The sequence below is a fragment of the Archocentrus centrarchus genome, chromosome 7, assembly GCF_007364275.1.
Source record: "Archocentrus centrarchus isolate MPI-CPG fArcCen1 chromosome 7, fArcCen1, whole genome shotgun sequence".
NCBI classification, from domain to species: Eukaryota; Metazoa; Chordata; class Actinopteri; order Cichliformes; family Cichlidae; genus Archocentrus; species Archocentrus centrarchus.
The window spans coordinates 32814632-32886720 of record NC_044352.1 but is presented as its reverse complement, the minus strand read 5'-3'; the positions used below and the strand labels follow the sequence as shown (position 1 = coordinate 32886720).

Genomic DNA, 72089 nt, shown 5'->3' with positions numbered 1-72089 from the left:
ACATAGTGAGAAATGCCACTCCAGCTGTGTCCATCTGCCACAGCAATCTCTGCTGCAAAATTCACAAATGTCATGTGTGTTCATAAACAATGTGGCAAACCCACATACACACGTATACAAAGGCAACCTTTTATTGCCTCCTATCTGAATGCTTGCCTGAGATAGCCATGAGCTACTTTGTCTGTGAAACAGCAATCTTGCTTTGCTTGTGTGGTGATGTTATCTATGCAGACAAACACTCACAAACTTCATTTCAGGTGGGTAGACAATTTGATTGTGACATGAAGACAGATGTACCTGATGATATGTTAGCAGTGATAGTATTAAACTCTCTGGGTATTTATCCCAAATCCTTTTTGCACTTCGTGCTTGCCTTCTTCCTCTGCTGTAATTACATCATGGTTCTGTTCTATGCTGTAAAGCAATATATCATTCAAATCAGGGACAGACTGGCTGCTTGGAGAGCTGGCAGTTTTCCAGGTGGGCTACAGACTAATTTAAAGGGAGAAAGACAAAACTGTGATCAGCCCAAACAAGAGGGATGCCATGTGGTTCTGGTTATTTCTCTCTCATTTATTCCCATTATCCTTCCCTAGCAATGTCCCTTCAGCTTCAGTCACCTGTCTGGGCCCCAGAGATTTGCCACTCACTCACTCCATCTTAGGTTTTGGTGTTTGTTCTTCTGTTCCTTAAAACTGCTCAAAACATCAAGGGAACACTTAAATCACACATTGGTCCCTGAAATATTCAAATTGAAAATCTACACTCTAAGTACTCACAGTTCATGCATTATGCCATTTAAATAACTTTTATGGCTGAATGAAATACCATAAGTTGGTGGAAACCGGAATCACAACCCTTTGAGGGCTGGATTCAAATTCACACCAAAAATCAAAGTTTAAAATTGTTCCAAGTGCTCCCATAATATATTGTACATTTAGGGCTACTTTCATGGAGCAATGTGAAGATATTACATTGTTCTATTAATCACATACACAAACACTGAAAGAAAGCATATTTGAGCTTAAATAAATGAAACAACTCGTGAATTTGTGGAGGTCCTTTTCATCAGGTGGCGAGCAGGTAGCAACCAAGGAATACACCAGACACAACATAGTCAAAAACATTCCATTAAAATAAAATAAAAACAATAAACAATAATAATAAATTAAAAAAAAACAGTGAAAATGAGCTCAGAGTAAAAGACAGCAAAAGCTAAAGGCAGAGCAAAACTTGCAATCCATGCATGTGTTCAGTCTCATACCATTGCTCCCAGGCAGTGTTTCTCAAACTGTGGGGCACACCCCACTGGTGGGCCACAGGGTTGAGAGAGGTGGGGTATGAACAGCCTGGGAGAAAATTCATGCAGAACAAATGTTAAACATCAGATTAATTCTCATGCAGAACAAGAAAACATTGGCGACTAGCAAAACTCTCCACCAATGCCCGTCATGCCCCACTTCACTGGTGGGGCATGACGGAAAAAGTTTGAGAACCACTGCTCTAGGGTCATTGCAGCAAACAGTTTTTCACCAGCTCCTCTCCATCTGACCACAGTTCCACAGCCATGACTCCATGGCTCGTGCCAGGCTCTCTTAACACCAATTTGCAATGTCCATTGTTGCTTTCTCCCTTGCCCTGCTGTGTGTCTGCTGTGGTGGGTTTCCCCTCTGCTGTATGGCTGGTGTTGTTCATTTCCTTGATTGAGATCTGGTAGGAAGTAAGGACTTTACAAAAAAAAGTATGCAAAAGATACAAGATTAAAAACATTCAATTCAATTCAATTTTATTTTTATAGCGCCAAATCACAACAGTTGCCTCAAGGCGCTTTGTATTCTGGGTAAAGACCCTACAATAATACAGTGAAAACCCAACAGTCAAAACGACACCCTATGAGCAAGCATTTGGCAACAGTGGGAAGGAAAAATTGCCTTTTAACAGGAAGAAACCTCCAGCAGAACCAGGCTCAGGGAGGGGGGGTCATCTGCTGTGACCGGTTGGGGCTGAGGGGAGAGAGACAGGACAAAAGACACACTGTGGAAGAGAGACAGAGATTAATAATAATTAATGATTAAATACAGAGTGTAGTATAAACAAAGTAAATAAGGTGAATGAAAAGAAACAGTGTATTATGGGAAGCCCCCCCAGCAGCCTACGCCTATAGCAGCATAACTAAGGGGTGGTTCAGGGTCACCTGATCCAGGCCCTCCCTGAGCCTGGTTCTGCTGGAGGTTTCTTCCTGTTAAAAGGGAGTTTTTCCTTCCCACTGTCGCCAAGTGCTGCTCATAGGGGGTCGTTTTGACTGTTTTGTTTTCTATGTGTTATTGTAGGATCTTTACCTTACAATATAAAGCATCTCGAGGCAAGTGTTTATTGTGATTTGGTGCTATATAAATATATTGAAATATATGAATATATGAAAGCACACGACTGTTTATTTTTCAAATACTGTAATTTTGGAGCCAAACACCTCTTGTTCTGATTCATATGGCCTGCTCTGAATGTTTATGTGTGTTGCTTCAGCTCTCAGCCTTGTTTTATGCCTAATATTCTGCCTTGATCTTTTTTACCTGTTTTTTTTGTTTTGTTTTGGACCACAAGATCTACTTAAACTTTAGTACCATTTTCGTATTTGGTTTCTACTACTGCCTGAACCTATAATTATGATAAATTTGAACAGGGTTCTAATTTATGTACTATATAATTTTTCACAGTCAGGTCTGGGACACCTTTGGACACCCTATGCATGACAGCTGGGGCTTGCACTTATGCCTGGAGTTAAAGAGTACTTCAATGTTTTCTAGAACAGGAAGCATCTTTTTGCAGCAAATGGGCTCCACTTAAATAAATCAGGAACCCGTATACTCTGAACTATGACATCTATCATGTGTACAATACTCCATCAGGTAACTGTCAACACCTGCCCAAAGGTTTTTAATGTATTTGTTTATATCTGTATTCTGTATTCTGTTTGAGATTATTTTGAGGCTGTGTCACTACACTGTGTCACTACACTTACACTCTTTTAATGAGAAAACAGGAGAAAAATTTGCATACATTTTTTTACCACTTCTGTTATTCATCCTACCTCACACATTGAAGAATGATTTAAACCTCTTTTGTAATCCACTTTAGATTTTATTGCACCTTTTAAGAAAATGACTAAACATGGTTCTCAGTTAGTAGCCTGGATTAGTAAAAACATTCACAATCTTAAAAGACAGTGCCAGAGGGTAGAAGGGAGATGGAAGAAGATGAAGCTTCACAAAATCAAAGGATTAATGCTTGCGCTCAGTGAACAGGCTAAGCAGGCAAGGGCCAGCTATTTCTCTACATTAATTAACACTGATAAGCACCACCTCAGAGCTCTTTTCAACACCATGCACTGTCGTTTAAATCCTGCAAGTGTTAATAAGATTTGAGCAAGGAATGTCTTCACTTTCTAATTTTTTTAAGGATAAATTTAGTGACATAAAATTGAAAATAGTAGTTTCTGATTCTTTAATTGATGTCTCCTACCCCAGCCATAATATTTTATCTTCTTTTATGACAGTCTCTATGGTTGAGCATTTTTACGGCGCAACTGAAGCACTCATCAAGCTGTGTAGACAGAACAGCTCCAAAATTTCTGTGTGAAGTTTTGGATCTCACTGCCCCTGGTGGCTATCAATAATTAACAGTTCTCTGTCCTCTGGCTGTGTTCCAGAATAGTTAAAGTCAGCCTGTGTGCAACCACTCATCAAAAAAATGGTAACTGGATTAGTTCTTTTATAGTGCATTTCTACTCTACTTGAGAACTCAAAGCACTTTATAAAACACATTTTCTTTCATCCATTCATTCACATAAGCACTTTTTTTTTCTACATCTAAGGGCTTTCTATCTAACATTTGCACACATATTCACACTCTAATAAATACATCAGGAGCAACCTGGGGTTCAATATCTTACCCAACAATACTTTAGCATGCAGACTGGAACTGTCAGGACTTGAACCACCAGCCTTCCAATTAACAGATGCGTGCTCTACCTCTGGAGCCACTGCCACCTCCTTCTCAATAATTACAGACCGATCTCAAAGTTACGTTTCATTGTTAAACTTTTGGAGAAGCCCTTCTACAGCTTCTCCAAAACATCTTTTCAGTCAGACAGCATCACAGTATTGAGACTCTGATTAATAGAGTACCAAATTATGTTTAAAAAACTGCTGATGCTGGTGAATGTCCTGTTCTTGCGCTGATTGATGTAAGCGCAGCATGTGATACGCAAACCATAATGTTTTTTGGCCACAGCAGCTTTTGTTAGCAGTGGAGAGAGACAGGAAATAGGAGGAAGATACAGGGGCGGACACCCGGGCAAATTGGCGACAGGCCAAGACTCGAACCCACACCACCCGCAACACGTGGCATACGTATGTGGTCTCCGACTTCACCACTAAGCCACCCGGGCGCCCAGAAACCAAACAAATTTTAATTGAAATGCTGCAACATTGTGTTGGTATCTGGGATAGCTCTGCAGTGTTTTATCTGACCAATGGAAATCTTTTGGTTCCTTTGGTGACCACAGGTCCCCTTACTCTGCACTAAATTGAGCTGTCCCTCAGGGGTCTATACTGGAGCCCAGCCTTTTTCAGATATATATGTTACCACTTGGACACATGTCCGGTCTTTTGACTGGTACTGTATGTTACCATCCATCCATCCATCCATCCATCCGCTTCCGCACATCCTGTTAAGGGTCGCGGGGGGGCTGGAGCCTATCCCAGCTGTCATAGGGCGAGAGGCAGGGTACACCCTGAACAGGTCGCCAGCCTGTTGCAGGGCCAACACGGAGTGACAGACAACCTTTCACACTCTCAATCACGCACTCAGTCACACCTATGGGCAATTTAGATTAGCCAATTAACCTAACCCCAGTAAGTGCATGTCTTTGGAATGTGGGAGGAAACCGGAGTACCCGGAGGAAACCCACGCAAGCACGGGGAGAACATGCAAACTCCACACAGAGAGAGGGAGAGGCCTGGGCCAAGGTGGAATCGAACCCAGGCCTTCCAGATGGTATTCTAACTGTGAGGCAGCAGTGCTAACCACTGCGCCACCGTGCTGCCCTGTATGTTACCATCATCATCATTATTATTATTATAGGAACACACGATGGTGTGGTGGTTAACACCACTGTCTCACAGCATCTGGCTTAGAATCCACCAGCCAGCTGTGGAAGGACGTGTCCACATGCCACACAGAAATGCCCCAGGATCAATGAAGGTTCTCTACAGGTACTCAGCCTTCCTTCCACAATCCAAAAACATACATGATAGGTTAACTAGTGATTTTAAATTGGGTATAGGTGTGATTGTGTGTGAATGGTTGATTGTCTCGAGGTGTTAGCCCTGTGAAAGACTGGCAACTGGAATAGGCTCCAGCCCAACAGTTACCATGACTTGGATGAATGGGTGTATTGTTACTGATCATGGTGTATGTATGTATGTATATTCCCTCTCCTCAAAGATGAGTGGACCAATCTTGATGAAATCAAAAATATAAATTTCCCACTTGCTCTACAGACCATCTTTGTCCTCCAAGCTCAGGTCCTCTACCAGAGGCCTGGGAACTTGAGGGTCCTGCGCAGTGTCTTAGACCCTGTTTATATGACAATGTTTCCAGTGGAAAAGGTGTCCCCCAGCAGTTCAGGAAGACCTCCAGCTAAAGAGGAGGAAGGTGGAGCTACTGGAGGAGTCAGAGAGAAGCAATTCAGAAAGACTGGATAAAATTTTTTAAGACATTAGCACAATTACAGCAACTATTAGAGACAGATTTTCACTTTGGGGGCAACTAATGACCCAGCAACAACAGCCATACCATTTTGCACATGGGAGGATATGCCCAAGGGCCATTTGTACACACCCCACAGCACTTTTACAGCAGCCCTGCCCATGCTCAAGCACATAGGGCACCAACACAGCACGAGTCACAGCATGGGGACATGTTAGATCTGTGACAGCCTTTGCAGTACATTATGTGTACTTTTACAGAACATGCAGATCTTGTATAGGAATCACGATGTGGCTTTTAAAAGGCACTTTTTTCTTGCTCTTATAACCTTTTTCATGTGTACGCGTGTGTACTGCAAGCTTTTTTGTATAGATTTTATTTTCAACAATAAAAATTAGAAAAAAAGATTGTATTCCAATTTGTGTTTGTACACAAACACAAACTTTAAACATCACAGAGATTATACAGTGACCTTGTTGCCAAACCAAAGCACTGTCAAAAGGACTATCCAAGGATTACTGTCTATTACTATCATTCCCTAGATAAGCTGCTTTCTATTTAGGATATTGTTTTCACAAATAATTACAGCAGCACAACATGAAGTGTAAACCCTTACAAGAGAGAAACAGAATTATGGATCAAGGTACTTTGTAACAACTCTTCTTGCACGTTTCCAGCATTTTCATTGCAGTCCCTAAGATCTTTTTTATTCTGTGAGGGAGGCTGCCAGTTGTGATTGCGCTCTATGGCATTACTCACACATTGTGCATCCAAAGTCTGTCTCATGTGTGGCCTCACAGTAATTGTGCAGGACCAAACATGCATAAATCACATGGGGCACATCATTAAGGTTTATGTCCATTGGTCGCCTAAGTGCTGCTAATCTGGCCTTGAGTCTGCCAAAAGCACTCTCTATAACCATGCGAGCTCTACACAGAAAGTCCAACATATTGTTCCTAAGCAGTTGAGCCACCATTTGAATATTCCTTCATGAGGTACAGCAATAATGGGTAGGCAGGGTCCCCCAGAAGAAAAATTGGTATAGGTCCCTCATCATCAACTATTTTACCAGTCTCAGAATAAGTGTTTATCTTTGAGTTTGCAAAGACGTGCGTATCATGCACACTTCCAGGCCACTTGATAAAATCCATGAATCTATATTTATAGTCATAGACTGCTTGGATATTCAGGGAACGATTACCTTTCCTGTTGATGTAGTCAGTGGACTTAGCTGATGGTTGTTTTATTGCACCAAAACACTGTGGAATCTGCTTACCAGCATTTTTGCCTCTGGTTCGGTGAACAGCAGTCATATGTATTTTGGCCCGAGGTGAATGGAGATGGCATGGCAGGTTCTCCTGATAATTAGAGAGTCAGTCTCCCTTCATCACTAAAGTAATATATTGTACAAGCCACCTTTATTCACCTTTGTTCAAATGGTTCAGCCTAAGCGGCACCTGTTGCAGTGCGTTGTGGGATTTGTAGTATAAGTGATGGGAGCACCATTTACCCGAGGGCTAGTAATAACAGATATAAAATCATCTGGCGGGCCGTATAAAATTAGATCGTGCGGGACAGATGTGGCCCGCGGGTCATGAGTCCAACATGTGCTGTAGATCGTAGTGGTGTTGATGTCTCATTCACTCCTGGCATACAGCTTGATGCAGTGTACTGCTCCTTTTATGTGTGCGTGTGTGCGTGCGTGCATGTATACAGTATACCTTGGTACCATGACAGTTGATTACACTGTTTCACTGGGTTTCTGCTGAAATCACATGTAAGTGGTTTCTTTTACTTTTAATAACATTAAGTTATTACAGTGTTTACATTAAGTCATGTCACATGCATCCTAAACATTGGCACTATAGTGAAAGCTGTTTTTTGATTACTCTCATTGCAGTATTAACAAGGACTAGAAAAAGAGATCACATTCCTCCCACATTAGCTACCCTTCGCCGGCTCCCTGTTTAATAACAGAATTTCATTTAAAATCCAAAAGGAGCACTTTGCTCTTTCAGTTCAGGCTTGTGGTTCCTAGCAATTCTGAAAGCAGAATTAGAGGCAGAAGGTTCAGCTATCAGACCACTTCTGTGGAACCAGCTTTGGATTCACTAGACAGACACCTGCTCTACTTTGAAACTTTTAAGTAAGGGTTGGATCAGGGAAGCATTCCTTAGGGATTTCTTATGATGCACTGAGCCCTTCTTCACTCCCTTTTTTCACTTTGTGCGTATATCCCACTATTGCATGTCATTAATTTGCCTGCTTTCTTCTGTAGTTTGTATTTTGTTGTGGTGGGTTCTGTGTTTCACTTCTGTCTCTTCACCTCTCAGCTGGTCACAGCACATGTCTGTCCTTCCCTGGGCCTGGTCCTGCTGGAGGTTTCTTCCTATTAAAATGGAATTCTTCCTCCAGAAAATAAGTCAAGGTTTAAGGTGTCACAAATTGACAGAAACAATGTTAAATTTGGGGAAACATTTCAGTTTCTGACATTTATTTGATAGAATACAGATACAGAAGCAAGGTGCAGACTGAGATGGAGCTTCAAATTTCTGCCTCACCTTCTGCCATCTGTCTGGATGAGGAGGGAAAGTGAGTCGCATTTAATGATTTAAAGTTTTAAGATTTAAAATGTCTCAAACAAGAGAGGTCAGAATCTGAAACTGGGTAGAAGGACAGTAGTTGCAACTGCTGGCATATTGATCATTGCTATTGCCCAGAGCTGTATTCCTGACAGATCCATAAAGGACTTAATGTCCCTTTGTCTGATCTTCTGTCCCCCAGCTGTTGAATATAAACTGGTGGATGAGAAAAACTCCCTCTTGTTTAATCCCTCCTGAGAGTAGGTGCTCTTTCTCTTGATATCAGTGTCTAGTCTTTGTGTCCAAATTTTCCTTTATGCATGTGTCAGTTGAAAGTAATTCACAACTTGACGTCATTGCCTCTTGTCATCACACAGACTTCACACATCTACAGGCATTACGGTGCTTTGTGTTTGATGGCACTTCAAAACAAAAGCTTAAACGTGTCACTGTGCAGCTAAAAAGAAAAAAGCTGCAAACAAGGATGGAAAAGGACACAATGGAAAGCCTCACTGGGTACTTAGCTGGGTACTTAGAGCATACTTGAATGGTGGTTTTTGGAGTGTACCATATATAAAGTTATTGTTGTATAAAATGATGGAGGAATGGAAATCACCTGTGTTACTTTTGGAAAAGCATTCTTTGGCTTAATGAGCATCTTAAAAATTTTAATCAATACTTTGACTTGTTTTCTTGTACAAATCTGTTTATTAATAAGTCCGTGGTTTGAAATTTATGCAGTTTACTACACTGATTGAAAGAGTAACCAATGTAAAGGTTTTATTAGAATTGTATAAATCATCAAGAAAGAATTCAATTCAATTCAGCATCCAATGAAATGTGAATTTTGGTCATAAGTTGGTCATAGAGTCGATGCCTGCTCCCAGACTACCAAGAAACAAACCTAAAATCAGCCAAAAACGATTTAAGCATAAAAATTCAAAAACAATAAATAATACAGCTTCCTCAACTGCACCAAAGAATAAAATGATTAAATGTGGATTATTAAACATTAGGTCCCTCTCTTCCAAGTTCCTGTTAGTAAATGATTTAATAATTGATCAACGTATTGATTTATTCTGCCTTACAGAAACCTGGTTACAGCATTATGAATATGTTAGTTTAAATGAATCAACACCCCCGAGTCACACTAACTGTCAGAATGCTCGAAGCACAGGTCGAGGAGGAGGATTAGCTGCAATCTTCAATTCCAGCTTATTAATTAATCAAAGACCCAGACAAAGTTTTCATTCTTTTGAAAGCCTGACTCTTAGTCTTGTCCATCCTAATTGGAAAATTCAAAAACCTGTTTTATTTGTTATTATCTATCGTCCACCTGGTCCCTACTCAGAGTTTCTGTCTGATTTCTCAGACTTTTTATCTGATTTAGTGCTCAGTTCAGATAAAATAATTATAGTGGGTGATTTTAACATCCATGTAGATGCTGAGAATGACAGCCTCAACACTGCATTTAATCTATTGTTAGATTCAATTGGCTTCTCTCAAACTGTAAAGGAGCCCACCCACCACTTTAATCATACTCTGGATCTTGTCAGTGCCATGTGCCAACACAGTGCAGAGCAGCTACCTAAACTCTGCTCCCAGTGAAGTCAATTATCTTGTCAATAGTTTTACATCCTCACTGCGTACGACTTTGGATACTGTGGCTCCTCTGAAAAGGAAAGCTTCAAATCAGAAGTGCCTGACTCTGTGGTATAATTCACAAACGCACAGCTTAAAGCAGATAACCCGAAAGCTGGAGAGGGAATGGCGTCTCACTAAATTAGAAGATGCTCATTTAGCCTGGAAAAAGAGTTTGTTGCTCTATAAAAAAGCCCTCCGTAAAGCTAGGACATCTTACTATTCATCATTAATTGAAGAAAATAAGAACAACCCCAGGTTTCTTTTCAGCACTGTAGCCAGGCTGACAAAGAGTCAGAGCTCTGTAGAGCCGAGTATTCCTTTCACTTCAACTAGTAGTGACTTCATGGATTTCTTTACAAATAAAATTTTAGACATTAGAGAAAAAATTATTCATAAGCATCTCCAAGATTATTCTTCATGTTCGGCTGCTTTCAGCACTGCTGGTATTTGTTTAGACTCTTTTGCTCCAGTTGATCTTTCTGAGTTAACTTCAATAGTTACTTCCTCCAAACCAGCAACATGTTTATTAGATTCCATTCCTACTAGACTGTTCAAAGAAGTCTTTCCAATTATTGATGCTTCAATCTTAAAAATGATCAATCAGTCTTTATTAGTTGGCTAAGTACCACAGGCCTTCACGATGGCTGTAATTAAACCTCTACCTAAAAAGCCATCACTTGACCCAGCTGTCTTAGCTAATTATAGGCCAATCTCCAACCTTCCTTTTCTCTCAAAGATTCTTGAAAGAGTAGTTGTAAAACAGCTAACTGATCATCTGCAGAGGAACGGTTTATTTGAAGAGTTTCAGTCAGGTTTCAGAATTCATCACAGTACAGAAACAGCATTAGTGAAGGTTACAAATGATCTTCTTAGAGCCTCTGACAGTGGACTCATCTCTGTTCTTGTCCTGTTGGACCTCAGTGCAGCTTTGATACTGTTGACCATAAGATTTTATTACAGAGATTAGAGCATGTCATAGGTATTAAAGGTACTGCACTGCAGTGTTTTGAATCATATTTATCTAATATACTCCAATTTGTTCATATAAATGGGGAGTCTTCTTCACACACTAAGGTTAATTATGGAGTTCCACAGGGTTCTGTGCTAGGACCAATTTTATTTACATTATACATGCTTCCCTTAGGCCAGTCATACTCATCTCACGGCCCGCGGGCCAAATCCGGCCCGTGATTGGCTGGTGACTGGCCCGCGGCCATTTCTTGTAATTGCTCAAAATTAAAATAATTTTCCCTTTTATTGTGTAACAAATGCTGAATAATTCCCCCTTGTGTTCACAAAGTGAACTGTCTGTAAGACAGAATCATTAGTTTGTACACGGCCCTTTAGGTCCTAATGATTTGGGCCTTTAAGGTAGTGAACAGTTTGCGCAGGTCAAGAATCACTGCTGATCTGCGAGGAAAAGACGTGTCCTTAAATGAATATCTTGGCAAAAAATGAGTGAGGTTAGTAAGCGGAGAAAAGTTGACGTCGAAAACAGACAGTTTAATAACAAATGGACAGATGATTTTGCCACCTCATGCCAACGCAAAACCGTTGTGTTTAATTTGCCAAAAGACAGTTGCTGTATGCAAAGTTGCTAACATTAAGCGGCATTACGAGTCAAAACATGCTAGCTTCAGTGCAGCTTTCCCGGTTGGTAGCATTGCACGAAAAGACAAGACTGAGGCCTTAAAGTTGTCTTACGCTACCACATCAACAATCTTGACGACTTCCACTACTGCTGCTGAAAAAGCCACCGCTGCTTCACTGCGTGTAACCTGGGAGCTGGCTAAAAAGGGCAAGCCATTTGTGGACGCTGAGCTTGTGAAAGTGTGCACTTTGGGAATCGTGGAGGAGTTGTTTGCCGGTGACAAACACAAAGATGACATCGTTAACCGCGTGAAGCAGGTTCAGCTTTCGGATTCAACGGCGGCACGGAGACTAGAAACTTTGTATGAGGACAGTTTTTCTACTTTACTTGCTGAACTGAAGTGTGTGGATTACATGTCAATAGCTATGGACGAGTCTACAGATGCAACAGACACTGCACAGCTGTCCGTGTTTGTGAGATATTTTAACGGGGAGCTTTTCAAAGAGGAGCTGCTGTGCCTTTTGCCCATCAAGAGCAATGCAACAGGTGAGGCCATGTACAATTCTATGAAAAGTTTCTTTGATAAGAATTCTCTGGAGCTGGATAAAATCAACCTCCTTGTAACTGACGGTGGGCCATCTATGATAGGACGAGAGAGGGGCTTAGCATCACGTCTCATAGCGGACCACCCCACAGTTAGTTCACTACACTGCATCATTCACCAGACGGTGTTGTGTGCCAAACTGTCTGGTGAAATGAAAGGAGTGATGGACACAGTGATCAAAATTGTAAATCACATTCGCTCAACTTCAAGTTTACAGCACCGGCTTTTCAAAATGCTACTACAGGAGCAAGAAGCTCAATATTCAGACCTACTACAGCACAATGATGTCAGATGGCTGAGCAGGGGGCGAGTCCTACAGCGCTTCTTTGCACTGCGCAAAGAAATCACAGAATTTCTTTCCGGTCAAAAAACAAAGAAAGCAGATGAGTTCTCTCAGTTTATGCAAGATCAGGAATCTGTGGCTCTGGTTGCATTTCTGTGTGATATCACTAATCACTTGAACCATCTTAACCTGCAGCTCCAAGGTGGGGATTCGGATGTGGGAGAGCTCTTTGAAAAAGTGAGCGCTTTTCAGACAACCTTGGGCGTATTCGTGACGGACATAGAGGGGAAAAAACTTCACTTCCCTACCCTGCGTGATGTTCCTACAAATGGGATTGTGCTGTCACGAATGGTAGCACTGTTAAAAAATCTGTCAGAGAACTTCAGATCGCGGTTTCACAACTTCAAAATCCCACAGCAACTGCTACTGTTTGTGCGCAACCCGTTCGCCGTTGCTGTCACCGGGAGCTGCCCAGCAGAGGCAAAAAACGCTGTACCTGCTATCAGTGAGGGCGCTTTCCAGCTGGAACTGGTCCAGATGCAGGCTAATGATGTCCTAAAAGCCAAGTTCAGAGAGGAGAGACTGTGTGAATTTTGGGCACACTCTGTTCATCAGTATCCGAACTCTAAAAGACTCGCTATATACATTTTGACAATCTTCGGATCCACTTACATATGCGAGTCGGGGTTTTCACTGATGAATCTAATTAAGGACAAAAAGCGCAATAGACTCACCGACTCACATCTCAACCAGTGCTTGCATATTGCCTTGACCTCTCAGAAACCAAACTTCAGTAAGCTCTCAAAGGAAATGAGATGTGTTACCTCACATTAAGCATGTAGTCAGTAACTAATAGTATGTGATGCATGAAGAGGTTAAAACATAAACATCTGATTACATACCTGTGCTGTCTGTTCCAAACTTTAAAATAACTGAAATATAGTAAAGCAGTTTTTTTTTTTTTTAAATTGTATTTCTGAACTATTCCAACATTTGGTGGCTTGCACTGTGCAGTTATGTGTTTAATATATTTTATAAACAGCTTTCACACCAAAAGAGCTGAAATATGTTCATTCTATGCCTAAGAACTGTTAATAATCATTTTCATTTTTGAATTTGTCCAATATTTGCCTGCATAATAGGAAACGTTCCAGCTATGCTGTTCAAGATGGTTCAAAATATATCTTGCTGAATTGCAGTGGAGCTAATAAAATGCATAAAAATATGAGCACAAGCTATCAGTCTTTTTTAAAGTTTGCTCATTTTATATGAATGTAGTTTAATGGCTGGCCCTCGGCCACTTCTCATTTTCCAAATGTGGCCCTCGGCTAGATCAAGTTGAGTATCCCTGCCTTAGGCAGTATTATTAGAAAGCACTGCATCAGTTTTCATTGTTATGCAGATGATACTCAGCTTTACCTATCAGTGAAGCCAGATGACACACATCAATTAGTTAAACTGCAGGAATGTCTTAAAGATATTAAGGCCTGGATGACCTCTAATTTCCTGCTTCTAAATTCAGATAAAACTGAAATTCTTGTACTCGGCCCCACAAATCTTAGAAACATGGTGTCTAACCAGATACTTACTCTGGATGGCATTACTTTGGCCTCCAGTAACACTGTGAGAAATCTTGGAGTCATTTTTGACCAGGATATGTCCTTCAATGCACATATTAAACAAATATGTAGGACCGCTTTTTTGCATTTGCGCAATATTTCTAAAATTAGAAACATCCTTTCTCAGAGTGATGCTGAAAAGCTCATTCATGCATTTATTACTTCTAGGGTGGACTATTGTAATTCATTATTATCAGGCTGTCCTAAAAGCTCCCTGAAAAGCCTTCAGCTGATCCAAAATGCTGCAGCTAGAGTATTGACAGGGACTAGAAAGAGAGAGCAGATTTCTCCCATATTGGCTTCTCTTCATTGGCTCCCTGTTAAATCTAGAAAAGAATTTAAAATCCTTCTCCTCACATACAAGGTCTTGAATAATCAGGCCCCATCTTATCTCAAAGACCTCATAGTACCATATCACCCCAACAGAGCACTTCACTCTCAGACTGCTGGTTTACTTGTGGTTCCTAGGATACTTAAGAGTAGAATGGGAGGCAGAGCCTTCAGCTTTCAGGCGCCTCTTCTGTGGAACCAGCTTCCAGCTTGGATTCGGGAGACAGACACCCTCTCTATTTTTAAGATTAGGCTTAAAACTTTCCTTTATGATAAAGCTTATAGTTAGGGCTGGATCAGGTGACCCTGAACCATCCCTTAGTTATGCTGCTATAGGCCTAGTGTGCTGGGGGGTTCCCATAACGTATTGTTATTTACCTTATTTACTTTGTTTATACTACACTCTGTATTTAATCATTAGTTATTATTAATCTCTGTCTCTCTTCCACAGCATGTCTTTTGTCCTGTCTCTCTCCCCTCAGCCCCAACCGATCAAGGCAGATGACTGTCCCTCCCTGAGCCTGGTTCTGCTTTCAAAAGTTTCTTCCTGTTAAAAGGGAGTTTTTCCTTTCCACTGTCGCCAAGTGCTGCTCATAGGGGGTCATTTTGACTGTTGGGTTTTCTCTGTATTATTGTAGGGTCTTTACCCATAATACAAAGTACCTTGAGGCGACTGTTTGCTGTGATTTGGTGATATATAAATAAAACTGAATTGAATTGAATTGAATTGAATTGAATTGAAAGTTTGATGGACTGTACTGCTCTGCAACAAAGCTTTTGCTCTCACTGGCCTCCCACTGCTCTCTCTGGCAGCAGCTGCACCCACATGGGGGCTGTGCACTGAGAACAAAGTAAGAAACATTATAACCCAGCACACATTTCCACATTGAGTATCTCCTCAAATGTCAGTCTTTTTTCAACATCTGTTTTCATTGAACAATAGATCCAAAATGAAAGTCAACATTGGAAACCTAACCTCATTGTCTGCTGAACATCCTTCTTAGAATTCCTAGCATAGGGAACCTTCTATACAACAAATGTTTTATATTATATGAGCAACAAATCCTTACAACAAAATGCAACAAAAAAAATTCTCAAATGTGAGAAGAGCACACTTTTTGTCTTCATATCATGTCAGTGTCAGTATTACAGTTATAATGGCTAGGAACTTTCTCCCTCTGTGATCATTTTACAGGTAATTAAAGCCAAAATCACACCACGTCATATGTGTACATTGATTTTGGCAGACAATGTCCATCCAGCCATTTTCTTAGCTGTCTCATTTGTCATAGGATGAAAGGCAGGATAAATGGACTGGTTCTTTTCTACATTAGCACTCAAAGCACTTTATACTCCATACCTTAGTCACCCATTCATACAAACACTATATATATATATATATATATATATATATATATATTTAAGTGCTTTCTATCTAACATATTCATGCGCGTCCACATTACAGGGAACTCCAGCTGCAGTGTGTCAGACAAAAAAGCCCTACAGAAGATAGTCAGGGGAGTTGAGAGGATCGTTGGAGTTTCCCTCTCCTCTGTCCAAGACCTCTTTCAGAACCATTGCCCTATTCCTACAACAGGGCAGTAAACATTGCAAGGGACCCCTCTTACCCCCTGCATAGGTTCTTTGATCTGCTGCCATCAGGGAAACAACTCCAGAGCATGAAAAACAGAACCACGAGGCTAATGAACAGTTTTATCCTACCAAGCTGTTAGAATGTTGAACAGATGATTTGGTTTATGCACAACATTGCATTTTACTTTAGACTATTTATTACTGCTTTTATCTATACATCACTTTGTTGGGACTGTGGTCTGCTGTTCCTGGCCATTTTAACCTCCATGTAGTTTTGGAGGAGCTGATCAAGGAGGCCAGCGGCCCCATCAACGTCATTGCTTTCCTCACCATGTTCCTCATTTTATTTTTCAAGATCCTGGACTCTGTGCGTGTGTCTCATGGAGGGTCAGACTTCTACAGGCTAGGCAACAGCACCTTGACTGCTATTAAGTATTGGGATGAAATCCTTGGACCCACTGCCAGACCCTACACTTTTTGTGTTTTTTTGTCTCTGGATGCCAAGAGTTTGGAAAGCAATTTAAAAAATGCATATTCTGAATGCTAGTGTTAGATCCAAGTCACCCTTGCAGACCCTCAGATGGTTGACTACCTCAGAGCTATCTTGAAGGGGGGATATGGGTGATGCTTCATTTAAGTCTTCTGACACAGCATCCTCTAAAGAGCCAGCTGGAAAAATTAAAGACTGCACAGTAAAACAGCTTGCAGAGATAATGTTAGTTTAATTAGCTATCTAAAAGATAAAGGCTGTAATCTTGATGAGAGCCAGCTCTCAAAGAAAGTGAAAAGTAAAAGAAACTGCTGTTTACCTGTGTCTGAAATCAAGGATATCGTCTTTGAAGAACCAGGAATATGGATAATGAATCTGCCACTGTTATTACTGCATGCATACAGTGACTGAATTTTTTATAGGTATGCTTACCAGTTACTGTTAAAGTTTGGTTATGGCTGGACCCAAAAAGGAGACTCAAACAACTGATGTGAAGCCTAAAAGGTTTATTTATACAAATGAAACTTTCTACTATGAACAATTTTAATGACAAGAGGTGGTGGAAGTCTCATCTCTCAGAGTCTCATCTCTGCTCTTTGCAGATGATGCGGTCCTGCTGGCTTCATCAGGGGTTGGCCTCCAGCTAACAGTGGAACAGTTCGCAGCCGAGTGTGAAGCAGCTGGCATGAGAATCAGCACCTCTAAGTCTGAGGCCATGGTCCTCAGCCGGAAAAGGGTGGAGTGCCCTGTCCGGCTCAAGGACGAGTTCCTTCTCCAAGTGGAGGAGTTCAAGTATCTCCAGGTCTTGTTCATGAGTGATGGGAGAAGGCAGCGGGAGATCAACAGACTGATTGGGGCTGCTTCTGCAGTGATGCGGACGCTACACCAGTCTGTCGTGGTGAAGAGGGAGCTTAGTGTAAAAGTGAAGCTGTTGATTTACCGGTCGATCTAAAACTGAGGTGGCAGGCTGGTAGAGTCTAAAACAGGAAAGAAGTATTAGCAATGACTGACAGGGAGGCAGCAAATGCAAAGGCTCAGACTGCGGTTGAGGAGTGTTTTTACTTGAGAGGTGATAGCTGAGCGAGGGTCTGTGGGCAAGGAGGCTGAGCTCCATGAAAAGTGGAAAGTAGGCAGGAAGATGGGTCCCAGGTAAATACTGATGGCCACATATTATTGTACTAGTAAATGGACTAGTTCTTATATAGCGCTTTTCTACTCAGATATGAGCACTCAAAGCGCTTATACAACACGTTTTTTACATTTACCCATGCACACCCATTCATACAAGCACTTCCATGATTAATTAATTAAGCTAAGTGCTTTAATTACTTAACATTCACTCACATTCATACTCCGACAGAACGGTCGGAGAGCAACTGGGGGTTAAGTATCTTGCCCAAGGATACATTGGCATGCAGCCTGCAGTAGCCAGGAATTGATCCACTGACCTTCCGATTAGTAGGTGACCTGCTCTACCTACTGAGCTACAGTACTCCAAACTGAACTGCAGCTGAGTGTCTTGATGTGAGTGACAGCTGTATCAGGCAAACAACTAGGAAGCAAACAAGAGAGAGTTTTTACAAAACAAGGCATCGATGAACACAAAGTAAAAACTAGGAGGCCAATTTGCCATCACAGGCTGGATGATCTGGCAGAGAAACACAGCTACTGCCGGTCCTTAAATGCACAGTCTTGATGATAACGGACTGCAGGTGTTCACAGTCAGCCTGGGAAAATGCCACTCTGCCCATGGGCGGATACACAGGATTCACCCACACCTCCAACTGAAAGCCCAAAGGAACAATGCACCACCTCAGCCTGCCCCAATCCTAACAGTTACTTATTTCAGTCTATCTTCCATGTTAGAAATATAGCAAGGTTTGTCTTTTCCATGCTGTATGTGGAAAAGATGTCACCATCTGGTGACATCTTTTCCACATAGGAAAAGAAAGGGACTCCTGTTTTAGCTTCTCTTGTGTAGACCTTTGATCAGTCTGTTTTGTCTCCTACTCCTCAATTTCAGATTTCACTTTTCCATTACTTAATCATAATGTTGCAGAGATGTGCAAATACACTTTCTCTTGTCAAAGCAAACATATTTCAAGTCAAAGTAGGTCCATTTAGAATTGAATTTCAAGTTCATCTGCAAAGTTTTAACTTTGTATGCGTGCGTGCGTGCGTGCGTGCGTGCGTGCGTGTGTGTGTGTATATGTGTATGTGTGTGTGTGTCCACGCACGCGCGCTTGTTGAAGGGTGGTGAATGAAAGTGTGATAAAATCCTCTTCCCGGTCTGGGCAGGTGACAAAAACAGCAAACAACATGTCATGACGCACTTCCCACACATCCCAGAAAACCTGAGACATATAAACCTCTGTGCTGTGCTGAAGTCTTAATGCTTATACGGCCTTCCTGTTTAACGTCTCTCTCTTGTGTCCCTTAAGAGCGCATTAAACTGTCTTGCATTAATTTCCTGGAAATGTACCCTAACCTAAATGAAACCTTAAACCTTCTTTAATGGCGTGACTTTGGTGGCTTCCTTTTTGTCCTCAAAAGAAAGGCAGTTAGTTCCCTGTGGTGTGACTGTGTTAGCAGTTATCCCCACATGAGTAAGAGTAAAATTGACACGCATCAGTAATATTCCAAGGAATGGTAATAATGTAATACATTTCCAGTCACAGTGGTGGTCAACTGTTGGATCCCACTCAGAGTCTGGAACACAAAAAGACTTGTCTCTAGCACAAGGTGTTACACATTGATTTGATAATGAACCTTGTTGTGGCAAGAATTTTATCAGGTGCCGTGTGGCCATGCGAGCAGAGCCGTGCGGCTCCTTTGCTGCATCCTGTCAAGTCACATGAGAAAAAGCAAGCAGACAGGTGTAACGGCAAGTGAGAGAAACAGACGGCTCGTTCATAACAAGTTCATATTGTAAATGATGTACTTCATTTCTTTTACAAATACAGCAACGCCAGTCTGGCTGCATTTTCAGCCCTGTTTCTGAAAAACTGCATTCCCATACAACTGTATATTATTATGTTTATTAATGAAGTATCACAAATATCTGAATATACCCATCTTTGACAATTTATTTTCTTGCTTTCCATATGTTGCCCCTTTTCATGGGAACCAGTAACAAATTAAATGGGTGAGATGCTGGTAACACAGAAGACTGAAGATTATTTCATAAATCTAATCAAATAGCTGTTGTGCTTAAACCTAACTCATAAGGAAGTGAAAATAAAGTCTAAAAGTAAACTAAGGCTTGCTGAATCAGAATGCTGCTGTGTCTTTTCTCTAGCATTTCTCTTTAGTGAGAGCTTCAACTGCAACTCTATACACAATTAAGAGGAAAACCATTATGGTCCCACATAAGAACCACCCTAGTCACATGGGTGGGAGTCTTATGAGTTAGGCCATCAACCTATGTCCATTCTTTGTCTGAACCATTTATCCAAATCAGGATCGTGGTGAAGCTGGAGCCCATGCCAGCTCTCATTAGGCGAGAGGCAGGGTGCACCGTAGACAGGTCCTTGAACCTTCTTTTGCCTTCAGAACTGCCTTAATTTTTCATGGCACAGATTCAACAAGGTGCTGAAGACATTCCTCAGAACTTCTGGCCCATGCTGCTGTTTGTTGACATGTCAGCTGCACAACTATTATGTGAATCTCCTGCTCCACCACATCCCAGAGGTGTTCTGCTGTCTTGAGTTTTGGTGACTGTGGAGGCCGAGTACCGTCAAACTCGTGCTCAAGAAACCCAACTGCGATGACCTGACATAGTGCATGAAACTGCTGGAATCACCCCTCTGAAGATGGGTTCACTGTGGTCGCAAAACTCATAAATGACATAAACATGGTCACCAACAATACTGAGATAGGCTGTAGTGATTAAACAATGCTCAGTTGGTACTACAGGGACCAAAGTGTGCCAAGAAAATATCCTCGACACCATTACATGACCACCAGCAGCTTGAACCATTGATACAGGGCAGGCTGGATCTTTCATGTTGTGACAGGCAGTTTACTTTGGAGGATGTTGAGCTTATAATATTTCAAAAATTTCTCCAGGATTATTAGATAGATACATTAGTTCTAATGTTATATTAATAAGATTTATCCTTAACCTTATCGACACCTGAATGTTACATGAAACCTGAGGACCTGCCAAAATGTCTTCACTCAGCCAAGATGCAAGACACTGGTTAACCCGGCACATGCACACACACACACACACACACACACACACACACACACACACACACACACACACACACACACACACACACACACACACACACACACACACACACACACACACAGAGATTAATAAACACACCTGTTTACCATTAAGCTCTATTTTCACTTCTCATTTGCAGTTCCCTCAGATGGCTAGGAGGTTTCAAGGACACAAATAACACTTTTTTAGGTGTTACCATAGAAACTGATAAAGTCTTCAGGCTTTTGAATGAACAAGTCATCAAAGTCAGAGAGACAGACACAAGGCCACACACAGATCTCAATCATTTTCAAGGTTGGCCCGATTACATTGCATAAGCTTCTATATTTTTTTATCTGTAAAAATTCAATTGCATTTCCTTTATCTATTTTTCTGTTGCATGACAGGAATTTGTATTGTGGTCCTTATGTTTTCATTTGGAGTGGTTCAGCATTGCATAAGTCAACTTGTAACAATCAGCAAAGAAAACCTGTCAAGGTTATGCTACAGTTATCTGTTTTGCAGTGGTAAGAAAGCATTTTCTTCTTCTGCTTAGTGTTTAAAGTAAAACATGTCACAACCTTCATGTAAATTGTGAAGGTCACTCAGAGGTTTCTTTTTTTCTAGAACTGTTTCTTTTTGTAACTTCCCTATTGTCAGACAAAAGGGAAGTTACGCAAGGGCAGTGGAGCCCTTTGGAAGCAGCAGGACATTTCCCAGTGGTCTGTGGGTCTTTTTGTTGACCAGTAACAATAAAGAAACCAGTAGGGAGTAGCTATATCTTTCAGAATCTATCTATCAGACATGACTGACTGCAGCTGTGTACTCCAAATGCAGACATAGCTAATACCTATAAATTAGACTTAATAACAGATTTGTGCATGCACCAATGAGCCATAATATGGCAGACAAGTGACCCAGTAAAATGAAAGGCCAAGAAAAGTGGAGAACAGGGACAGACTTATTTTTTAAAAACTTTTCCACAATCACTCTCAAATGCTGCAAAGTATGCCCCAAATATAGGAAGGAAAAAATGATCTAAAACACAAACAAATCCTCTTTACGTTGTGGTAGCTTATGTTCAGGTGCAGTCACTGCTAATGTTTTGTGTCTTTCCTACGAGGGCATCTTCCCCAAATACATCTGCAAAAATTATAAACACAGCATGTCTACAACTCTAAAATGGGCTGTTCTGCATAATGGTGGCATTTATTAAATGCAACTTTGGGATATTTTGATGCTAACAAGACGATGAACAAGAATGGAGGTGGTATGAGGGGAGAGGGAGGGGCAGAGGTGATTTATGTTTCGTAGATGGAAATATGCAGACCGGGTAATGTTATTGATATGAGAGTGAAAAGATAAGTACTGTCAAGGATGACACCCAGACTCTCAATCTGAGCGGAGGGGAAAACTGAAGAGCTGTCAATTGTGAGGGACAAACTGTCAAATTTGAATAGGGTGGATTTTGTTCCGACGAGGAGAAACTCTGTTTTGTTGCTGTTAAATTTAAGAAAATTTGAGGTGAACCAAGATTTGATTTCAGATAAGCAGGTGGTGAGGAAGGAGGGTGGGAGGGAAGAGTTAGGTTTGGTAGATAAGTAGAGCTGAGTGTCAATGGAAGCAATGGAAATGGATGCTGAATTTGTGAAAGATATTGCCAAGGGGAAGGAGGTAAGTGATGAAGAGGAGGGGCCCCACGACAGAGCCTTGAGGCACACCTGAAGTGACAGGTGAGGGGTGGGATTTGAAAGACTTAAGCTAGATGAACTGAGTGCAGCCTGTGAGATAAGAGCGAAACCAGTCAAGGGGGTGTGGGTGATGCCAATAGAAGGAGGATGAGGAGGAAGATGTTGTGAGAGATAGTGTCAAAGGCCACATTCAGATCAAGGAGGATGAGGAGGGAGAGTAGGCCAGAATCAGGTGCCAGGAGAAGGTCATTTGTGATTTTGAGAAGAGCAGTTCCTGTGCTGTGGCTGGGGTGGAAACCAGACTGGAATTGCTCATACAGACTGTTTTGAGTTAAATGGGTGTAAAGTTGAATAGCAACATTTTTTTTTCAAGTATTTTGTCAATGAAAGGTAGGTTGGAGATAGGGTGGAGATTATTGTAGTTTTTTGGATCAGAACCTGGCTTTTTCAGAATTGTGGGAACAGGTGTGGTTTTGAAGAGAGTGGGAACAATTCCAGTGGTAAGAGAAGAGTGAATGATGGCAAATATGGAGCGGAGGAGAGGCAGGATTTAACCAAAACTGTAGGGTCGGGCTCAAGTAGACAAGTGGAGGCCTTGGATTTCTGCATGGGGTCGGTGATTTCAGGGAGAGTTGGTAGTTGAAAGCTGGAGAGTGGCCGACAGACGTAGGGAAGTTCAGATGGGGGTGGAGGAGGAGTAACAGGACATAGGTGCTGGTGGATTTTGTTGATTTTTTTTCACTGAAAAACACATAAGGGAGTTACAGGTTATGATCAAGTAAAAATAAGAAGGAAACAAGTCAGGGGGGTGGAGAATATTATTTAGCAGTGAAAACAGGTTCTTGATGTTGCCTTCATCGAAGGAAATAAGGCCAGAGTAGTAGATGGATTTGGTTTGGGTAATTGAGTCCTTATAATACAGTATGTGAGATTTGTACATTTCTTTATGGACAGGGGGGCCAATGGCGACACTCTAATTGACGCCCTTTGACTTTCAGTGACCAGAGTTCAGGAGTAAACCGGGGGCAGGATGGGTGAAGGAAACAGATAATGTTTTCACTGGAGCCAAGGAATTGAGATTGTCAGTTACACAAGTGTTATACTGAGCAGCCAGTACATCTGGGATTGAGAAATATAAGTTAAATGTGTTATACTGGTAAATTATGTCAATGCCATGATCACACAAACACATTTTCTAAATATGTTGCTGAAGCCATGCATTGGCTCAGTGACCTCGGCTCCTTGTTGCTGCTACCAAGCTGGAAAGCACAAAAATCTTACTTCATCCCATAAAGGGTCATATGTATGGTCATCGTTTTACAGCACAGCAGCTCACCATTCTGATAAGTTTCTATCCACAGTTTAACTTTTCAAGGCCAAAAGGAACTTCTATTTTTGTACACAACTCAGACTTGTGTGTACAACATGGATTGTGTTGGTGACGTCACAATCCTGAGCTCTACAGAACACATATTAGAAAACTGATTAGTTTGTCTGAAGGCAATTTATCACCAAAAATGTTCATCTGGCTATTTTTCACATCTCCTTCATTAGGCTGTGGGGGGGAAATAGGATTTTTTAATGTAAAAATTCACAAGATTAACTATTTTGCAATTAAAAACACCTGTTTTTAATTGCAATTGCAATTATTCTTGAGTATTGCCCAATTGTACTCTATTTTGTACAGAATAAGAGTGAAATGACATGGCAGATGTCCAATTTTATGTGAGCGTGCACAGAGCCTAAAGCAGAAAGTCTGAGTTCCTGAAGAAAGCTGATAATCATGATCTCAGTACCTGTTATTTCTGAGGTTTGGTAAGCCACTTGAACCAAACTAAGACCCAACAAGTGTGCAGTACACATGAGAACTCTTTCAAGACAGTAAGCAGGTGAGTCCAAACTGTTGACTGGTACTGTATGTGCTAACTCACTAGGGTAATGTGTGCCATTTATTATACTGGATATAGCCCGTAGTATATTTCTAATATTTAGCATATCAATATGAAATTTGAAACTAATGTCATTAGTTTTTGGGTCGTTGGTAAAATCATAGCCTGTAGAGCTGAAAAGTTGCTTGGGCTCCTCGGGCAGTTGCACTTCTTTAGTTCCAAAGTTTACGCTGAAATTGAAATGTACCAGACTCTCTTCATCAGAGCCACTGGACTGTAATGTTGTGCTTCATGCACTGAGGGGGCATTCATCCCCAACAACTTACAGAACTGGTTAATTAACATCCAGCAAGCTTGATGTTAGCTAGAATCTTGGGTTGTGCTGCTTTCTGCTGAGTTTTTTCTGAGGTAGCTGTAGCTCAGTAGGTGGAGCAGGTCACCTACTGATCGGAAGGTCAGCGGTTCGATTCCTGGCTACTCCAGGCTACGTGCCAATGTATCCTTGGGCAAGATACTTAACCCCAAGTTGCTCTCTGACGCAACTGTTGGAGTGTTAGATAATTAAAGCACTTAGCTTAATTAATCATGGAAGTGCTTGTATGCATGGGTAAATGTAAAAAGCGTGTTGTATAAGTGCTTTGAGTGCTTAGACTGAGTAGAAAAGCGCTATATAAGAACTAGACCATTTACCATGATCTGCTCTTTCTTTGCTCCTAAATCAACATGTTTCCCTTTTGAGAAGAAGCATATATATAGTATATATATTATGTTCACATTAGCATATTTTACGTCACATTGCTGGCTTATTTGTGGTTTCTAGGAGACTTAAGAGTAGAATGGGAGGCAGAGCCTTCAGCTTTCAGGCCCCTCTTCTGTGGAACCAGCTCCCAGTTTGGATTCGGGAGACAGACACCCTCTCTATTTTTAAGATTAGGCTTAAAACTTTCCTTTTTGATAAAGCTTATAGTTAGGGCTGGATCAGGTGACCCTGAATCATCCCTTAGTTACACTGCTATAGGCCTAGGCTGCTGGGGGGTTCCCATGATGCACTGAGTATTTTTTTTTCTTTTCATTCTGTTTTTACACCACTCTGCATTTATTCATTGGTTATTAAATTGAATTGAGTGATTCATTCTGGAGCAGCACGGTGCCGGGGTGGTTAGCACTGTTGCTTCACAGCAAGAAGGTCTGGGTTTGAATCCACCTTGGCCTGGGCCTTTCTGTGTGGAGTTTGGATGATCTCCCCGTGTTTGTGTGGGTTTTCTCTGGGTACTCCAGTTTCCTCCCACAGTCCAAAGACATGCACTTACTGGGGTTAGGGTTATTGAGGATTCTAAATTGCCCACAGGTGTGAATGTGAGTGTGAATGGTTGTCTCTGTGTTATCCCTGCAAAAGGCTGGCGACCTGTCCAGGGTGTACCCTGCCTCTTGCCCTAATGACAGCTGGGATAGGCTCCAGCCCCCCATGAACCTGAGTTGGATAAGCAGAAGAGAATGGATGTTTCATTCTGACATTACATGTAGAGGTAGAAAACCCAGATCAGGACACTGTTGTAGAACCTCTTGTTTTTTAAGGTTGTGTATAAAAACTGTTCTCCTGATATGAAACTCATGAACAGTTACAGTCAGTGTGAGAAAGACATTTAGCTGCTCTGTTGTGACAGTAATGGTTGACTCTGCCTTTTTCTCTGGATTGCTAAAGGATCTGTCCCACAGCATGCAAGTCCCTTCCTTCCTGGGCGAGTAAATTACATGTATGCACAGCATCAAGGCCACAGTGAAACATGTTTAAATCATTTTATCAAAGCAACAATCTGACCCTGACAAAATAATTCAAAATAAGTTCTTTTTGTAACCCCAGATTTCAACTTTTTACCTCACAATTGGCACATCAACATTACAGTTGTTGTACCTGTTTGAGTGTATTAGAAATATCTGTTTGGATCTTAAGATGCTGTAAAGGCCCTCTCCTACTAGAGCACACTGTCAAAACACATGAAATATTTTCATTTTTTTAAAAATCCTTAAACTGTAATACATATTTGGACTACAAAGGCCACCATTATATTGTGTGCAGAAAGTATTCTGGGTTGTATTGAACAGCTATCATTACAATGTTGCTTTTATCAAATGATTAGAATTTACAATCTATCAAAAAATGGCAGGATGTTAAAATTTATTTTGATGTTTTTTCATTTGTCCGAGACAACAATGTGATCAATTTGCTCAACAGGAAAACCCCCTTGCTCTTATTTTGAAAGTTTAGCTGATGCTAACTAGCCAAATGTTTCCCTACAGGTGGAATGGTCAGGTTGCTGTTGTGGCAATCCTTCATGATACTTCTGTGTAGGGTCCAGAACGTGGAACCAAGATAGTTCCAACCATTAATGTCAAAACCCAGCCTGCACTGTTATGTAAATAACAATGGTGGCCTTTGGATTTTTTTTGCTGCTCTTCATGTTAATATAATATGCTATAAATGTCATCATAGTCAATGTTCTTTTTAAACTCAATCTGTTACTCCGGCAGATACCAAATTGATAATGTATGGGTTCAATTTTATTATAAAACACTTCATTTACCATTGGGTGCATATAAAATCTCAATTTACAATTTACTCTTTACAATAAGCTGCTTCTCCTGATGTGGAAAGTCATGAATGGAGACTCTCTCGCTCTTTCATACTGCTCTCTCTCTTTCTTTGTGTAAACAAGACCAGAGGGCACATTATGTGTACAGACCAAAGGGTCAGTCAGTACTACTTACAATAATGTGAGCTAAACACCAACAGTTTGAAGGCTATCTTGATGCTTTCACTGTGCAGTGAAATTGCTCCCATTTTTTTTCTGTGTTTGTCATTATTCCAAAGTCAGTCATTTTCTTTTGACCATTTCAGAGTACAGTACAAATGATCTTCTTACAGCCTCTGACAGTGGACTCATCTCTGTTCTTGTCCTGTTGGACCTCAATGCAGCTTTGATACTGTTGACCATAACATTTTATCACAGAAATTAGAGCATACCATAGGTATTAAAGGTACTGCACTGCAGTGGTTTGAATCATATTTATCTAATAGACTCCAATTTGTTCATATAAATGGGGAGTCTTCTTCAAACATGAAGATTAATTAAGGAGTTCCACAGGGTTCTGTGCTAGGACCAATTTAGGACCATTATACATGCTTCCCTTAGGCAGTATTATTAGAAAGCATTGCATCAATTTTCATTGTTATGCAGATAATAATCAGCTTTATCTATCCATGAACCCAGATGACACACATCAATTAGTTAAACTGCAGGAATGTCTTAAAGATATTAAGGCCTGGATGTCCTCTAATTTCCTGCTTCTAAATTCAGATAAAACTGAGGTTACTGTGCTCAGCCCCACAAATCTTAGAAACATGGTATCAAACCAGATACTTACTCTGGATGGCATTACTTTGGTCTCCAGTAACACTGTGAGAAATCTTTTGACCAGGATATGTCCTTCAATGCACATATTAAACAAATATGTAGGACCGCTTTTTTGCATTTGCACAATATTTCTAAAATTAGAAACATCCTTTCTCAGAGTGATGCTGAAAAGCTCATTCATGCATTTATTACTTCTAGGCTGGACTATTGTAATTCATTAATATCAGGCTGTCCTAAAAGCTCCCTGAAAAGCCTTCAGCTGATCTAAAATGCTGCAGCTAGAGTACTGACAGGGACTAGAAAGAGAGAGCAGATTTCTCCCATATTGGCTTCTCTTCATTGGCTCCCTGTTAAATCTAGAATAGAATTTAAAATTCTTCTCCTCACATACAAGGTCTTGAATAATCAGGCACCATCTTATCTCAAAGACCTCATAGTACCATATCGCCCCAACAGAGCACTTTGCTCTCAGACTGCTGGCTTACTTGTGGTTCCTAGGATACTTAAGAGTAGAATGGGAGGCAGAGACTTCAGCTTTCAGGCGCCTCTTCTGTGGAACCAGCTTCCAGCTTGGCTTAAAACTTTCCTTTATGATTAAGCTTATAGTTATGGCTGGATCAGGTGACCCTGAACCACCCCTTATTTATGCTGCTATAGGCCTAGGCTGCTGGGGGGGTTCCCATAATGCACTGTTTCTCTTCATTCACCTTACTTCACTCTGTATTTAATCATTAGTTATTATTAATCTCTGTCTCTCTTCCACAGCATGTCTTTTGTCCTGTCTCTCTCCCCTCAGCCCCGACCGGTCACAGCAGATGACTGTCCCTCCCTGAGCCTGGTTCTACTGGAGGTTTCTTCCTGTTAAAACGAAGTTTTTCCTTCCACTGTTGTCAAATGCTGCTCATAGGGGGTCGTTTTGACTGTTGGGTTATCTCTGTAGTATTGTAGGGTCTTTACCTACAATACAAAGTGCCTTGAGGCAACTGTTTTTTGTTGCGCTATATAAATAAAATTGAATTGAATTGAAAAATGTCAGTCTGTTGACATGAGAGGCAGTGGAAAGCTGATATTGAAAACACAATGGCAAAACTGAGGTTGTTATGTTTGGTGGTTTTGAGGTCAAAATGTGGCAGAAATTTAGGCATTTGTTCTGTTTTGTGCATTAGTTAACCTGCTTTGAAGTTTATCCATTTCCTGTACAAACAGGCATCACAGTTCCTGGAGTGGCCACCTGAGTCAGGCTCCAAAGCAAGTTATTCCCTGTAGGTTTCCATGTTAAATTTCCTCAAACTTTTAGATTCAAGAAGTATATTTACTACATGGTACAAAAACACTAACATTCAGGCTTTAGAGCTGTGAACTCCAGAAACTGTAAGCTACATCAATCTACTATATACAGTGTATCACTTACACATTCAATTCATTTCAGTTACATTACATTTTATTTAGATAGCTCCAACTCACAATAACAATCACCTTATATTGTAAAGACCGTACAGTCATTACAGTTTACCTCAGTTTGCTCCACTCTGCACAAGGGCAGACAATACTCCATGTGCACGATAATAACATCAGACACCTTAAAGTTTTGTTAGAACTACCTGAAGATAAAATAAGATTATATTTCTGACATCACAGAGAATATCCAACAGATAATACTGGATGTGTGATAACATGGGTTAGAAGGCTTTACGAAGACGTATGGTTTATATGCAGCTCGAGTGCAGCTGTCAGGAAAGGTGTGAAAACAAAACACTGAGGTGATATGAAATCTTAGACAGCAATTTGGATCTTCTTATCGCTAAGCTTTTTTAAAGGCTTTGAATCATGTTTTTATGATTTCTGTGTAGCTCTGAATACATCTTGATCTCTAAATGTCTGTCAGAATAAAGATTGTCATTTTAAAAAGAGCAGCATTGTAAAGGCATCCAGCTACATTAAAGCTAGACAGAACAAAAGAGAGAGAAACGACACAAAGAAAGGAAACCTGCTATTCTTGCAGCTCTTGTGCTGCCACAGCTCAGTTCCCTTAGGTATGACTTTAACTCACCAAGTCCATCTGTTGTAAGTGTTTTGCAATTTCCATTACAGTGATGGCTCCTATAGTCCACCCATCCTCAGAGCCATGATCATAGAATTGTTCCTCAGACTCCAATACACATCAGCCATGAAATTGAATCCTGCCATTCCATGCTGGGATGCATCTTTAAGGTGTGCAGGATATTGTAGTCAGACATGCTATCTTGAATGCACAAATACTCACACACTGATGCAACATATCAAACCTTAAAAAGATCAAACACAGAGCGGGAGGTGCTGGCATGTCAAAAAGCTGTCACAGAAGCCAGGACCTTCCTGTCCAAATGACTTATTTTACCGACTGATGCTGGAATTTCATGTGTCACTTAACATTTCTATTAACTGTCTGCTTTCGTGTAAGCGAAAACCCAATCTGTCATGTAGGTAGATAGTCTAAACAAATAGATGTTATTTATTGATGCGAAGAGGAAGACAGAAGTTTCTTTGAATGATAGAAATTTACCAAACACATACTCATGTCTTTTTGATCGACACAGTCATTTGTTTGAGGCTTAAATGTTAGTATTGGAATAAATGGCCACACACACGAGCAGGGTTGGTAGATTGGTGACAGTTCCTGCTATAAATCAATGGCAGTTACCTCAGTAAAAAACCAATGGAAGCAGTTGCACAGTTCTGGTAAAGTGGGATTAGGTGGGTGTTGTGTTTAAGGTCAATTCTGCCATCTAGTGTGTGAATAGAGTAACTTGTTTTCTGACTTACTCTGGCAAATATTGTCTACGTACTCAGCTTGAAGGATGCATTTCCTAATGTATGTAGCTTAATGCTATAGATACTATAGCATATAACTTACCCTCAACCTTAAATTTATGTGTCAAATAAATCATACAGTGATTTGATAGAATAGTTTTACATTTAACTTTTGCATTTAATTTTACATTTAACTTCAAATATTTAGTTTCTCTGCACTCTCAGCAACAACAGACTGTGTTCTGGGGGAAGTTATGTTCATTTTGCTCATGAGTCCTTTGCTAAGTATAACCAAAAGGCTGTAATAATCAGTGATACCTAGCAGTTCTCCTCCTCATTGTGGGAAGAGCAATCCAAAGAAAAAAGTTACCCGCTGAACAAATACAGCAGGCAGAACATGGTGAGCCTTTTTTTTGTTCTGAGCCTGACTGAGGAATTACCATGTGTACTGAGACCTGCTGCATTAAGAAGCCACAGCATCCAATCTATGCTACAGGCTTGCACTTCTGAGATTTCATCAAACAGGATGTTTCCTTAAAGTTTATGTATGTTTCATTGTTTGCATTGTTACACTCTACACTTAATTTTCCAGCAAAATTGTCTTTATAAGTGTGTAATGTTTCCAAAATTAAAACAGTAAACACATATTTACTTTCACTATTTTACCCATTTTCTCTTGCATAATTTACCCAGAATTCATTGTACTATAGTCCTACATAAGCTAATCAGTGACTGAAAGGATTTGGCCATCAGATGTACTTCAGCAGCTATCTGAAGCCTGACGATGTGGTTCATGTAAATCACAGTCAAAGTCTAATATTGTGAAACAGGCCCAAAAGCCTTACAGCTAAATCCAGTGCAATTAATCTGTCATTGCTGTTTGGTGGATATTCTGTGCATACTATATATACTAATACATTTTCTCCAAGATTTATTGCACCCAGCTAAATTTGTTCCTGGCTTTAATGAGATGATTTGATAATTGTATGAATGAGCAGGAAAAGTGCAACCTTACACAAGACTGCCCTGTTTTAATTAACAAAATACTACAGTAAGTGCTTCCTCAAGTACTCCAAGTTGGGAATTATAATAAGTTATAATGACGCATTAAGTAAGCACTTACAAAAAATTCATGAGGATGTGTTAATGAGCTTGTCTATAACAAGAAACTGCTCTTGTTTCTTGGGTTATTTATCCTTGTGTTTCTTTCCCTCACCATCAGTACCTTCTCTCAAATTGGACTATAAGGTTTTAACAAACAAGACAGCCTCAGGATCCTCAGCAACTCTTGTTATACAGCTTTAGATGCTCTCAGTCTCTCATTTAACCTATTACATAGTGAAGTAAGTCCATCACATATGACTGTTTGGTTTGTTATTGACAACCAACATTAAAAGTGAAAAAAACATGAGATTGTTTTCATATTAGAAACTAGTTTATTTGGCCAATTATACAATATTTAGACAATACTTTTGTCCAGATGAAATTTAAGTATTCAGATTACATCAAGTTAAGTTTGACTTTACGATGGATGGATGGATGGATGGATGGATGGAAAACAAGTGTGTGAATTGTTTTGTCTTGGTTAACTGGCCCCTACCAGATGCTGCATTCAGGTGTTATGATTCCACAGAAAGGGCTCAAATGTAGATAGGCAGAATTAATGTACAAACCAGAAAAAAACAATAATAGTAATTTGCAATGTACTACATCCAAAGGGCTTTATAAAACAAAACAGCAATTGAAAAGATGCCAGATGCTTTGTGTTCTGATCTTGCAGCTATAACAGCTTCAACTCTTCTGGGAAGGCTTTCCACAGGGTTTAGGAGTGTTCATGGGAATTTTTGACCATTCTTCCAGAAGCACATTTGTGAGGTCAGACACTGATGTTGGATGAGAAGTCCTGGCTCACAGTCTCCACTCTAATTCATCCCAAAGGTGTTCTATCAGGTTGAGGTCAGGAGGCCAGTCAAGTTCTTCCACACCAAACTTGCTCATCCATGTCTTTATGGACCTGCTTTGTGCACTGGTGTGCAGTCATGTTAGAACAGGAAGGGGCCAAAGGGCCCAAACTGGAACAAGGAACTGTTAGTTCCTTGTTCCAGTTTGCTTTTGAGTTCATTCCTCCCCTCAGCGTTCCTCCCCCTTTATGTCAAGTCTCTTGTGTTAGTTTGTGCTTGTGTCTCCATTTAGTTTTATTTTGTGAGTTTGTGTTCCTTGGGCTTTGCTTTCATCTTTTGTTTCCTTTGTCCCATCTCCCATGGTTTAAATCACCTGTCTTATTCTCCTCGGCTGGCTCCACTTCCCTCAGTTACCCTTCAGTGTGTATGTTGTCGCTGTCTCCCCAGGCCCTTTGTCACATCACCTGCTTCTGTTCCTACTCCCCAGAGTTTCCCAGCACCAGAGAGTTTCCTAGTTTTAAGTTCTGAGGTTTGCAGTTTTCAGTAACTTCCCTAAGGTTATGTTTTAGTAATGTTCAGTTGTGTTTTGGATTTCCATGTTTGGTCCTTGAATCGCTGCCTTCAGTCTAATAAAGGATTCATTTTCAGTTTAACCGTTTGCCTTAACATGTCCTCAGCAGTGCGAAGAAAGGGAGAATTTCCACCTCAAGGGCAGCCAGACGTAGATGAGCAAATTAACCATGGAGCTTTGAACACAAATGACACTGTGTACAAATTTCAGTGTCGATAATTTTTCATTAGTGTGTACAAACAGAAACAAAACCCCTTGCATTGTCTTCAAAACTTCACAGTAAAATTTCCATCATCCCAGGGTGTCATCATTTCCTAACAGTGACAGTAATTTTGAGGTATTGTAATTTATTGACTTGAATAAATTAAAGCGAGTCATTTGTTAGCCAAGCAAGTTTACATGTACCATATGACATAGCCACCATAACATCTATCCACTGGACTCTGAACTCATGCCTCAACATTAATGTTTTGGAGCAACAGCTTACTTGAATGTGAGGATGGAGAGCCAAGTTAGTTTGGTTAGAAAGCTGCATTCATACAGTTCTGTGAAAAGTATTTTTGCATATTAATATTAAAATGTGTTTAATGATCTGAAACTTTTATGACAAATGTGCAAAAAATAAGAAATCAGGAAAGAGGCAAATACTTTTTCACAGTACTGTGAAAAAGTATTTGCACCCAGATGTTAGAGAAGGACTGCAGGTTCAAATAACAGGACATCACCAGCTTTGATTTGTCCATGAAATTTGGAAGGCTGAACATGATCAATAATAAATAATATTATTATAATAATAATAAATTCTTACTTAAAAATTTTTTTTATACATTTTAACTATTAAGGTTCTTTTTTTATGCTTCTGACTGCTTTAACCAGATACCTGGATGTAATGATGATCTCTGCAGTTAAAGGTGTAGCATTAAAATCAAAGGAACTGACTAATTTTTTAACATAAACAAAAATATAAATATGAACTGCATATTTGATCAGTCAGTTATCTTCGTACACCGATTGTGGCAAACGCACTCCAACCTTACCCATGCAGACAAAGAAATACTCATGTTCACACACCATTACTCACTAGAGCATCTCTTTTCTATATTAACATTCTTACATTTTATTAATCCAGCAGTCTTTCATTAGGTTGCTGGATGTGGTGCTTTCTTAATATTTCCACTAGGGGGCAGCATTGAAAAGAAAACAGATTCAGGCATGTATTACAGAGAGATACAATAATAACCTTCATGTAAAAATACTGCAAGTATCATAATAGTAGTTTTCTTTGCAAGTGTGTACTGAGATCTGTAGTTGTAAATCCATCCATTAAATGTAATTTTCTTATGCGTGAAAATGGTCATTTTTAATAGTACCCTGCACCTCTTCAGAAACTAAAGACTGGATTCCTGCAGTGAAATTACAACCGCTGCTACTTTAAAAATCACTACATGTGATCACCTGAGTTGTGAAGCACTGTGCCCTCAATGGGTTTAACTGTTTGAGACACATGTGATGAAAATGTAAATCTACTGGAAAGAGCTTGTTTTATCTGTTAACTGATCACAAAGTGATCTGATCTTCATCGAAGTCACAACTGCATTAAATGAACACTTAGATTAAATAACAGGTCAAACTTCTATGAACAGCAGTGACCTCTACATGTTTCTGATAGTTGCTGATCCTGCAAAACATTTTGGAGAAAATTTGGTTCTGCAGACAGAATGTGTTCAGTGCTGACACATTTGCAGGATATCTGATGCGATGTGCCACTCCTGAAGTGGCAGCTAAGTTATGATACAGGTTGAAGTTCTGACTTGAGCTGAACCTTAGTTTACTCTGAAGCCACAGTGCTCTTCTGCAAACCCCATGGACAAATAATAACTTCTTTAAGCCTTGAGCTCTTAACTTTGGGGTCATCTAAGCTGATCTAATACATCTCCATTTGCACTCTGGACCCAGAAATTTCCCTGAGATTCATTCGTTCCCCTTTACAGCTTCATGCAAATCAGCAGTTTTTGAAGTCTTCTTTGTCAGCCCTCTAAGGTCCAAGTCATCATAAGTGATAACTATAAACCAATTTCAGAATAAGGCAAGATGAACTTTTCTGGAAAAATGTGATGTGTTAGTTAAAATGATTCTTTTCTTTATTCCCTGATCATCAAGATTTGGGAGAACAACGTACTAAAAACAAAAATTTCAGGGTTCCAGTATAGTTCACCAGGTTGAACAGGTGATCTATGCCATAAGACTACTGCAGAGGCTGGAGTCTGAACTCTGTTTCAGAATAAGGCAAAATTGAGGCTATTTGCTTCCATTGCTCTTTCTCCCAGCTTGCCTGTCCACTCTCCACTGTTTGTCATAAAAGCTAAAAAAAAAAAAAGAAAAAAATCCAGAAAACTTTACATAGTCTGAATGTCCAGGGTTGGTGTTGTCACTGATGATGAATTAGACCTCAGGTGTTTTTGAGTCAAAGGAGCACCGACCCTTGGCAACAATTATGAAGCACCCCCAATTTCTGTGCAGTTATGTTAAAACAATTTCTAAATTATCTTAGCTTCAGTTGTCACAGGGACCTAAAAACTGCATACATAATATTGCCAGTCAAAGTAAAAGGTCATTACCCAAACATCCTTGGGTAACGTACTGAAGACCAGTTTTCCACCAGTGCATCCATTTGAGTCTGAGTGATGGTTAAAGGCATGAAACAAAGCGTGTGAATGTGGCTTGTAGTAAAAGAATTTTTAAAAAGTATCTGTGGAACTCTTGACTCCAAGATTTTGTTGACATCTTTAGCCCAGATTCACATTCTTATCAAAGGCTACTCTGAGAATGAGAATCTGGCATCATGGTCTCTGGATCTTTGAGCCAGAGTTTTAGGGTTTCGTTATCTTTTGTGTTTTCTGCTGAGTTTGTCTCCCTATTCTGTTGTTCTCTTTCCATTTTATTTGGGTGGCAGTTCTGCTCTGTGTCTTGCATCTCGATTACCTTATGTAAGTTATTCCCATCCGTGTGCCCACCTGTTTCCCATCCTCTCGTTATCCTGAAGTGTATTTATTGTCTCAGTTTCCCTTTGTACCTTGTCGCATTCTTCTTCTTGTTGTGTGTTTCTTGCACAGTGAGTTTTTGTTCTTTTGGTTGCATCCCTGGCTTCATCCCAGGCCAGTTTACTTCTGTTTGTTGTTTTTTTGAGAAAACTCCAGCAGTAAAGCTGTTCATAGTCTGCATCCTGTTTTCCCAAATCCTGCATTGGGGTTCTAACCCTGCCTGTCACACACAGTGTTATGACATTTGGACGGGGACTATTTCACAAATTTATGCATAGATTCATAAAGAGTTTACATCCTTACATTTTCTTTCCAATGTAATTCTAATAGTCTGTTATTATATCAGTGGTGGCAACTCTAAGTGGCAGTGAAGATTGCTGTTTCTGCGATATCTTCTCCTTCTATGTTCTACAGTATATACGACACCATTTATAGTGACTATACTGTGGATTTGTTATTTTGTACTTTCAAGCACAAATTGTGTTTACAGTAACAGTACAACAAATGAAAATACACTAATACTACTTACTGGCAGTTGCCCATAAGTTAATATAAAATTTCCAGCAGCCTTTTTGCAGTGTACACAAGCTGACACGTCCTGTCTCTCTGCCCTCCGCCCCAACTGGTCACAGCAGATGACTGCCCCTCCCTGAGCCTGGTTCTGTTTCAGGTCTCTTCCTGTTAAAAGGGAGTTTTTCCTTTCCACTGCTGCCAAGTGCTGCTCATAGGGGGTCGTTTTGACTGTTGGGTTTTCTTTTTAATCACTGTAGGGTCTTTGCCTTACAATATAAAGCACCTTGAGGTGACTGTTGTGATTTGGCAAAATATAAAAAAAAAACTTAATTGGACTTTTTCAACAACTGTTAGCAAAAGTTTGTCAACAGCTTTACAAAAATGTTAGGAATTATACAAATTTAAGAGGAGTGGTAAAAGCATCTCCCCTAATGCAATACTCAACAGTTTCTTAATCTAAACAAGAATAGGTGAACCTAGAATAGACCTAGTTAATAATGAGTAGTCATTGATTCAGTCAGTATGAAACTTGTCTAAATCTACCAATATAAATACTCAAACTAATCTCGTGACAATATGAATGATGTGTTATAAGTTGCATTTTTAAGGAAAAGTTTTAATTTGATTTACTTTCTGTGTCGTTGTGTTAGGCTCGCCTCCTTTCTGCATGAATCCCTGTTCATTTTGTCTCTCCACCTTCCTGTCTTGTCTGTCCTACTCATCTCTCCCTCAGGTCTTTGTTATCTAAAAAAATTCATAACATTAGAAATTTTCTTCAAAAACAGGAGCAAATATTTTAGTTGTAGTAATTACTGAATTTTTAACTGGCAAAAGTGGTCAAAAGGGAATTAAAAAAAACATTCAATCTAATTTTTTTGAGTAAAAGCTTCTTAAAGATATCTTGTTCTTTTGTGCGCTGTCTTTGTGACAGACCAAAAAGTGTCACACCAGTGGACATTTTCTGTCATGGACTTTTGTGTCAATTAATAACCATGGTTGTGTTAACTGTCATGATCAGTTAGTAAGATAATTTGCATAATGTTCCATAAATAAATAAATACTTTTTAAAATGTTATAGATAGATAGATAGATAGATAGATAGATAGATAGATAGATAGATAGATAGATAGATAGATAGATAGATAGATAGATAGATAGATAGATAGATAGATAGATAGATGGATAGATGATATAAAGCAATGTAACGTAAAGAAATATTTAACGATTTACGGCAGTCAAATAAGGACGATGCTAACTCACAAATTCATTTTTATCTTGCAGGACTGTGCAAAAGTCTTGAGCCTAATCTCGTTTCTTTATATTTTGCTTCTCCATCTTTCTGAAAGTCTTTTGAAGATTTTCTTTGGACATTGGCTGTTTTCAGTGAATGTTTGTATGTTTGTTTGTTTGTTAAGCCACTGAACACTGACCAATGAATCATTCAAGCATAAAAAAAGGCTGTTTGGCGCTATACAAAAAGTGAATTGAATCGAAATGAACATAAATAGTATTTTTGAACCAACAAGCTGATTCCCAAAGATCCTGGTCACTCCCGACGAAAATCTTAATATTTTTATAATAATCATAATTATATTTATGATTATTATGAAGATGATTTGCAAAATTGAAGTCACCAGCCACTTTACCCTTACAATAACAGCAGCCCCCTCTGTTAAATATTCTCGGTGAGGCAGAAACTAATATTACAGAAGACCTGTAGCTAGCACTGCGCTGCAGCCCGACAAACGAAGCCGTTTTTCCCTTTAAAAAAAAAATCGATCCTACGTAACGTGACGCAGATGGTTCCGTCCGTATACCCTTGTGCCTCTCCTCCTCACGCAGCAGCCATCCAGTGCATCTCCCTGCATCCTTCCTGACTCAGTCCCCTCTCTCCCTCCTCCTCCTCCTCGGACGTGTGAGGCAGGATCAGCGCTCCATCAGGCGGAGCTCTTGGTGGAGAGATGAGGGACACAATAAAAACCGAGGCGATGGAACCGTGAACGGACTAACAGCGCTACGGGCAGCCGGGCACAGGTAAGCGAGGCCGGGTCATGCGTGTTTATGGAAATCAATGATGCCATCCCTAGCCGCTGCAGGGCTGTCACTTTGCGGGAAATGCGTCTGCGTAGTGGACCGAGTGGTGTACAGCAGTGATTAGAAACAATAAATGAATGGAGTATCTGTGCAGGAAATGCGTAGAACTTGGAGTTTAATTAAAGCTCTTGGCTGTCGGTTTAGACTATTTCCTGGACTGTTTATTTTGGTGCAGCTGATGGAGGGATGCTGCTGCGCAGTGCGCTCCCTCCGGCAGATGTTTTCGCGTCTTGTCATCCTGTCCGTCCATGTTTGAACTCTCACGGGCCTTTGGGCGTCAGATACAGTACATGCTGTCCACCAGCGTCAGCGTCACAACAGACTAGTTCATCAATCTTAGCTGCGCATGCAGAAACAGTACCCCAGACTCTAAGTGCCATGTTTGCAGGCAGCAAAGTCGTGACAGGTTGCCTGGCGCTGCAGTTTGACCTTGCAGCATTTCTGTTTTTCACCAACGTAACGTCCCACCTGACAGATGACACAGGTACAGCTTCTTCTTTTTTTTTTTTTTTTTTTGTCCGCATGGCTTTTCCTCTGACATCAAAGCATAATCCAGTTTCCATGAGGACAGATGTTAAATTAATTTTCAGACAGCCTTCTATCACGTGTTTATGACAAGAGGTTTAATGCCTCTGTTTTGAATTTAATGGCACAGTCAGTGTCAGTGGAGTTATGGAAGGAGTTTGAAGATCTCCCTGATAGGGATCTCCCTGAATAACCTTGGCACAAAAAGCACGATGTGCAATCTGATAACAATACTGACTGGAATAACACTTATCATCTACGTTGTTCCTAAAAATGCCCAACTTTTATTACAATTAGGCATTTAGACACAGCAAAGTACATCACACGCAAGCAGATAGTCTAAATTCATTTGGACACTGACGCGCTTTGAGGCAGCGAAAATGAGACTGTGAGCCCATTTTGCTTCATCTCTGGCAGGTTTTAATTGTGCTTTCATGGCACATCTCTTGCTAGTGATTGTGTCTCTTTTGGATTTGGTTTGCCTCCTTTTGCTTTCCGTCTCTGTTTAGTGTATTGATTTGATTTGTTGTTGTTTTGTGTCTCTTTGTCTCTACTTTTGTTTACTTTGCATCTTTTTGGAATCATTTTGAGCTTTGTTTGCTTGGATCTTTATATGGTTGAGTTTCTGTAATTGTTATGAATCTTTTGTTGTCTTTTTGAGTGTGTGTGTGTACTTATGCTTTGTTTCTTAAAGTCATTGCCTCTTTTCGTTGCCATTCAAAGTCTTGTTTTATGTTTCATTTGTTTGTTGTTGTTTTAAATCTCTTTGTAGAGATGGCCCAATCAAAAAAGGGCAACCAGGCCCAGGAAGTCATGTGGGGCTCTTGGGCACCTAGGCCTGTTCCCGTAGGCCTGTTCAGTTCTCCAGCCATGCATATCCTTAATTGATTTATGAGGCCACATAAAGTGAGTACACTGTCTGAAGCATAAGTCTGAGGAGATCAGAAACACAGCGTTACTGCGAGGTGTAAGGCCGAGCTGTGCGTTGGTCACTGTCCTCTGTGGCTCATACTTGTCCTTTGTAGCCTGGCCATCTTGTCAGCAGCACGCTCCTTCCTTCATCCTGTTCCTCAACATTCCCAGCCAATAGCCGCTCTCCTTCTGGTCACATTCCAAACAAGTGGCGGACTGAGCGTTGCCATAGCGATGTAGCAGTCATTTTCATAGCGTGTCGTTTTGCTCGGATGCACTCATGGAGGATAAATGTCTTCCTTTTTTCAATGATAATTAAAACCACAAACAGAATTATTGATCCTTAAAGTGTGACTGTGCTGCAGTGCTCTCTCAGCATGTGAAATGCTCTTTGTTCTCTTCGTTGTAGTGTTACACCTTTTAAATCTCTGCCCGCTCTCGCTGCAGAGGAGGAAGGGGTTTTTCCTTTTACGTAGTTTTTAACCTGCATGTGCAGCAAAACATGTCACTTTGGATTCCAGTTGTTTGCAGTATGTACACAGTAACTGGAGATATCAGAAAGCTTAATACTGTAGTACAAAAAAAGCTTAATTGTAAAAGTAGTTCCTAAGTCCTCAGTCACACAGGCCTAGAGATCGGTCACCAGCCTCCTGGAAACCTCTGGTCCCTGGAGGCTTTTGAAGGTCACTGGCAGACACTAAGTGAAATTGGTCACAAAAGCAATGCTCCAAAAACCTCTGTATGATTGCTTTGGTTGCTAGAAGATTGCAGCAGTCGCCCATAGTTTGCATGGAAGATGATGACTTGTCTGCAGATACTTGCTAAGTAACCACCAAGAAGCAGTGAAGCCTGGAAAAAGTGCAACACAACACCGAAAACAGAGACTGTTCATCTTGAAAGTAAAAGTTATGCCTTACTGCTGAAGCCTTTCAAAAGCCAAGCCAAGCCAACTTTATTTATATAGCCCTTTAAAAACAGCAGGTGCTGAGCAAAGTACTTAACATCAAGAACACAATAAAATACGAAAGCATTAAAAACATTAAACAATTAAAATTGACAAGTAAAACAAATGAGTAAAAGTCAGCTCTCAGACTGTGGCCAATGAAAAAAGGTGGGTTTTAACAAGTGACTTAAAAATGGACAGTGAAGCATCCTGTCTAATATGCAGTGCGAGTGAATTCCACAGCCTAGGTGCTGCCACAGCAAAAACTCTGTCCCCTCTGAGCTTTCGTTGTGTCCTCGGCACATCCAGGAGCAGCTGATCAGCTGACCTGAGCGACCGGGAGGGCGAGTGCACATGTAGGAGCTCAGAGAGGTGTGGGGGGCAAGACCATTTAATGACCTAAAAGCAATTTTAAATTGCACTCTAAAATGAACAGGGAGCCAGTGCAGTGAGGCCAAAACAGGAGAAATATGAACTCTCTTCCATGTGCCAGTCAAAAGCCGTTCAGCTGCGTTTGGCACCAGCTGAAGACGAGACAGGGATAACTGGGAAACCCTATAACAGAGAGAATTACTGTGTCAAGTCGCGTTGTAATGAGTGCATGGCTTATTATTTCAAAGTCCTGTTTTGAAAGGATCTGTTTGACCTTAGCCAGTTGTCTAAGTTTAAAAAAGCTGGATTTCACCACTGTACCGATCTGTTTATGAAGTTTAAAATCACTGTCCATTTTGACACGCAGGTTAGTAACAGTAGGTTTTGTATATTGTTTAAGACGGCCTGGAACTACAGGAGAGGACCCACCAGTAGTACCAGGACCAACAACCAAAACCTATGCCTTCTTGTCGTTAAAATGAAGAAAGTTTAGCGCCATACAGGTTTTAACTTCATCTAGGCACTTAATCAAAGATTTTATAGAATAGGATTCTTCTGACTGTCATCAGCGTAAAAATGGAAAGCACATTTGTGCTTTCTAAAAATGGATCCCAAGGCAAGAAGATACAGTGAAAATAGCAAGGGCCTAAGGATGGAGCCCTGGGGTATCCCACACAACAGAGGAGAACATGAAGACTTGCAACTATCGAGACTAACACAGGACGTTCTCTCAGCCAGGTAGGACCTCAACCAATTCAGGGCACTGCCGTGAATGCATGCACAATGCTCTAAACAAGAAATTAAAATACTGTGATGAACTGTATCAAAAGCAGCTGTTAAATCCAGTAAAACGAGGATCACATAGTCCCTGGAGTCCACAGCTAAAAGAATATCAATAAAAACCTTCTGTGCTGTGGAAAGGCTTAAAACCATACTGAAAAACCTCAAAAATGTTGTTTGACTTTAAAAACTCTTTTAACTGTATATAGACTGCTGCTCAGCCAGGACAGCTAGTTATCATTGAAAAGACTGCAATTATTACTGTACAAAGAGAGTCAACCCAGAGGCTCAAAGCAAAGGTTAAACACTTTTTTCTCTAAGTTATTCATTTCATTTGTTTACTTTTGTTTTTCTTTATCTACTTTTAGGACCTGTATGACAATGAGATGATTTTTTTTTTTTTTTTACTTTGTATTTATAAAGAACAATTTGAGCACAAGTCTACAGTTTTGTTCTGCTGATGAAAAAGAAAGCAAAGCAAAAGAAAAAAAAACAAAAAACTCTGACGGTGCCTCTATATAAAACCCAACCAACACCAAACACCAGTCGAAGTCAACACCTGACTGTACATAGAGGAGTATTTCAGACATACTTTTCTCAGGAGTAGGTGGAGACCAAAACAGGGACAAAAGAGAGAAGCTATTCGATCCATCCGGTGGTCACAAAAGCACCACTCCAGATCTTACTGTTACTCCATGCCTGAAATAGGCAGCAGAGAGGAGCAATGTAAATCGACAGTGAAAGAGATTCATGTAGGTAGTGTTGAGTCTCCTCCCACTCTGTAATAATGTGATTGTGAATATTGATTTCCTGTTTTTGTCAATCCTTGTTTGTGCACACAGAGTATTAGTATGATCGTTAATGCTGCAGCACTCTGGAACACTTTCATTTGCTGCTACTTGGCTCACTAATAACAAGCCTATGGTGTATTGGGTATTTTGAGCATTTGACCTGATTAAGCTCAGACAGTTCCTCAGAAATTCAGAAGTGCTTTTTAGCCAAAGCTAAATGAGGGTCAAATCTTATTAAGTCCAATAAATGCCTGATGTAAGGAAACCGTTAGAGCACCATTAACCCTGCTAGGCATGAAAGAAGAAAAAGAGCCTAGTTATTAATGATTGATAATATTTGGTCAAGGATTAGTACATTTTCTTTTGTATCTTTTTGTTCTTCCTCATCCTCAGTGTTATGTTGATTGACGGTCCAGTAAGGGCACTGCTGTAGCAGCTTTATTGCTGTGCTCTGCTGGACCTTAGTTAATCTATTCTGCATGCACTGCAGCAATAGGGTGACTCTGCAGGTCTGGCCTGATCTGTGTACACTGAAACCCAAAAGTTTTAACCTTGAATGTGTGAATATGTGTGTATATGCTCGAGGCTTCTTTTCTGCATGTTCATTCTCAGTATATTCTCAGTACACGGTAGGAAAGAGTAACTGGTCTTTATGTTGCCATCTATTTTGAGAAACTGACATTGTGCAGCCTTTACTGCAGTATGTGTACCACCATCACCTGCTGTTATAGAGGCTCTGTGTGGGCAGGTTTGTACCCCCCTTTATTGTGAAGGGGCAATAATAATGGATACTTCTTAATTGCATCGCTTTGGAACCCCCACTTTCAGGTAGTATCTGGAGGTGGAGATAATGATGTACTGCTTAAAAACACTCAAAGTCTGAATTCTTTGTTTTCTGTTGCAGAGTACTGTGTAAAAGTCTTGAGCCAACCCTCAGTTCTTTTTATTTAGCTTCCAGTGAGCCACACTTTCTTTTAACCTTTCAATTTCAAAAGTTAAAAGATGGTATAAAAGTTTCACAAGGAAAATATAGAAGATTTGCTTTTATTGTAGCTTAGTGACCTCTGAGTTCATTATGAAACCAAGAAGTCCCAGATGTCTTGTCTTTTTCCTTTAGCTCTGCTGTATACTACAGGGACCAAACCTGACTACAGCTAACAAACAGATCCACCAACAGATTTTCACTTTATTTACACTTCAGCATTTTTTTTTTTTTACCACTGCATTATTTACACCTAATTTCTGCTTTGTAAGAAAAACCCAGGAAATCAGCGCCTCTGCCATCTACACCATAGCTATGTCTGTTTTTTCCTCCATAATTCTGTGAGTATTTATAGCACTTACGGTGGAGAGTCGTATGATTGTGTTTTCCCAGGCAGGATGCTAATAGAAGCTGCTGAGTGTGCTGCAGGTTAAGATAAAGGAATGAGTCATCATCCAGTGAGATAGGGACTGTTTACCTCTGGGAGATGCAGTGCTGCATTCAGCCTACAGATTTATTATTTAAATCAGATGAAGGCTTGAGGAGTTTGGGACATCATGCAGGAACAAGAAGGATAGCACTACTGAATGTAACAAATATGACTGTAAAAATATAATTAACCTTTTAGCCATAACACTTGGAATATATCTAATTCTGACAGTAACGCTGGAGCCATCAGCTGGGGACATCCTGGTGTCTATAATATAAAGTCCACATACACTTGAAACACTTCAAATGGACACAGGAGTCTGGTCAGTCATTCATTCTGACATGCTTTGTTTTGCCACCCTTTAATTACATGAAGTTATTGTTGCATATAGTTTGCCTGCAAAGGCTTCACAGTGCTGAGTAATGAAGAATTTCGATCCACTGAAATGTTAAAAACTTTCAGTTTGAATAGATAGATTGTGTATAAACAGCATAATACAGGAACTGACAGCAAATGGGAGCGATATGACTAGAAATGCTTATCAAACAGAGGAAATGAGAGATAAAGGCCTGCCTCAAATACAGACTCATATACAGGTGCTGGTCATAAAATTAGAATATCTTGAAAATGTTGTTTTATTTCACTAATTCCATTAAAAAAGTGAAATTTGTATATTATATTCATTCATTACACACAGACTGATATATTTCAAATGTTTATTTCTTTTAATTTTGATGATTATAACTGACAACTAATGAAAACCCCAAATTCAGTATCTCAGAAAATTAGAACATTGTGAAAAGGTTCAATATTGAAGACACCTGGTGCCACACTCCAATCAGCTGATTAACTCAAAACACCTGCAAAGGCCTTTAAATGGTCTCTCAGTCTAGTTCTGTAGGCCACACAATCATGGGGAAGACTGCTGACTTGACAGTTGTCCAAAAGATGACCTTTGACACCTCGCTCAAGGAGGGCGAGACACAAAAGGTCATTGCTAAAGAGGCTGGCTGTTCACAGAGCTCTGTTTCCAAGCACATTAATAGAGAGGCGAAGGGAAGGAAAAGATGCGGTAGAAAAAAGTGTACAAGCAATAACCGCACCCTGGAGAGGATTGGGAAACAAAACCCATTCAAAAATGTGGGGGAGATTCACAAAGAGTGGACTGCAGCAGGAGTCAGTGCTTCAAGAACCACCACGCACAGACGTATGCAGACATGGGTTTCAGCTGTTGCAGTCCTCGTGTCGAGCCACTCTTGAAGAAGAGACAGTGTCAGAAGCGTCTCGCCTGGGCTGAAGACAGAAAGGACTGGACTGCTGCTGAGTGCTCCAAAGTTATGTTCTCTGATCAAAGTACATTTTGCATTTCCTTTGGAAATCAAGGTCCCAGAGTCTGGATGAAGAGAGGAGAGGCACAGAATCCACACTGACTGAGGTCCAGTGTAAAGTTTCCACAGTCAGTGATGGTTTGGGGTGCCATGTCATCTGCTGGTGTTGGTCCACTGTGTTTTCTGAGGTCCAAGGTCAACACAGCCATCTACCAGGAAGTTTTAGAGCACTTCATGCTTCCTGCTGCTGACCAACTTTATGAAGATGCAAATTTCATTTTCCAACAGGACTTAGCACCTGCACACAGTGCTAAAGCTACCAGTACCTGCTTTAAGGACCATGGTATCCCTGTTCTTCATTGGCCAGCAAACTCGCCTGACCTTACCTCCATAGAAAATCTATGGGGTAGTGTGAAGAGGAAGATGCAATACGCCAGACCCAACAAATCAAGAGCTGAAGGCCACTATCAGAGCAACCTGGACTCTCATAACACCTGAGCAGTGCCACAGGCTGATCGACTCCATGCCACGCCGCATTGCTGCTGGCAAAAGGAGCCCCAACTAAGTATTGAGTGCTGTACATGTTCATACTTTTCATGTTCATACTTTTCAGTTGGCCAACATTTTGAAAAATCCTTTTTTTGTATTGGTTTTAACTAATATTCTAATTTTCTGAGATACTGAATTTGGGGTTTTCATTAGTTGTCAGTTATAATCATCAAAATGAAAAGAAACAAACATTTGAAATATATCAGTCTGTGTGTAATGAATGAATATAATATACAAGTTTCACTTTTTGAATGGAATTAGTGAAATAAATCAGGTTTTTCATGATATTCTAATTTTATGACCAGCACCTGTTACCTTCTGCAGTTGAGGCAAATAAAAGCTTAGCATAAATTATAAGCACAATTTAGAAATTGCAGACATCACCCACCAATTTTCAGAGGCTCAAAAGTAATTGGACAATTGGCAGAAACAGTTTCATGGCCAGTTGAGGCCCGTTCCCTCCCTCCCTAAGTACAATAAAGGTCTGGAGTTAGTTCCAACTATCAAACCAGCATTTCATAGCTGTTCAAGGGACGATAGCTCTAAATATGAGGTCCAGAGAGAGGCTAATACAACATAAACCTTTCAGAGAGATAGCTGAAACTTTAGGAATGACCAGCTCAGCAATACCAAAAGGCCTGAAAGATAACTAAAGCAGATGATCGCAGAATTCTTTCCTTGGTTACGAAAAAAATTGATGACATCTAGCTAAGTTAAGGACACTCTTGAGGATGGGGGTGTATCATGTCCAAATCTACAATCAAGAGATGCCTTCATGAAAGGAAATGCAGAGGGTTTACAACATTGTAAAAACCACTAGTTACACTTAAGAACAGGAAAGTGAGATTAGACTTTGCTAGAAAACATCTAAAAGAGGCTGCAGATAAATCAAAATGGGATCCCAAAAGTGATAGGAGTTAGGACAGGAACCCCCAGAGGTCTAAACACTGGTGGTAGTGGTGAAGATGAAGATGGAGATTTGGATGGGGCTCCGAGTGACCAGGGTGAGGCGGAGATGGGCTGCATGAATGAGAGTCTGAAAGGGAGAGTGATGGAAGAGTACAGAGATTTAAAGCATGAAGTTGGAAGCAGATTGACTCACAGAAGGCAGAAAATGATTAGACTAGAATAATGAGGTCAGTATTGAATTTGACAGTGTGGAAAAGTGGAAGTAATGTAAAGAATAGACTAAAAGCCATGTTCCTTACTGAACTTCAATTCAATTCAATTCAATTTTATTTATATAGCGCCAAATCACAACACACTGTCGCCTCAAGGCGCTTTGTATTATGGGTAAAGACCCTACAATAATACAGAGAAAACCCAACAGTCAAAACGACCCCCTATGAGCAGCACTTGGAGACAGTGGAAAGGAAAAACTCCCTTTTAACAGGAAGAAACCTCCAGCAGAACAGTCAACACACAGTCAACCCAAGAGTTTCTCAAGGCAAAGAAATTAGATATTTTTTAATGGCCAAGTCAGACACCTGATCTCAACCCAATACACCATATTTTTCAGTTACTTAAGGCAGAGAGACTCACACATAAGCAGCAGCTGAAGGCAGCTGCAGAAAAGGCCTGACAGAACATCTCAAGGGAGGAAACCATAGCATTTCGTGATGTCCATGGGTTCTAGACTACAGGCAGTCACTGACTTCAAAGGATTTTTATCTAAGTATTAAAAACAGTCCTCATAGTTGCAATTATATTAGTTTGTTCTATTAGTTTTGAGCCTGAGCATCTCTGCAGCTGGGGTCTTGCCTGGTGTGGTAGCCTCTGTTGATCTTGTGCTTAGAGCTTGTTCCCGTGCTGCTATGAGTGGTGCCTCTGTGCTGTCCTTCAACCCAGCTTTGTCCAGCCCTTGATAGGATTTTTCAGTATCAGCCACTTCTTCTGTCTGTGTGTGGTACATGCCGTGCAGAGGCCTGTCCTTCCATGATGGTTCCTGTTCCTGCTCCTCTTCTTTCTCAGGTTTCTGCTGCCTGAGTTACTGACTGAGCATCTTCCTGATGTACTCATGGATCTTTGTTGTTTCATCCAGGATAGTGGTTCTGACACTAGTCCTCGGCCTCCTGCCTTCCGTGTAGCGTACAGTCTCAGGGTGCAGTATTTGCGGTCAAACCCTCCAAGCATGATGAGGAGCTTTCTTCTCTTGATGTGGCTTCTTTCTCCTCCTTTAACCAGCTTATTATCCAAGCAAGGTAACTAATGACCAGCAGGGTGTAGGGGTTGATTTCCTAGATCTTGTTCTTCCCATTCAGCTGACTCCTCAGGACTTGCCTTACTCTCTGCAGGTACTTGGCTATTACAGCTTTCCTAGTGACCTCTTCATGGTTCCCATTTACCTGTGGGATTCCAAGGTATTTGTAGCTGTCCTTAATTCCACTTAATGTTGCCTTCTCATCATAAAATCCCTTAAATTCTGACTACCTTCTCTCTCTTTGTCATCATCTGACTTCGTCAGTCCGAATGGCATTCCGATGTCATTACTGTAGAGCCTAGCCTGGGGGCTTTTACTGGACCCCAACCTATTGTTTCAAATATTTTAGTGTTGCCATTACACTGTCCAACTGCTATATTTATTTATTTACTTACTTATTTGATTATGTGAAAAATTCACATTATCAAACAAATGAATTTTCCTTTTGGTAATCCTTGGACATCATTTATTGCTTTTGAGCTGCTGGTGTCTCAGAGATATCCACAAATGTCTGTCCCTGAAAACACCACGCAGTACGTACTGTATTATGTCACATCTCTTACTTGGGATCTTTGTGTTTTGACCTGAGGTTTTACTTTATGTTTTGCTTGGTTAGATGTAGGCATCAAAAGCACTTGGTTAGGTTTTCGGAAAATGGCAGTTTGGGTTAAAATATACCCGCACAATGAAAAATAACACTTGGGGACTCCAAAGGTTCCTGACAAAGTGTCCATAGGTGAGGAGTTAGGGAAAAGACCAGTCTCATTTTAATCTCTGTAGCTTTTCTGACAGCCACATCATGTCTTAATTTTCAAATTGAACTGGCTGTGTTACTGCAGACCAAATTAGCCACAGTGGTTCCTCAAAGACAACCAAGAGAAGAGCATTATACCACAATAGTAATTGATGACACTGAGCCACTTCATCTCTATGTCATTGCTGGTGTTAGCTCAGCAGAAATTGCAGAGTGGAGGCTTCTGGCACACCAGTGGCCAAGCTGAATGGAAGAGAGGAAAAAGTACAGTGTGTCCTGCAGGTTTGTGGGTGTGCTTATGAGTATGCTCATGGGTATGTGAGAGTGCCACAAAAGGAGCTTTTCTCCTTTTGTAAGATTCTCTATTTTCCAAGGACTTTGTAATAAATAACTGAGTAAATTAATTATATTCAGTTGCCTCTCAACCATGTCTCTTATCCTGTGGATGAACAGGACAGCTGAAAATGGGAGTCCTTATCCCACCCTACAGCGTGCTGTAGCTGCACATGAAGACCAGCGATCCACTTTGCAGGTTCTAGTTAGAGTGGCCCTGAAGCTGACAGAGGACCTCCAGAGCACAACTGAAAAAGGACCTCCATCACCAGCTGCAGCCCAGAATGGTAGAACTGAAGTATATCCGTGGGACAAGATCATATTTTAAAGAAGCTGAAAAAGATAAAGGATGGTAAAAATAAGTATGAGGGGCTCAAATGCTTGAGTAAAGATTTTACTGAAGTCAAAACTAATGGGAGGCAAGAGCCCTTTCCCCATAGACGTCTATACAACTGAACTTCTTTTTAAAACCGGAGGAGCCAACCCCTCCTGGCCATTAGAAAGAATGCAGTTTTAAAGCACTTCCACATTGGCTTCACTTTTAAGACCCAAAACCCATATCCATCTTTTATTTACAGTCTGTGATTTATCCACGATTCAGGGGCTCTCACTGATTAATGACCAACTCCAGATAGGAAAATTGTTAAAAGCAACCACAGAGGCTTTGTAAGATCAACACTCAGCACACAAACACATCCAAACACAAACCAGCAGTGTTGAATGTGTGTTCTGGAATACCAGCAGTGACTCAGTGTTGAAAACCCCATGGCTTTCAAACAGGTTTATGAACCTCGGGTTGGCAACATTTTCCTGTTTATTAGAAAGACTTGTGTTATGTATTCAGGGGGCTCTTGAGCATAGCTGGTGTGAGTCACACTTTTTCACACACACACACACACAACCTTCAGTCCCTCTATAGGGTGAAACTTGTGAGTTGTGTTACCACTGCACTCTGCTCTGCTTGATCTGCATGAAAGCCTTAAGATTTAACGCCCCCATGTGAGTCTGCATTTAAACTCCTCGCAGACATTGTGTTTTTGCACCCTACAGTAAGTCAGATGTGTGTTACTGTTTAATACTGTCTGTATGTATTTCAGTGCACTGACACTGCAAAACATTTGTTACAGATACTCTGAGATTTGTCAAGGTCACATGATGCTTGGACAGCAAGAGAAAATGCTGCAGACACAGAGGGGGGTGAACAATTACGCTGAGCATGTGAAACTGTGTGCATGTAATTATGCCTTTCCATACTTTTGTGTGTCCAGATGATCTTCCTTTCAAACCTCCTTTCCTCAGCTACCGCCCTTCTCACAGCACGTGCTGCCTTCTCCTGCTGTCTCATTGGTTCTTCTCCCCTCCTCTCTTCCTCACATTCTCTCTTCTTTCACCTCCTCTCTTTCACCTACCAGCTTTGTTTTTCCATCTCATCAGCACAGAAGCTGGTTGCGTGTCCAGCTCACTCAGGCTGGGTATGGTGTTACATAACAGGTCTAGCTTAATAAATCCTGCATGATGTGCTATGATGTGGTTTGATCTGGAGTGACAGCAGCAAAAGCAGGACATGCTGACTTAAAGTTAGATATAAGATAGTTAAGCTAGGTAGATATGAATTTTGCCCTATAAAAGCCAAATGGTGTTAATGATGGTTTTAAAACAAATGTAGGTTTAATACACTTCCATTGCTGGCTTTACTTTTCAGACCCAGAAGTCACCTCCGTTATTTATACGGTCTATGGTTGAGGCTTCAAAATGCAAGCTTAAAACACAAATAGAAGATGTCTTAATGGGTAGATTCATCTTGTGTATATATAAGTTTAATAATTACAAATACGAATTTAGTAATCTTACTATATTGATCATAACGTATGTATATATGTCTGTTAGTACCCTATCTCCTCCTTAACAATTTAATTCAATTTTATTCATATAGCGCTAAATCACCACAAACAGTTGCCTCAAAGCACTTTATATTGTAAGGTAAAGACCATGCAATAATTACAGAGAATGCCCAACAATCAAAATGACCTCCTATGAGCAAGCACTTGGTGACAGTGGGATGGAAAAACTTCCTTTTAATAGGAAGAAACCTCCAGCAGGACCATGCTCAGAGAGTGGCAGACAGGAAAGGGTTTTCAGGGAATACTGTTAAATGTTCAGTTGCTATGCCATATGTCAGAACAAGATCAACAGTGTGATTAAAGTGGTGGGTGGGCTTATTGACATTTTGAGAGAAGCCACTTGAGTTTAACAGTAGAAATGCAGTGTTGAGGCTGTCATTTTCAGCATCTACATGGATGTTAAAATCACCCACTATAAATATTTTATCTGAACTGAGCACTAAATCAGATAAAAAGTCTGAGAAATCAAACAAAAACTCTGAGGAAGGGCCATGTGGACGATAGATAACAAATAAAACTGTTTTTTGAGTTTTCCACTTGCGTTGGACAAGGCTAAGAATCAGGCTTTCAAATGAATTAAAACTATGCCTGGGTCTTTGTTTATTAATATGCTATAGTGGAAGATTGCTCCTACTCCTCCTGCTCGACCTGTGCTTCAAGGACTCTGCTAGTGTGACTCGGGGGTGTTTATTCATTCATCCTGCTGCCAAATGGTGTAACCAGGTGTCTTTACTGCCAACGTGAATTATTATTTTAACAAATCTACATTTAGCCTTAGCCAGCAGTTTCAGATTTCCTTGTGTGTCACCTGCTCTGGCCACTAGAAGACAATCAACTATGGTTGCTGGTGTTGCAAGCTTCACATTTCTCTAAACAGACTTGCTAATAACCAGTGGGTGTGTCGCCAAGTGGGAACCGTGAACGGGTTGGTGGTGTACCAGGGGCTTCAGGCACACTGTTGTTCTGTTTGTCAGTGCACATATTAAGCAAATGTGTAGGACTGCTTTTTTCCCTTTGCGTGTCAGAGTGATGCATTTATTACTTCTAGGTAATACTTCAAAGGTGAATAGGCTACTGTGAATATAATTTACAGGTAATTCAGCAGAGAGAGTGCTTTGGATAAAGCACGTGAAGATTACACTATGAAAGAAGCTGTTAACTAGAGAGTTATAATTAATGGAGCTACACAAAAACACCACTGTGCGATGTAATGGGAACAGGAAGTGGTACAATACTGCAGTGAGAGCCAACACCAAGTGAGAGTGCCACTAAAGCCATGAGCTCTAGCTCCTCAGACCTGATCAGTGTTGGACGAGACAACATGATTCACAACCTCCATTCTAACTCATCCCAAATGTTTGATGGGGTTTAAGTCAGGGCTCTGTGTGGGCCAGTGAAGTTCTTCCACACTAAACTCAACCATGCAGGGCTTTATAGATCTTGCTTTGTTCACAGTCATGGAACAGAAAAAGGCTTTGCCCAAACTGTTCCTACAAAGTTGGAAGCATAGACAATGTCAAAATGTCTTGGTACGCTGAAACATTAACATTTCCCTTCACTGGAACTAAGGTCAACCAAGGCCTTCCCCAGAAAAACAGTGCCCATAGCATTATCTTTTCTCCACCAAACTTTACAGGTGGCACTCTGGCAGGTAACTTTTCTCCTGGCATTTGACAAATCCAGACTCGGCCATCATACTCCCAGATAGAGAAACATGATTAATCACTCTACAAAAGTACATTTCCACTGCTCCAGAGTCTAGTGGTTGATGCTTTACACCACTCCATCTCACGCTTGCCATTATACTTTGCGATGTAAGGTTTACGTCCAGCTGCTAAGGATGGAAAAACCAGTGCCATGAAGCTCCTGGCACAGAGTTTGTTAATTCCAGAGAAGGTTTGGAACTACACACTATGTGCCTCGCATCAGTGATGCTGCTCTGTAACTTTACATGGTCTGACACTTCTTGTCTAAGTTGCTGTGGTACCTAAATACTTCCATTTATAGTTCATAGTGAAATATCTAAGAGGGACGAGATTTCACAAACTGACTTGTTGCACAGATGGCATACTATTACAGTACCATACTTGAATTCAGTGAGCTCTTTGGAATAGCCCATTCTTTTGCAAATGTTTGTAAAGGCAGACTGCATGGCTAGGTGCATGGTTTTATACACCTGTGGCAATGGGATGAAAACACCTGAATTTAAAGATTAAGAGGTGTGATCCAATGCTTTGGTCCATTTCTAATGGTCACTTCACACCATTAGGAGCCTTGCTAACCAAAACTGACCATGTGACCCTAACCAAACTTTGAATGAAGGCCAGGCTTTCTTTGTATTAGCTGGCTCAAAAAAACCTAGCACCCCAGTTGGAGATTACAGGTATCACAACACTGATGGCAAACTTTCTCTGTTAAGCCAGGCTTTCTGCTTCAGGCTCTGTACATGCTGACATAAAAATAGGCATATTGAGGGTCATATGACTTCTTCTGCAAAAATGTATCCCTATGAGTGCCGCCTACTCCAATCTTGGGATTGATCACACAGAGCGTTAAAATAAATATTTTATTCCAGTTAATGATTTTATCATTGAGTGCACTCTCAGTGCTCTGTCAGTGCTGCTGTTTACTTTTATGGTGAAACTTTAAACTAGATCCATTTAGACTTTAAATGTTACTGTCCCACAGCCTAATAAAGGAGGCATGGCCATTGCTGTCATCTGTCGATAGATCAAAGTGAAATTAATATCACTGATTAAACAGGAATTCTTGGTGTTTTCTGTTCTCAGCAGGTGGAATTCCAGCAGTATAAAACAGACCTAGCAGCAGATTAGAATAGAACAACAATTCTACATTGTCATGATATTGCAGTGCTTCATTTAGTGGTTACAGTAAGGTACAGCTTAACAATTTGCACATATAACATTTGTTCGCCCAGCAGAGAATCTGTATTGCACTTAAAACATGTTATAAATAAAATAATCAATGAGAACGTGGCCCTTCCAGACAATTTTAAACTGAAGCTCTGAACATAACCTGCTATGTGCTCAGTGTAAGTTACCATTTTACTGTTTTAGCCAGTTTAAAAAAAAAAAGAAAGCCACATTCATGACACAGAAAACTCTGACTAAGCTCAACATAGTTCGCTAACCCATTGATCTGCACCCCTCAGGTCTGTCACAGATGGTGTTTGGTTAAAATACTTTCCAGAGTAATAAATACTAAGCATGATAAAATCAGTTTACATTAAATTCAAATTAATATTTCTGGTCAAACAGTTATATTGTTATTTGCTTTACAAACTTTGTGTTCATATTCAAAACACTAAAAGAAAGATTGTGTGTGTGTGTGTGTGTGTGTGTGTGTGTGTGTGTGTGTGTGTGTGTGTGTGTGTGTGTGTGTGTGTGTGTGTGTGTGTGTGTGTGTGTGTGTGTGTGTTTTCATCAGGATTAGTGCCACTGTGCAGGTCTGTGGTTTATACTGGTAAATGCTAATTATGTGACAGTGCATCTCAGAAAAGCTTTAAATCATGTAATGATAGAGAGCAGAAGGAAGCACAATGGAAGCGGATTTAAAGTTAGAGCTCAGATACTGATAAAGTTCTACAATAGGCAGATTAATAGTGTCAACAGGATTTGGTTTTCATTAATCCAGCTGTCTTAGTTCACTGACTTTAGAGGAGGACATGAGAGAGGCTTTGTGAGCCATTCATGGTTCATAGGAAAACAATACAGCAGAGAAGTGTTAATGCAGGAAGTTGACTGACAATAGGCGCCTTGCATTTGCACACATACAGAAACCTGGCTCTCAAGAGCCCACCAAATTGCGTGTGGTGTATTATTGATGAGAGTGATCCTCCTCTTTCCCCCTCCAAGTTCTTCCATCTCTATCTGCCTCTCTCTCTCTCTCAGCCTGCCTTTCTGTTGATTGTAAATATGTGTGGATGTACTTGCACTAGAGCTGTGGCAGAAACGTGCAGCATGTACACATCTTTTGGCTTTTGCAACTTTTGCTGGGTATGTGACAGGCGTATGAATAAATGTTTTGAGTCCTCTGTCCTTGTCTCCCAAAGAGGGCACACATGTGGCTCTGGACACACATGTAACTGTCACTTCTGTTTGCTCACCTCTACCACTGTTACTTGGCCTGGAATCAGACTAAGGAGTGGTGATTGGATAGCTGTGCCACATGACTGGAATGTGATTTGTTGCTCAACCTTGATGTCTTCTCTGTGCCAGCTAAGTGTCAGCTTATCTCAGCAGCACAAAGCAGCCTGATGAAGGCTATTGCTGTGCACATAGGCAGTCAGCAAAAATCACACTTTATTTGAGTGTGTAATTTGCTAGGCCATCATTGCCTTTCTTTCTTTGTGTGTGTCTGTGTTCACTCACTGCCCATGTCTGTTTTCCACCAGGCTCCAGGCTCTCAGTGTAGAGCGGAAAATCACAGAGAAAAAGTTCAAACAGAAGAAACCTAACACACAAGAAGTTTCCTGGCTCCATGTCTGCCCCTGCTCCAGCCAATCGGAGGTCTACGTCGGTCTCTCGCCGGTAAGTAGGCAACGAGGACCTGTTTTTGATACTGGTGTTCACCTGTGGTAATTGTGGGCTTTCCATGCAGTGCAAGGTAACCATGGTTGACAAACCTGCAGGGGATAAGTTTGTCATGTTGCTCAGAGTACTGAAGCCCTGAGTGATAAGAGGAAATAAATTGTGGTGATTCATTTTTAAAGTTCCTTAAATTTTTTTCTGTCTGTAAAATAAGAAGAAAATAAGGGGAAAAAATTTTTAACAACATAATTTTTTTAATTACTTTTTTTTAATGGAACATTTTGAGGTCTTGTAACATTTACCAGTGGCAGTTATAAAGAGATCAAATTAATATTGAGCAGAGCTGAGTTCAGCTTATTGGTGCAGTCCTCCAGTCAGTCCCAGTTTCTCATGTGGCCCCCTGAGAAAATGAATTGCCCACCCCTGCTCTAAAAACAAGGGCTCTTTCTGTTTCTGTTTTAATATAACAGGGTAGAACTTAATGTGGTGCACTGAAAGCATGGGGAGACTAGCTGCTCAGTTCTGAAGACAAACCATATGACAAACCTGTGAGCATCTCACTGCTGGCTGCCTAATGTCAGCCATATGTGAGACACAGCTTAGCTCAATGTCAGCCAAAACATAACCAAATAAACCACAGGTGGCCTTCACCTGACTGAAACATGGAGTTTACAAAAGCCTGTGCAGTACTACACAATTCCAGGTAATGCATGTGCATATATAGCTTTACACACAGCTAAGTCAAATTATCTATTATTTTTTGTTGTTGTGTGGAAGTACAAAGACAAAGACTGGTACTATACCTATGCATATGGATTTGTGTTACAAGCAAACGGACCAAAAAAAAGAATGCTTCTAACTTTTGATAACAGCTCAACACACTCTTGGCATTCTCTTAGAAAGCTTCATCAGGTCCTCACCTGGAGATTTCCCAGAAGTCCAGCTGGAGTTCCCAAATTTGCTGAGTACTTGTTGGCTGCTTTTCCTTAACTCTTTGGTCTAAATTCTTACCAAACCTCTTAAGTCTTGATGGACAGTCATTTTTCATTATTGTACTCAGAAATTTCACAAATTTATTTTTGGCAAGACAAGTTAAATGTAACCTAGTCCAGATGTGTGTGGAAAGCTGTCATCAATGCAAACAGTAGCTACTCTGTGGCATCTGAACCATGAAATATATTTTTATAATAATTCATATGTGCAGGGATATCAGTGCTATTTGAAATGACCGTAGTGCACCTCTGATGTACACACGCAGTTAAGTTGGGGCTAATTGTTGGTACAGTGTTTACATACATCAATTAATGAAGGTCAGTTTTATCATATATGGCACCTGTTTACGACAGTTGCCTCAACATTTTTTATACTGTGGGGTAAAAACTCTATCAGAGAGAGAACTGCAGTGATCAGACAGTCCCCTGTGAACAAGCACTCGGTGATGGTGGGAACAGGAAAAGACCTATATTTTGTTATCTTTACATGCATTTTTGTTTGTTTTCTTGGGGGTGTTTTTATTGTCATTCTGAGCACTTTGTGGCTTATTATATATTTGGAAAGCTGTAAATAATAACCGAAAATTACTAGTAGTAGTCATTTTAAAGATTGTGTTTATATCTCTAAGACAGCCAGGCCTTCATTTGTTCATACTCAGGGTCAGAGGCACTTCTACATTTGTTTGTAAACTGTGAACAAATTTAGGTTTGAAAATATTGATAAATCACTCATTTGTGCATAAAACATTCATACACACAATTTAGGCACAGATTTCTGCGTAGCCACAAACCATAACTGACTACACAATCAAATAAAGAAAATATGGAAACAGCAACTTTGAAGTGGAATGTTGCCGTTCCCATCAATTAATGCACTGAGCAACAGTCATATTAATATTTTGGCATTTTTGTTTCTTTGTAATGCTTTGCTAGTATGAAATATGCATGATGATTATGATGAATATGCAGACTATGAATATACTTCCTCACTTTGAGAGAATAATAAATATTTTCTATGTAAAGAAAAACCCTTTAACAAACTTGTGTATCCAAACTAATGGCTGGTACTGAAAATCAACCACTCAGGTGAATAGTGGTTGTGTACAGTATCTTACATAACTGTTTACCTGTTCAGTATATCTTTGTATTTCAGCTGTCTTAAAATATAACACATCATCATGATGATGTGTTATATTTTAAGACAGTTGCTGGTTTGAGGCTGAAACTGGGAACAGAAGCTTGAAGCTGTTACACGATGAAAGTCAGTATGGGACACCTTACCGGTAACTCTTACACTTCTTGGAGCCTGATAGATACGGGGCACAGATGTTTTCTTTAGCATCAACGACGCTGCTGCAGCTGCACTGATCAGACAAAACATTATGGGCACTGACAGGTGAAGAGAATAACACTGATTATCTCTTCATCATGGCACCTGTTAGTGGGTGGGATGTATCAGGGAGCAAGAGAACATTTTGTCCTCAAACTTGATGTGTTAGAAGCAAGGAAAAATGGGCAAGTGTGAGGATCTGAGTGAGTTTGACAAGGACCAGATTGTTATTTCTGGACGACTGGGTCAGAGCATCTCCAAAACTGCAGCTCTTGTGGGGTGTTCTCGGTCTGCAGTGGTCAGTATCTATCAAAGGTGGTACAAGAAAGGAACAGTGGTGAACCAGCAACAGGGCCATGGGTAGCCAAGGCTCACTGATGCATGTGGGGGGCGAAGGCTGGCCCTTGTGGTCTGATCCAACGGACGAGCTACTGTAGCTCAAATTGCTGAAAAAGTTAATGCTGGTTCTCATAGAAAGGTGTCAGAATACAGTGTGTCACAGTTTGTTGTGTATGGGGCTACATAACTGCAGACCAGTCAGGGTGCCCATGCTGACCCCTGTACACTGCCAACTATGAGCATCAGAACTGGACCACAGAGCAATCTGATCAATCACATTTCCTTTTACATCACATGGATGGCCGGGTGCGTGTGCCTCGCTTACTCAGGGAACACCTGGCACCAGGATGCACTATGGAAAGAAGACAAGAAAGCAGTGTGGTGCTTTGGGTGATGTTCTGCTGGGAAAACTTGGGTCCTGCTGTGCATGTGGATGTTACTTTGACATGTACCAGCTATCTAAACATTGTTGCAGACCATGTACACCCTTTCATGGAAACAGTATTCCCTGATGGCTCTTTCAGCAGGATAATGCGCCCTGCCACAAAGCAAAAATGCTTCAGGAATGGTTTGAGGAGAATAATGATGAGTTTGAGGTTTTGACTTGGCCTCCAAATTCCTCAGATCTCAGTCCAATCGAGCATCTGTGGGATGTGCTGGACAAAGAGGTCGGATCCATGGAGGCCCCACTTCATAACTTAGAGGATCTGTTGCTGACATGTTGGCGCAGATGCCACAGCACACCTTCAGGGGTCTAGTGGAGTCCATGTATCAATGTGTCAGGGCAGTTTTGGCAAAAAAAGAGTGACAAACACAACTGGCAGGTGGTCATAATGTTATGCCTGATCGGTGTATATGCATTGTGTTTTTTTTACAGTGTCCTTTCAGCAGCCAGTTATCATTTTTTTGTTGCTCCCAAGAACCAGTATAATTTTATCTGTGTATGTCTGTAACATAATTCTTTTAGAACACCAGTTGAACCAGCTCTCCTAACAGTCACCGTGGTGCCACGTTTTAGTAAGTGAACGACCCTAGAGGTTTGTGAAATGTAATGATCGCCTTTTAACCAGTCAATTTAAGTCAATTAATAAGTTCTTTATTAACAGACAAAGCTATCAGGAGCCCACTATGACACATGGAGTGTGCTCATTTAAGACTGCGGTAGAAATTGAAAGGCTTGAGGACTGTGTGGCTGTCAGTATTTATGAAAGATTAAAAATATAATTAAGGCAAAAGATTCATTAACATTTACTATTACTGTTACAATTTGTAACAGTAATAACTATATATTTACAAAATTACACCTCCAAACAACAGGCTAGTTGTCCAGTTAGTACTGAAACTTGGTTATCAGTATTTTCAGGATCTATAAATATAAATAAAAATAAAAATATAAATAAAAGGTATAAATAAATAAATGTTAACTGTTAATAAAGCTGTTGATTGCAAGCCGAAAGACTGAGAAATGTTAATATATGGTATGTTTTCAGCAACGAGATACATTTTTATCAAATAAAAATAAGCTAACTAGACAGGCTGTCTTTATTTAAAAAGTGGCTCCATTCTCTGGCTTGTAGCTCTTTGCAGTCCTGGTTGTTTCTGGACTTCCTTTAAGTAGCTCATATGATCCTGATGGAGGACTTGTGGTATTGTTGATGAACAGACTAAAATGAACTCGATACAGTCAGCTACAGTGCTGTGAAAAAGTTGCTGATTTCTTATGTCTTTGCATATTTGTCACACTTCAGTGTTATAAATCATCAGACAAATTTTAATATTAGACAAAGATAACCCAAGTAAATACAAAATTAAGTTTTGAATTGATGATTTCATTCATTAGGAGAAAAAATCTATCTAAACCTACCTGGAAAAAAGTCATTGCCTCCTAGCTGGTTGTTAATATGTTTCCACAGCGCTGTATGTTCCACGTGCTGTAAATAGTAACCAACTTAAACATAGTTTCTTGAGTATATTGATGTTCTCTCTTCTAGCTGCTGGGCTTCCTTGGCATGTTTACTGGATACAGGATAAAGGATAAGAAAGCTTTCTTGTCTGTAGGGAACACCACTGACTTTTGCACAGCCATTAACTTGTTATGGCATATGAACGCTGCAATAATATTGTAAACAATGTGCGGTTATATACTTTATGTATGATGAGTAAAGGGTATCGATTGTTTTCTGTGGTCTCATTTGACACTAGCGATACTTTAATACCACAGAAAGCCAATCTGTCATTTCTATTGGCTGATGAGTTAAATAATCAAAATGTGTTTTTAACCACTATCTCATCTAGCTGTCACTACTCCTGGTTTATGTGTTGGTCACAGACTGATAAATGGTCTCTTAAACTGGAGCCAAGGTGTATCTTTATGGTGGTTTTATTGTTTTTTACAGGAATAGTTGTGTAACTACAGATGGATCGACCTGCAGTTGTGGTGTCCTCCTCTCTCTCATTTTTTTCCTCAGATTCAACCCTCTGAAGGTGCTGCAGCCCAAACGTCGCTTGCAGCAAATACTGGCGTCCTCGCCCGTGCCGGTGCCCAAGCCGGTGTCTGGGTCGGGGACAGCTGTGCCAGCCGCTACAGCGCCAGTGGCCATTCCTGTGCCCGCGCCCCCTGCGTGAGACACATTTCAGTTACAGTCTGCGAGAGCATGCTCCATAGCTGTAGCTGTAGCTCTGGCATGTATTGTAGCCACTAAAACCAAAATTGGAAACTAAATGTCTGACAAATGAGCAACAGCACACAGGCACGTTATGCTCCCCATCACATTCTTTAACTAAACTCTTCTCTCATGTATTTCTTAGTTTGAGACTTAAGAAATATATAATGAGCATCCTTATGAATGATGTTAGCGTTAATCTTTTCACTCAGGTGTGTGGCCGATCGCCTATCAGCATCACAGTACCGGCACCATTAGCTGCAAAGCCAATCCAATTCAGTTCAATTCAGTTTTATTTATATAGCGCCAAATCAGGACAGCAGTTTCCTCATGGTGTTTTATATTGTAAGCTGAAGACCCCACACTAATACAGTTAAAACCCAACAATCACACAACCCCCTATGAGCAGCACTTGGCAACAGTAGGAAAGAAAAACTCCCTTTTAAAAGGAAGAAACCTCCAGCAGAACCAGGCTGAGGGAGGGGCAGCCCTCTGCCACGACCAGTTGGGGGTGAGCTGAGAGAGAAAGGATGATTCTTTATAGTCCATTAATGCTTAAGTCTGCTAAGGTTAGCTACCATACACTACTGATCCTACTAACTTGCGTTAAGGCCTTAGGGGCTGAACAGTGAAGTACATTAAACTTATTCCTCCTCTGGCTGAATGACTCCTCTAATTTAAAAAAGTCTGATTATACAGAACGTTATAGGAAAATGGCATCACTGCTCTTCATGACCACTTTAAAAACATTTCTGATGAGGTTATGGCCTCAGTCGCTATTTTCAAGACTTATCCAAAACAGTGGGATGTACTTTTTAAAATTATAGATCCATTATAAATAAGACAGACAAGGTATGGTTTAGTAAGTGGCTACAATGGGATTAATAAGTCACTGCAATGTACAAACAACAAGATACTAATGTTAAACATGTTCAAGTCAAAAGCTTCAGGACCTCACATACCAGAGGGCGATGTCATTGTGGCTACTTCCAACACGTATATACAGTCTGTGGCCACTAAGGAGCATAGAAGGCCACTGCTGGAAAGTCATAATTAAGAATATTATTTAAATTTATTATTATTTATTTATTTATTATTTAAATTGCAAATGCCCTATAAATAATAACTGAAATTCTCAGCATGATTACTGAATGTAGAAGTCAGATTCATTAAAAAAAAAAAGACCTGTGTGCATGTTGTTGTCACATTACCTCAGAGTCTCTGATATTATCATGTGCTCATACACAGGAATTGGTCCTAATCTTTCAAAGCATTAAGTTTAGTGGCTACATGCACAATGGAAATAGCACGTTTAATGTGCATACTGTGATCACAAAGGATCACTGGTTCACCGCAGCCACTCACTCCACAGCACTGCGGCAGACTCGCGTGCAGCAGCATTGCCTGTAATGCAAATGTGCTTTTTGTTTATTGTTTACTAAATCAGTTTAAGCCTCTTGAGCAAAGTTGCTTTCGTAAAGAAATATCGCTCCACTCCTCTCCACCCACTCATGCTAACTCTGGGAAATGCTTGCCTCAAGCAGACCACACCCACACCCCAGACGCTAGTCCCATCCCAGCAGATGGATGGGATGAACTGTCACACCCTAAACACTCTTGTACTGTGTATTTTGTCCCTCTCCAGCCTTCGTGTTTCTGCTGCTTCCCTCTGCCCATTTCTGTTCTGTTAATGTCTTGGCTCTTGTCATATATTGATCTTCAAACAGCTATTGAGTTGTCAATATCTGGCTTCCTCCCTAATTGTATCACACAGGACACGGTGACTCAGTTCAGTAGCAGATATACAGTAAAATAATGCAGATGTGCATTCATTGGTATTTTAAACCTGCTGTATCTGCCTGTCGCAAACAAAATCTTCAGTGGATTATGAAACGCTTCAGCTGACTAAGGATTCTGTTGATTTTATTTGACCTCATGAAGTGACTTTTTTGGAACGTTTGCTGAACATCAGCTTCATGCTAAAACAAAGCCTGAAAGATGCACAAGTGTAAAGGTGCCGCTAATCTTTCCCTGAATATAATCAAGCAGTTTGTGCCTAATCCTAACTAAACAATGGCCAAATACTTACTGTTATGTACATCATTATTTTTATTTTTTTTTTCCCATTTTGTATTATCTGGTGTTTCCCACAGAATGACAGTATTTTTGTAGGTAACAAGGCAGGAGGGGCCTGCGTGGTGTGCATGCATGAGTCCATTCTGTGTGGACAAGTATGCATATGCACCCATGCTTTTAAATAAATTAAAAATAATTTCATAGACTCTTTGTGTCAATAATGGCGCAATAATCAGCTTCTTCTCCGGTAAGTTCCTCACCGTGTGGATGGACTTGAGCTCCATTGTCTTGGACTGCAGCTGACGACAGCAGTCCTTGCTCTGTTTTCCAGCTCTGCTCAGCAGCATCAGTTCTGCACCTGTTGTTCTGGCCCTCAAGCTCACAGCATTTTGCCGTCACCAGTGAAGTCCAAGGTAGTTGAGACAGCCACTTAACAATGTGTAATAATACAATAATCAGCTGTTTCTCCAGTAAATTCCTCAGTTCATTCAGTCCTGTAATGATTAAAAACAATGCAGTAATCAGCAGCTGCTCCATTCAGTCCCTCAACACATGGATGTGCTCCATCATCTTGACCTGCACTGTAGCTGTAGTCTTCTGTGAGTCAATGTAGCAGCACCTGAACCAGTTCTCCACCTGCTGCAGGTTCTGGTTAGAGTGACCCCCCAGCTTGCAGATCTGCAAAGCAGAACAAGGACAACAACTGCTAGCAGCAGTCCATGATGGAGGAGTTGGAGTGCATCTGAACAAAAGGCTGACTCAAGAAGCAGCTGAGTGATATCAAACACTGCCACAACAGTGACCTGCTGTTATGGAAATACGACATGATTTACAACTGAACTCAAAATAACTGTGAAGAATCGACTCATGAGCAACAAAAAAAAAATTCAACAAAAAATTTGGTGGGTTGTTTTATTTGTGGGAAACACTGACTGTCATATTTTGCTTTTATCCATATATATATACAACTTCTTCACCTGAGATAAAAATGAATGAATACATAAAAAAACTTTTTTTGCAATATCAATTCCAATTTTCTAATGGCATTTCTGTGTCAAAATATTTCTGATACTTTGTTTCTATTGGACACGACCAGCAGCAAGTTTAAATACAGAAACAAGTTATGTACAAGACTTTGTCCATGTTTGACGTGGAGTTTTCGTGTCCTGTGTCCTCATGGCTGCTCCGATTGACCCTGCTTGTCCTCCCCTCCGAGTGTGGTGGCCAGTGATTGGGCAACAGTCACGTCCTTTTAAAGTCATTACAATATTTGATAAATTGGCAAACATTTATTATGTGTCATTACAACAGATAACCCTTCCTTTTTCTGGCTACCACTGATATTCCTACACTGTGATAACAATGTTGTCATCTTTAGCAGGAGAGCAGCAAAGGTGCTAAAGGTGAAAATATGTACACTACTAATTGTACTCTTTTAGCATTAGATAACATGTGGTTTTACTTGGTCTCTATGGTGGTTTTGCACATGTGTCGATTATCTCACAAGGATTTGATTTAGACTTTCATTTATTCACTTGTTCTCATTCAGTTTGAACATTAAGCATGAATCTAGAGTTAGAAGATATTAATTTACTTTAGCATTAAAACTGCATTCACAGGAAAAAAGCTGTCTGAGCTAAATTTTCTACATAGAAACTAACTTTAAAAACTATAGAAAACTATAAGAAAAATTCTCGATGAATCCTTTTGGAATAAAAAAGTAACGACACTGTTTGCATACAAAGGTACGTGCTCATATCTATAATTTATCCCAGCCAGGATTTCTGTGTGTCTCATTTTACTCCAAAGCGGTGACATCCTGAAATGGGATCCAAACGAACAGTTTCCCCTTGCCTTCACTCTCTGTGCTAAGCAAAGTCAACAAAGTCAATCCCTTCACGCCTCCAGCTTCACATTTTAGTTTTGTTTGTTTTGTTTGCTGCAGAGGTTATATTTACCACTTTAAAGCAAAAACAACAAAATGTGAATTTTACCAGTGGGTTCCCAAAGTCTTATATACACCTTTAATCCCAAGAACAGATTTTTGCCTGGAGTTTTCAGCTGTCTAATAATACTTAATGTGAGTCTTTATTTTGTGGCATGGTGAGGTCTTAGACTCTCTGCTACTATGGTGCTAGCCTGGTAGCTGTATTCACCTGTTTTCAGTACTCTAAGCTAGTTACCACTTGTCAGAAAAAATGGGGAAAATTGCAAGTTATAATCTCATCCTGTTGTGTAGGGTCAGGGTCAGGAGAAAGGAGCGACTAAATATGAGATATTTTCAAAGCAGATTAAGTCCAGAATCATTGTGACAGTTATTTACGAGACTGGTGCGACGGTCATTGTATCAGCTGTGTCAGAGGTTACATTTTTGTGAAAGCTTGTTAACAGTTAGGATGGGCCTTTTATGAATAATTGCTGTTGCTGCTGCTCCCATATTCCTCTAAGACTTAGAGCATTTTATCACCTGCAAATTCAGTTTTGGGATGCAGAGTGTTAGCTCAGATTCCAGTACAGGCCTCATGGCTGTAAATTGCTCCACTTAGAGGTCTGACATAGAAAGCCATACAGAGGAGGCTCAACATTAAAGCATGGCTTTTAGAAAGCAGCTTCTCCTGGGCCACTTCAGTGTTTGAGTTCTCACACTGTAAAATTATGCTAAGATGTGTTAATGTCAAACAACTTTGCCTCCCCTCAGTGTGCAGCAGGCATGTTGGATCCTTTAGGTTTGGTTCACTTTGCCACCCTCTGTGATTTAACTCCCTCTTGTCTCTGCCTGGGCAGGTTTGACTACTGCAGGTTCATAGAGCTAGACTACGTGCCCATGGAGTCAAGCTATATGGTGTCAATGCGCCCAACTAAAGGCTATGTATCGACCAAGTCACCGACCAAGGGATACACTTCCACCAAGTCTCCGGACCGCCATAGCCGCACAACAAACTCGCCCTCCACCCCACGTTCCCGGTCTGTCCCGAGTCCCTCTTCTATCCTCCTGATCAGTGTTGATCCTCTAAAGCATGGGAAGCATGAGCGAGATCTTTTGCACCGCCATAAATGTTTCGTGACACCACATTGTGGAAAACATCATGTTTGGTCTGACGTGTTTGTTCTCGTTTGTTTCCCTTCTGCTGAAAATTCTTAATTTCATTTGAGGAATGCTGTTATGTTACTGACTGATTAATTTGATGTGATTTTCAGTTTCAGCATTGCTGTGAGTGGCCAGAGGAGTGTGTATATATGTTTCTCGGGCAGTCGTCCTGTCTGTTCATAGTGATTTGACCTCCGTGTGTCTGTGTTGTATCAGCATGTTGGTGGACCTGGGTTGAAGTCTTTTCTATTCATTTCTGTTTTGAACTGTGGTTCTGTTGTTTAGCTCAGCAGCTCACTCAGTGTCTGGATTGTGGTTTCATGGTCTTACCAGGAACAGATTATCATGTCTCCTCTTTCTTTGAACCAGGCGGACACCAGCCAGTAATAGAGATCCCTATGGAAACGCTTCCCTCAGCAGCAGCAGCAACTCAGGCTCATGTAAAGGCAGTGAATGCAGCCCCACCAAAGGGTGAGACATGAAAAACTGCATCACGTTAACCATTTTCCACCAAAGTAGCACCAGTACCAATCTATGGTAAATGGTCCCTACATAGCACTTTTCTACTCAAGCATTCAAAACACTTGATATAACATGCCTCATTCACCCAGCCAGGGATTGGAGACGATGAATCACCAACCTTCCAATCAGTAGATGACCTGCTGTACCTCGTGAGCTACAGCCACGCCCTAGAATTGGTTCCTTATCTCATGACTAATAGTCTTGGCAGATGCAGACTACAGATTCTGCATGCCATTATTTTCTTCCTATCAGTACCCAAACTTCCACAAACTCTGCATAATAATGACTTCTCTAACTTGTCAAAGTGTAGGCTGTCTCTCCAGTACTGCGTGGATGTATAAGAGGCATGACTTGGTGCCTTAGTGAGATTGAAAATGAAACTCTAGGACTTTGTCACCTCAGTGAAAATCAGAACTTAATATGGCTCACTGTCTTATTACCCCAAATACCTGTTTAATTTAAATACATTATTTAAATTGCTGAAAAGGAGATATGGATGGCAATTCAGAGGTCTGGAATCATTTTTAGAGCTATTTTCTGTTTTTAGTGATGATATCACGCAAGTAGAAATGATTTACTTTGACTTTCTAAAAGTACGAGAGGAACATTTTCAGTCTGTTGTTTTTCATTGGTTGAACATGTGAATCCAGATGTGGCAGCTGCCATTTAAAAGAACTGAAAGAGTTTTTGATGTGTGTCATTTAGAACGATTGTTCTAAGTCTTGGTAATCAGGAGGCAAAGGAAACAATTTTTGAAAAGAACAGAAAGGGTTAGGCTTGACTTTGACATCAGATGGTTAAGAGTGTGAAATGCTGATGTTTAATTTCCATCACTTCTTACTAAGCATACTAAAAAAGGGGAAAACATCTCTTATTCTTTTCATAAACTTGTATCTTGTCTGTCCTAGACGTCATCAGAAGTACACATCATGTACAGACAACCATGGTATTCGTCCCCCTCCCCCAGAGCAGTACCTCACACCCCTGCAGCAGAAGGAGGTGTGTATCCGACACCTGCGGGCCAAGCTAAAAGAAACCATCAACACCCTGCAAGACAGGTGAGGTAATGAGACAGCATGAGAGGTTGGTGTTTCCTAGAAAGTCATTTTTTATGATATTTTGTAAATGGACTGGTTTTTATATGGTGCTTTTCTACTCTACACTTTCTATGTTCTTCCTAACATTCATAAACACACTCACACTCAGATGGATCAGGATCAACTTGGAGTTCAGTATCTTGCCCAAGGATACTTTGGCATGCAGAATGGAGCAGCCAGTAGTTGAACCACCAACCTTCCAATTAATAGATGACCTGCTCCACCTCCTGAGTCACAGCCACCCCGCATTTGACTTGTTCTTAGATTCTTCATATTGACGTGTACTTCTTGCAGACTCTAACCCTTTATTTATTGTCGCCCTCTTAGGGACACAGAGATAGATGAGTTGAGAGGCCGGCTTTACAGGATGCAGGAGGACTGGGTTGAAGAAGAGTGCCACCGTGTAGAGGCTCAGCTGGCCCTGAAGGAGGCACGTCAGGAGATTCAGCAGCTCAAACAGGCTGTGGATACTGTTCGTATCAGGCTCAGCGATGCCGGGGGCTTCAGTGGAGATGTAGGGGTCCAGAAGTACTTCCAGGACATCAATACTCAGAACCACAAGCTGGAGAACCTTTTGCTCAGTATGGAGTTGGCCCAGGCTGGATTAGCCAAAGAGGGGGAGGCCATGCAAGGCTGTCGGACCCGTGTTGGCGGTTCAGCACCAGCATCTGTTTCAGGAGAGAGTCCTGGGGGAGTTCCCAAACTTACAGTAGGAGGACGAGGGTCTTGCTCTTGTGATGGTTCCCCAGCTCGTTCTCTAACTCGGAGTTCCACCTACACAAAGCTGAGTGATCAGGCACTGGCGGACCGGAATGACAACGGGTCGGACTTTCCTTGTCTGTCAGGTGATGGCACCCAGGACAGCGGCTTTGTGTGCTGTGGGGAGAGTAATATCCCCAGCCAGGCTGACCTGCTGCTGGAGGCCGCCTTCCTTTCTGAGGAAACGGCATCTTTACTTAATTCCTACACGCAAGCCTTCTCCCACTCTCTGCCCCATTCTCATCCCCACTCTCTGCCAAACTCTCTGCCAAACTCTCTGTCTCACACGTACTCCCATACCTTACCTCATTCTTTCCCACACAATTTGTCCCACTCTCTGCCACACACTATGCCGCACTCTTCTACCTATGAGAAGCTGTGCACAGGTGAGCGGCTGGCACCCTTTCGTTGTGGTCTGGGTGGAGTGAGCTGTATGAGTCACCCCTGTCTTTCCCACCACCACCTGTACCTGCACCCTTTAAGGGAGACTGGTATTCAGACTGAAAGCTGCCCCATCCCTACAACAGCAGGGTATCCCTCTGATCTGGATACCATTGCAGAGCAACGCACTTTCCGCTCCCAGGCCTGCAGCCCCACCTCCACCTGGATGTCTGATGAGGGGGAGGAGGAGCTGGATTCCATTACTACCACAACTTCAGTAACCACAGCAACTGTTATGAGTACAGCAACAGAGCCAATCCCAGTCTCCAAAACTCCACTGGTTCCACCTTTACCCCGGTCTGCCACTGTAGCATGTTCTATGGAAAGTCCTCTGCATAGAGGGAAAGAGGGAGAGGAGGAGGAAGAAAAGCAGGAGAAAGAGGAAAAAGAGAAGGAAGCTCTTGTTACAGAGGAGCAGGTGGAGACACTTGTGATCAGACTGGCAGAAGAAAGGCAGCAGACACAGATGGGCTCAGTGGGAGGGAAGGTAGAAGGTCAGGGTGCTGGAGAGGAGGCAGCTCAAGGAAAACTGTGTGACCTTGCTGACTTGTCTGCAGGCTCACAGGGTGAGCTTAAGTTTGGAGGATGCTGTGGAGAAGGCAGGCAGGGTGGGACAACATTTGAAAACTTCAGAGTGGGGGACACGCAGCAAGAAGGCTGTCCTTCAGCAGAATCAACCCAGGTAGAGACACCTGACCTGGGTCCAAGTGACCCGGGATCGTCTCCAGCTATAGAACAGCCTCACACAATCCAGCCAAGAAGGTCTACTTCCCACGAGGAAATAGGTGGTGTCACAGTGGTGGAAGTGCACGATGAGGACAATGATTACGATGAAACTAAAGAATGCGATGCCACAGGGGGCGCTGCAGCAGAGAGCGGAGATTCAGCCAGCTCCGGGACGATCCAGAAAAGCTACTGGAGTCGTCACTTCCTAGTTGATCTGCTTGCAGTGGCCATCCCGGTGGTACCAACAGTGGCATGGCTCTGCCGCGGTCCAGTCCGGGAGGGACAGCCCATGTATCACATAGGATCACTGCTGAGAGGCTGTTGCACTGTGGCGTTGCATTCACTGCGCAGGGGAGGTGGGCTGAGGCACTACCCCGCAGGCGGGGGAGACCTAGGAGGATCACAGATATAAGAGGAGAATCTGTTCAGCACCTCTGTGATCCGTAAGCACGACCTTTCCCATATAGGTCTTGCTTGTTGGAAGATTCTAGTGTAAGGAGGGGAGGACAAAGGACTTCCTGTCCTGCAGTTCTCAGCAAGAATAGCTGAGAGGGGTTTAAGAAACAGGAAATGTGAAGCTCTTGGACTGGCAAACTCTATCCTGTTTTGGTCCTGCTCCTCATTGTTTGCTGCCCAATGTTCCCCGCTCTTGTTACCAAGATGTCTGACAACTCTGACAAATGGCCTGTGCAAAAGTGAATAAGCTGATTGAAATGCCTGGATGTATGATTGTTTATTTTGATCTTAAATGCAGGGAAAAATGTACAAGTTTCATCGACTACACAACCTATGAATTGTGACACGTTCGAATGGTCATGTGTGCATATTTGACATATATGTATAAGAGCTTGTATACACGTGTAACCGAGTTACTAAAAGCTACAGTCTCACCAAGTCACTGAGCAATGACTGAGGGAAAATCCACTCTGAATCAGAATTTGCATGTTTCCTACAACTGCAGACAATTTTCAGTGATCGTCGAGACTGAAATCTCAGATTTGCTTCCATGAAAGAACGAGACACACACACACACACACACACACACACACACACACACACACACACACACAAACAACTCAGGGATGTTCCAAAGGTAGAAACACACAAACCCATTAAAGCTGCTTCAAACCATAAATATCTGTAACACTCAGCTGTGGGCAGATCAATTGTGTTGCCAAGTCAAATTTAACCTACTTTTATTCTTTCTATGTTAGTACTTTGTTGGTATTTCTCTCTTCAGGCCAAAGAAGGGTTTTGGTTGAACTCAGGCTGGGCTGTTTTGACAAAACATCATAAGAAGTTGGATTGTTTAACAGTTGGATTGTTTTTTGTGCCTGCTTTTGCGGGGGGGGGGGGGGGGGGGGATCACCATGTCAGAGCATAAACCCATGGGAAGAGATTGTTTTAGACCCTGAGATTTCATTCATGGCCAAGCATTCTCATCCACTTTATAATTTGCACACCAAAACTAAAAAACTAAAAATATCTTGAAATATTGCTAACAAAGGTTTTTGCTAAGGTGGAGAAGTTGGTGCATCAGTTGATACAAAAACAGACTTTGTCCTCATTGAAGGAGGTCTTCTTGTTGCGCCTTTTCCTCAGCCCACATATTTAATGAAGTGAATCGATTAAAGCAAATATTTGTTTTATTTCTATACATTTCTCTTAAGTCTGCTTAAGCATTTCTCTCTATTTGGATGGCAACCATGTTAATAGCAGTCATGGTAAATGGACTAGTTCTTATATAGCGCTTTTCTACTCAGTATGAGCACTCAAAGCGCTTATAAGTCATGGTATTTCTACTTTGTTTTCAACTGACATTAGAATCTTAACCTCAGCATTCCCAGGAGGCCAGTCAAAGTCTCATCAATAATGAAGGAGATGTTACTTTTTATAGTAAGTCAGCAGGGGGAGGGGGGGTTGTGTTGTGTTTCTACCTTGAGAGCATTATGATTCATTCTCCTAAGTAAATAAAGCTGTTCAGATTTATTCAAAAAAAAAAAAAAGCCACATACTGTATTTTATATCTGTAGCTAAACCTCCTGATGTGTGCTCCTTTTCTTCCCTCTGCAGTTATAGCCA

At 40.9% G+C, this 72089-nt stretch overlaps 1 protein-coding gene across 1 annotated transcript; it reads left to right on the top strand.

The window, feature by feature from the left end:
- The first annotated feature begins 38419 nt into the window (after positions 1-38419).
- Positions 38420-71320, top strand: snphb (syntaphilin b). The gene is made up of 6 exons (XM_030734244.1): positions 38420-38564; positions 55839-55974; positions 66159-66338; positions 66832-66933; positions 67893-68042; positions 68409-71320. The coding sequence occupies exons 2-6, from the start codon at positions 55925-55927 to the stop codon at positions 70417-70419; spliced, it is 2493 nt and encodes an 830-aa protein (XP_030590104.1). The 5' UTR covers positions 38420-38564; positions 55839-55924; the 3' UTR covers positions 70420-71320.
- Positions 71321-72089: the final 769 nt, after the last annotated feature.

Bases quoted from the DNA above. Each gene is read 5' to 3' on its own strand.
- snphb (XM_030734244.1), top strand. From the start codon at position 55,925: ATGTCTGCCCCTGCTCCAGCCAATCGGAGGTCTACGTCGGTCTCTCGC. The intron at 66,934-67,892 runs GTGAGACATGAA...TGTCTGTCCTAG, and splicing joins GAATGCAGCCCCACCAAAGG to ACGTCATCAGAAGTACACAT. The intron at 68,043-68,408 runs GTGAGGTAATGA...TCGCCCTCTTAG, and splicing joins ATCAACACCCTGCAAGACAG to GGACACAGAGATAGATGAGT.